This window comes from Denticeps clupeoides, chromosome 20 (assembly GCF_900700375.1).
Source record: "Denticeps clupeoides chromosome 20, fDenClu1.1, whole genome shotgun sequence".
In the NCBI taxonomy this organism is placed as follows: Eukaryota; Metazoa; Chordata; class Actinopteri; order Clupeiformes; family Denticipitidae; genus Denticeps; species Denticeps clupeoides.
This window is the reverse complement of record NC_041726.1, coordinates 9,736,776-9,806,485: the sequence shown is the minus strand read 5'-3', so window position 1 is coordinate 9,806,485 and position 69,710 is coordinate 9,736,776. Positions and strand designations below refer to the sequence as shown.

Sequence of the window (69,710 nt, the reverse complement as noted above, 5' to 3'; positions counted from 1 at the left end):
ATAGGATTTGTTTGAATGTCAGAACGTGTTCTCTACACTGCAGATGCACACACTGACATGCACACACTTATTCTCTCTCACTTCCTTTGTTCGGATTGGGATTCAAACCGGCAACCTTCTGATTACGGGACCGCCTCCTTAACTGCTAGGCCACCACTGTTATTGACTGGATTGGTAAATTGGCCTCACCGCAAGATTATTAATAGACAGTTTTAATGAGACCAAGTTCACATACACCAGATCAAATTTTAAAAAGGGGCATTTCAAAGTAATGATATTATTTTAAGATTAAGGACAAACATTAAAATAAGTAAATAAATAAAAGAAAGTGCAACAATCAAAACACACAGCACAGAGAAACTCACAGATACATAACACACAGATGCCAAACATCCTACAGTTGTCTCACCCCAAATACGCATTTGTTACTGACTGCTTAATAGTTTTGTGATGATAATTTTGTGATTACACCAATAATGTAAAATCACAAATGTCCAAAATAATCCATCACACAAATAACAGCAACACCTCACATTTATTAATATTATTATAAAACATGTTGTTTTATATTTTAACTAAATTCCTGAAGGTGCTAAAAGCACAACAAAAGTGGTGAAGTAATTATTAGCAGACTAAAAAACATAAATCATCTCGATTTATGTTTTTTAGTCTGCTAATAATTACTTCACCACTTTTGCTGTGTGTTTTGTGTTGTTGTTGTGTGGTTTGTCTGGTTCATGGTTCATGGTTCAAATCATAAAATTAGAAAAGTTATTATTAAAATAATATCGCTTCATATTAAGTAGCAGCAGGTTCACTTACATTCATCATTAGACTGCTTTACTGACACAAATCAGATTATTTAACATTTATATATATATTAAAAAGTATATTATTAATAATTAAGGTTGGTCGAGTGGACTAGAGCTCTACTCTCAACAAAAAAGGCACAGATCTGTGGGTTCAAATCCTCACCTGAATAGATTCCTTCTTTATGCTATTTAAATATATCGCTTCATATTAAGTATGTTGCTCTAATAGTCATTCAATATTCAGTATGAATTTCATATTTCAGTAAATATCCTGCAGACACTTCTTATATATTTTATGATAGCATACAAAAGTCGTAGCTATTCAAATTAGATCAATAACACAGCGTCATTTCTTACTAGGGTTTCATAAGCTTTCGGCCACAGAAAACCCACTTGTTTAGGGTAAAATAAGATGTGTAGAAATAGTATCAAGTGTTGCTTGTGACGATGCCATTATGTTATTAATGAAATGGCTTGACTCAGTGCTTCCTGCCATTTTCCCAGGATGGTAAAACCCGCTGTCGCTATTCTGTCTGAATGTCCAGAGCCGTGGTCCCGTAGGCTGGACCAGCTGGGCAAGCCGGCCAGTGACAATGCTCTCTGCACAGTCCTTATTATTATATTAGCTCGTACATACACCATGTATTCCTCACACATCTACATACAAACCTCGCACATTCACCACCTTGTCCTTGCACACATACTACTTCTGCCGTGCACCCATTCACATAGTTTTTTTGGTGCACATCACACATGGCATTTTTGAAGAATATAGAGTGTATGTGTGAGATTTGTAAATAGATGCGTGAGGAATATATGGTCTATGTGTGAAGTTTGTATGTAGATGCGAAGTATATAAGATTTAATGAAAAAAATAATTGACAATAACAGGCACACAAATATATGCAGTCACTCAGAGTTAAAAAAAACTGTTTTTAGCAGTGACTTAAAAATATTTAAAGATGGTGAGGAGCTGATGTGCAGAGGTAGTTTATTCCATAGTCTGAGCGCTGCAACTGCAAATGAGCGATCAGTCTGAGCCTGGCTCCAGGAACACTGAGGGGAAGTTTGGTCATACATTTTGTGTAATTATATACCTGGCCGGGCAGTAGGTGGAAGCTTCGAGAAATGAACCTTTTCTCGAACAAACTGGCTCAAGTGGACACAAAGATCACAAACAAATGAAAAAGGCTCTTAAAGGAGGTCAACTGAACATATCTAAATCAAAATCACAAACACCAGGACATCGCCTAAACTTAACTGACCTGACCTCCTGCACAAAGAGGCCAAGGGAACCTTTAAAGTTACTGGGCCAAAACAAAGTGCACTACAAGAGGAACACAGTAAACATCAATTACAAAATGCATTATAGACAGAGGACAAAACCATTTTAAAAATGTCCCTTGGAATCCCCACGTGGTGGTCGAGCCAACATGCCCACACAGGAAGGGCCGCCCCAAAAATGCCCCAGGTAACTCAAACGAAGAGAAGATGATTAACAAACAAAGCCACCATTTCACCTTCCTAAACCTACAGTGTTCTAATGTATGCACACCATATAAAACAATGTAAAGTTAAAGCTAAATAAAATTGCATTAAAGTAAATTGTGGGTTGTATGGAGTTATTTTAATAAACTGTAAATAATAAATTACGCCAATATAGTGCAGAGGGTGTTGGTGCACTATTTTAACCCTGTGTGGCCATCAATGTAAAACCTTTCTGCCACAGTCACAATGACCAAAATTAAGTTCTAATGTGAGGTGCTTTGTGCCAGTCTACCATTTTGAAAATTCTGTACAAATTAAAAATGAATGATATTTCTTTGGGAGTTTTAAAACGATTCTCCATTAATGTGTCTAGGCCATAAAAGGATCCTGAGGCCTGGTGCTTCGGTATATACAAAGGAGACGTTGTGGCGTGTTAAACAGCCATTCAATGACACGCGTTGCAAGGCTTCTTTGGCTGTCAATCTGGTGGATGGATGGTGGGTGAACGGAAAGTCAGACTAGCAGTGAATGAAATGAAGCAGCGGTCGTGCAGTGAGCAGGGCAGATGCACAAGGGAGCAGGCTGGCAGATGGATGGCTGAGCAGGTAAGCAACTGATAATCCAATAGTTCAGATTATTGATGATTTATGGGAAAATATTCAAAAACATTGAAAGAAAAAGCTGTCTGGAACTGTGTCTCCTTTGTTTTATGTTTTTTTTTTAATTTCCAGGGTCAGAGGTCAGTGGCAAATTTTTCAAAGGGAGCCATATACTTTTTACAAGACAAACTGTATGCAAAGAATCAGGGAACTGTATTTGTGTAAGTGTATGCACGTGCGCAGATACATCCAGGCTATAGGTGGGCTTCCACCAGCAAGCATAGTGGGCAGGATCCATTAGTAAATGTGGACAAATGATCCAAGTTCCTGCTTGAACAAATGCAGACTAATCGTCACCATTGACTTTACATACTAGCACACTCGAGCCAATGCCACCCCACGCCCATCACGTTCTCACAAACACAAACTACTTAACAAATTCTGACAAATTTGGCTTCCTTGAACCTGCAGATACCTTGCCAACTTCTACTAGTAATAATCATCAAATACTTGTAGAAATGTATTTTATGGCCATTTTTGTAGTATTTTAATGTAAAAAACGATGATGTTATTAAAGGGTTAAAATGGGCAAAAAATAATATATATGTAGTAGTTCTAAATGATTGACTTGTTTAAAGTGAGAAGTAAAATATTATATAATACATTAATAACTGTTGTTTGGAGGGGACAAATGAGTTAAGATATTACCGCAGTTTTTAAGGGTATAATTTTGAAATTGCAAAAAACACATACAAACCAATCCAATCCTAATTCTTAAAAAAGGTTTTGACTGAAATAGGGATTCAGGAAAAGCGTTTTAGATTCTTTACAGGTTCGCCCGACCTAACTTCTTGAATCTTTGGTTTTGGGGGGGTGTTACCCCTGTATGTATGTTTCTCTGTTTATTTATTGTTTGTATGTTTACTATTTAATACTTAAAGTTATCTGGTCCCGTGTTCAAATCCAATATAACAAAAAAAAATCATTTGTTGTACTCTAAAGACACGACAGCGTTTGACTCAGAGATACATCAATGTAAAGAATTCAGCATTACACTCAATTACTGACACAAACCAGATTATTTTACATTTATAAATTAAAAGTATGTTACTCACTTATTAAGGACGGTCGAGTGGACTAAACTCTACTCACATCTAAAGCAGATGTGTGGGTTCAAATCCTCACCTGAATAGAATCCTTCTCTATGCTATTTAAATATATCTCTTCATATTAAGTATGTTGCTCTCATAGTCATTCAATATTCAGTATGAATTTCACATTTCAGGAACTGTCATGTGGCATTTTACTAGATTATAATAGATTATTAATATATTCATTAAGGTGGGGCTGGATCTGCCCCCCTCACCCCAAATACGCTTTTGTTACTGACTGCTTAATAGTTTTGTGATGACAATTTTGTGATTACATCAATAATGTAAATTCACAAATGTCCAAAATAATCCATCACACAAATAACAGCAACACCTCACATTTATTAATATTATTATAAAACATGTTGTTTTATATTTTAACTAAATTCCTGAAGGTGCTAAATGCATGAGATTATTTATGTTTTTTAGTCTGCTAATAATTACTTCACCACTTTTGCTGTGTGTTTTGTGTTGTCGTTGTGTGGTTTTTCTGGTTTATGGTTCATGGTTCAAATCATGAAATTAGAAAAGTTATTATTAAAATAATATCGCTTCATATTAAGTAGCAGCAGGTTCACTTACATTCATTGTTAGACTGCTTTACTGACACAAATCAGATTATTTAACATTTATATATATGTTAAAAAGTTATTATTATTATTAATAATTAAGGTTGGTCGAGTGGACTAAAGCTCTACTCTCAACTAAAAAGGCACAGATGTGTGGGTTCAAATCCTCACCTGAATAGAATCCTTCTTTATGCTATTTAAATATATCGCTTCATATTAAGTATGTTGCTCTAATAGTCATTCAATATTCAGTATGATCAATAACAGTCATTTACTTTATTAATTGAATTGAAGTTCCAGTATGTGCTACAATAAATGGTCAATCCTGATTTATTTTCTGATCACTTAAGTTTTGTGATAACTTCTCAGACAAATCAGCATTTTCCTGATTTACATGATCACAACATTACACACGGTTCTTCTAACACCTTTTTTAAACTTGTCTCTTGTTCACACCACAAATAAGTTCTTTATGGAAGTTGTGACTAAAGGGATATATATTAGTTTGGTCCATTGTTCAAAAACATTATAACAAGAAAAAAAACAATAAAAAAATTGTTGTATATTAAAGACAAGACAGCGTTTACCTCAAGGAGATAGAGTCACCCCTTATGTCCTGAAGAGGCTCAAATTGTAAAAGTTTGTTCCGTTCAACTCTCCGAGATACATCTACTTACAGAATCTCTGAGCTGCAGGTTCACTTACAAAGCCGCTTACATAACATTTATCTAATATATAAATGTTATTTTTTGACAACTTTCCTCACTGTCCTCCTGGGCGGCATAGGTGTCATTTTTGGCTTCAGGCAATGTCCTCGGAACAGTTTGAAACACATGACTTTTGATGCCTCTTGTACATAGAATTACAATCTTTTGGGAGAAGCTTGTCATTTACCAGTAGAAACTAGTCAGTCTTATGAATAATTCTGGGCTTGACCGTACATAATATATTGTAGTAATGTAGGCTGAAGTTTACTTCTTGTACACCAGAGGGCAAGCAAGCCAACAAAATGAATAAATAATTAAAAAAAAAAAAAAAAAAAAAAACTTATTCACAGAATGCAGGATCATGCAAATCACATTCAGGATACATGAATGACAGATTGTACTTCAGCATTTTGAGTTTATTATTAATTCACAGAACACGAATATGAACAAGGAGACACCAAACCGTATCTGTCTTCCATTTCATGTAAAGGCCCCGCCCACAACTACATCACACTGGCACAGTGGGTGGAGAACAGTCATGTGCTTTGAGGAAAGTGGTCGTAATTTCACAATCTTTCAGGCTCAGGGCAGCGAACAACAAGTAGGGCAAAACTATTCTTCTAACTATAATAAAAAAAGCGTAACAGTCGCATCAACCGTGTGAGTGTGGTTAAGTGCTAAAATCTGATTAAACGGGACACGCAGCATGTGGACAAGGTCTACGTAGAGAAACATGCTTCCTTCAGAAGAATATCCTAAGTGCAAAATTTGAAATTTCACCAAAAAATACTGGCCATAATTCTTTGGACATGTACAGAACAGCAGGGTTCAGTTTTCGGCGGCTGCTTCGGGTCCCTCTTTGGTCTCTTTATTCTTTCGAACCTCTTCCAGCTTCTTATCCTGGGGGCAAAGGAGTAATTAAATTCTATTACATTTTCACATTCCCAGGAGATCTCATGTCCACTGTGGCCAGGCCACAGACGTCAGTTCACCTTTTCTTTGAACTTCTCGTTCATCGCCGCCTTGATGGCGGTGCGGTTCTCCTTGATTGCCTCCATTTTCTGGTTTAGCTTCTCCTCTGCCATCTTGCTGAAGTTGTTGTTCTCCTCCAAAGCTTTCTGAAGCACCTCCTTCTCATGCTCCCGTTTCTCGGCGAGGTGCTTTAGAACTTCTGCCTCCTGTAACTGTAGAAGACGAGAATACATGAAACTGCCACATCGCAAAAAGAAAAAAAAAAAAAAACACACTACTCACTTTACGACGTTCTTCAGCAGCTTCCAGCTTCCTCTGGATCTCCTCCAGCGACAGGTCCTTCTTCTTGGGCGGAGACAGAGGAAACTCCCCCTTGGCGTCCGGCGTCTCGTTCCCCAGGATGACCTCAAAGGCCTGGCCCGAGGCCCGCTTATCCAGCTCCTTCACTTTAATATCTGCACAGGAACAGACAATCAGCTACGGACCTCTGAACCAGGCTTGGTTTTCATTAGGGATGCACTGATTCGGATCCCTCAGTAGCTGGTGTCTGGATATCAGGCGATTCAACATATTAATGAGATTAGGTCAAAGGAAACAACCTTGAAAAACTTGTAAGATGATAATAATTACAATAATATAGGTATAGGCTGACTGGAAATGCCCACTGAATATATAAAGCATACAAGATTGGTTTACTAGACTGATCAGTCGTATTTCGACTGATGCATCGGATCGGTGCAGCCCCGGTAATTTAATATGAAACACAAACCTCCTGAAGCCATTTCAGCAAAGGATGGAAGCCTCACGAGTACCTACACAGAAGAGGAGAGAGGGGAGGATGATCACCACAAAAAAACAGAACCACGGAGGCAACATGGGGTACCGCGGGTTCGAACGATGCTGGACCAAGTGAAACCCAGAACCACGGTGCATATGAGGAAAATAATATGATGCAAGACTCGAGACGAGATGCAGCCCCGCCCCGCGTCCTCAACCAGATCCCGCGCTTTCTGCAAACGCGCGGCCCACCTGGAGGGTGGGGTCGGATTCGGCAAACAAAGACCCGTGCGCGGTACGAGGAGGGGGGGGGGGGTGCACGTTACTTCGCACACTTAAAAAAAACGTGGACCGACGCACAGAGACGCGGGTTATAACCTGAGGAAGACGGGGGACGAGCCCCGGATTCCTGCTACTGGAAGGTTCTGGAAACAACAACTTCAACAAGAGCCTACCAACAACAACACACGGGCTGATAGGGGGGAGAGGAGGGGGGACGAACTGGAGCAAAGCGCACCAATCATCGGCAAAACAACGGCGCAGAAACACCCGTTCTTTCCACCGCCCGCACCCACCTGAACAGCCAGACCAGCTCCTGCGCGCTAGACACGGACCGCGTGGCGCCCAGACGTCTCGCCCGCGCGGTCCGCCAGTTCGCGCATAAAAGCACCAAACCGCGTGTCGTCACCCGGCTCCCGCTCGCCCATTGGCCGAGCCTGGCCGAGCCGACGGCATTGTGGGTAATGTAGTCCGAACCACAGCGTGTGGCGTTCGGTGCTCGCGTTTAGCTTTTGTTTCCAGTTCTGCTGGTCTGTGTTTTTTTTTAGATGGTTTTAACCGTAACGGCGACATCTGGGATTAATTTCTAATAAATGATTAAAATATTGCCGCAAAATTGGACTGCCAAAACAGATATTACATAACCAAACGAGAACGCTGCTTTTAATAAAAGGCCTATACATTCGTTAGAATCTATCTGAATATTTTAGTTGCCATCTTTACAAACAGTGTTGGGGTGTAACGAAATACAATCTGTTCGTGTGTTCATTTTGATATTTTATTCACTTATCAGATGGATCGCATAATAAAAACAGACAAACGAAGGGAACGCACAGCTGTTGTGCGCACGCCTTTACGTCTCTTACGTACTGTACAGAATGTATTACTGTTCAGCCCAGCCCTGTACATAAATTCCTTTTTGAGGAATTAACCCCAACATGCTAAAGGTCCCCTTTTCACTTTGGCGATATGTATAAAGATATGTTTGGGTCGCCTTTCTATAGGCTACTCTCCTCCTTGTCCCGCCTCTCTCCTCCTCATTAGCATTTAAAACTACAGACATCGAAATGGCGTGTCCTGGGGAAATCTCATTGTGGCACTGGCTCAAAGTGGCTGTAATTCTGCACCAAGGCTGAATTTCGGAAAGAAACTTCAGATACACTATTAGGGGACCAACAAGACCGATATAAAAGCAGTCTTCATAATAGGTGACTTTTATTTATTGTCTATGCTATTGGTTTTTGCTCCTCTTATCTTGTACTGTCCACTTTCTGCCAAGAAAATTAAATTTTCCCACTTGTGGGAGTAATAAAGGATAATCTTATCTTAATATGTGTATGTTAACAATTTCCTTTTTTTGTTAAGGAATTTACCCTGTGAGTAATGACCTGTGCTGACTGGGCTGTAAAATTCTTTAAAGCATCCATCATGTAGAGATTTAGAGGCACACATCATATATTTTTGGTCAGTTTGTTTTCTCTCTTTTACAAAACAGTCCTGGCAGCCTGAAGGCGAGTGCGTAATAAAATGTATTTTTTAGCTCGGCTTCTCATCAGTCAGGTGAACATCTGAGTCGAAGAGACGGCAGTGAGCTGACGACTGCGCTTGGATGAATTTTGGATGATTTTTCATGGGTTATGACCTTGCGGCACATCCTCATCAGACTCATGATGATGTCTCACCGGGTAAAACAAGGAGCTACCAGTGTCTCCCATCCGTCCTGTGAATGGCAAGGGGGCCAGGTACATCTGCAGATGTGCAGGGTAACAGCCTCTCTGCCCATTGGCACCATTTCTGATGGCATGTGGGGTGGAAATGAGCTGAAAATAGGCCTTTAATCTGTGCTGGGTTCAAGAAGACAGGAGGCAGACACAGATAATTTTAGCTTGCATCTAAGATGCATGTACCGCTCTGAACATTTGGTTTATATTTAGACTGTTTGTTAGAATGCATGTGTGGGGCGGTTTGTTGCCTTACAGTTTTGTTAACCCCCCCCCCCAGTACCACCAGGAGCAGATGGTGTTATAGATCTGCAACTATGTTTTGATTTCTATTGCACAGCTAAAACACAAACAGTGTAAGTTATTTATCAGTGTAATAACTGATAAATAACTTGTCTTTTTTCTGTTCTGTGTTTGTGTTGTGTTTGCAGGATGCCTGGTGATTGCAAATTGAGCCCATGTGTTCCTGCTGTGGACAGCCAGAATAAAAATGGCCTCAGTTTCCTTTTTCGGGGCTGTTGTGTCTGCCTGCATTTCAGTGTTTGTTTGTTTTTCTTTTTTTCACATTTTGTTTTTGTTATTTGTTGTAATTCATTTCCTATGTATTTCTCCTTTGTTTATTTATTTGTTTTCTGTCAATAAAATACTGGTTAAATTTCTTCGTTTCATATTTGTAGGTTTTTGTCTTTTCTTATGGGCTGTACCCCTAGACTGACTCGTAACAAAATTGGGGGCTCGTCCGGGATTCGTTCTGTTTTTCTATCATGGACATTTTGTTTCTCTCCAGGACATCTGTTTTTTTTCTTGGGAAGACACGCATTTGGTGTTCTTTGGGAACTCTGGTAAGTCTCCAGCTTGATTTTCGTGATCCCTCCATCATAGTGCATTTTAGTGCAAGACGGGACGTCGTGGTGCCATGACATTTCTGTGCCTTTGTTGTGCATGGAGATTCAACACCTCTGTTTTTTGCATGTCCTTTGTTGAACAGCATTGCAATAGTTGCCGGCCCTCACCCGAGCCAAACGTGTGAGGTGCTGGCCGTCGGGACCGTCTACTCTCTTTGTCTTCCCCAGACGGGAGGCACCGGGGGCGTGACGTCAGAAACAACAGGTTCTGATTGGTCTGTGACAGCTTCCTGTAGGCCAGGTGTATAAAGATCTGTTCACATGTGGGGAGGAGACTTGATCTTTCTTTCTCAGCTGTTTTTCATCGGAAGCCTTGCGGCTTTTTGAGTCTTTTCTCTCTCTCTCTCTCTCTCTCTCTCTCTCTCTCTCACCCTTTACTCTTTCTTTTCATCTTGGTTTTCTCTGTAACATTGGTACCCCTTTTACTTACAATATTCACATGTAACTGCAATAATAATTTACTGGTGTTAATAAATTAGAAACTGTTCATCCTTTTTACCTCTTTCTGCCAGGTAACATCAAGTTGGAGTGGTTTGAATACAGTGCTTTTGTGTGTAGAGAGAGTTTTTTACTCCACTCTCTCACACTTTTTTTATGGCAGAAAATTATGTGGTTGAGTTAACGAGCAAGGATAAAAAGTTGAAGGAATCTCTGTTTAGAGCAGTAGAACATGGTTTATTGGGCATTAATGCCATTGTCAGGCGCGTCTGGAATCTGCAGCCAGTAGCGTCTCTGAAATTGAATTAAAGATGCGTGAGTATTCCTTTCAGGAACGGCATTGCAATATGAAGAAGCCAAGTGGAGACCTGTGCTGTGTGAGAGAAGGAAATCGAAAAGGAGTTTCAAATTCTCAAGTTGGAGATTGAATTAGAGGTAAAAATGACTAGAGTGTGAGGAACGCGAGAGGGAGCGGAACCAGAAGCGGGAATATGGAAGTCAGCGCCAAATGGGAAGAGCGAATTAGAATTGTCAGCTAGAAAAGATGCTGTGGTTCCGGCTGTCATAGGTGTTGCCCCCGTCTCTGTTCCATCTGTTTCATCGTTACCTCCTGGATTGCTTTCTTCTGATCCAGGGGATCATGGGTTTGATGTGTCCCGTAATATTTGTCTCGTACCTCCGTTCAATGAAAGCGAGGTCAAGAAGTATTTTAGTCATTTTGATAGGGTTGCCATTACGTTAAAATGGGTGTCTGGAGTCTCTTCTTACAGTGTGTGCTGTCAGGTAAAGCTCAAGAAGTTTATTCTTCCCTTACAGTTGAGCAGAGTTTGGACTACAGTAGTGTTAAAACTGCGATTTCAAATGCATTTGAACTGGTAGGAGTTTAAAAACTGCGGTCCTGATGCTGTCGCTACCTATCTGAATGATCAACAGGTGACCACTTTGGCTCAAGCTGCTGTTTGTGCTGATCAGTATGCTCTGACACACAAAAGTGTTTTCGTTCCATTCTCTTCCACTCCCTCACGCTGCGTTCGCTCGCCACCTTCCAGCCCGAAACAGAGCTGGAGAAATTCCTGGTTATGAGCCATTTGTTTTTAATGGAGTGGTGTCGCTTACTGGCCATGTGGAAGGTGGCGTGTGTGACATTTACATTTACATTTACAGCATTTATCAGACGCCCTTATCCAGAGCGACTTACAACCAGTAGTTACAGGGACAGTCCCCATGGAGCAACTTAGGGTTAAGTGTCTTGCTCAGGGACACAATGGTAGTAAGGGGGATTCGAACCCGGGTCTTCTGTTTCATAGGCGAGTGTGTTACCCACTAGGCTACTACCACCCTGCGACATTGGTGCCGCACAATCTTTCATCCTAGATTCTGTCCTCCACTTCACTATGGAGAGTTGTTGTGATTCCGACGTGCTAGTGCAGGGAATTTACATTTACAGCATTTATCAGACGCCATTATCCAAAGCGACGACTTACAATCAGTAGTTACAGGGACAGTCCCCCCCTGGAGCAACTTAGGGTTAAGTGTCTTGCTCAGGGACACAATGGTAGTAAGTGGGGTTTGAACCTGGGTCTTCTGGTTCATAGGCAAGCGTGTTACCCAGTAGGCTACTACCACCCTACGGGTTTGATGGTTTGGGGAATTGAAATGGGGTTCGCTAGAGTCCCGTTGCGCACGCTGCACTTAAAAAGCGAGTTTGTCCTCCGGTGTTTTCAGGGTTGCGGTTTGTTCTCAGTTTCCAGTGAAAGGGGTTTCCTTTCTTCTGGGAAATGATGTGGAGGAAAGGTCCTTCCAGTTCCAGAAGTCGTAGAGATCCCTATGCCAGTTACGGACGTGGACTCAAGTCTTGCTTCAGTCTTTCCTGCGTGTGTCGTTACTCGAGCTCAAACCCGTAAGTATCAAGATGCAGTGGGGTTATCTGACACTTTTATGTTGTTTGATCTGCGCCTGCCTCTTCTGCGCATGCACCTGAGGCGATGTCCACATCTGGTGGTGCTGGAGCTGCTGATGGCGGGCTGCTGAGCGTAGATAAGGTGTCGATTGCTGATGAACAAAAGACAGATTTTTCTCTGGCCCTGCTGCTGCAAGAGAAGGAGATGTAGTTTACACATCGGCATCATTTTACTGGGTAGATGGTTTGTTAATGGTTTGTTGGGGCGGTAGTAACCTAGTGGGCAACACACTCACCTATGAACCAGAAGACCCAGGTTCAAATCCCACTTACTACCATTGTGTCCCTGAGCAAGACACTTAATCCTGAGTGTCTCTAGGGGGGGACTGTCCCTGTAACTACTGATTGTAAGTCGCTCTGGATAAGGGCGTCTGGTAAATGCCGTAAATGTAAATGTTAATGCGGAAGTGGACTCCACCACACAGTGAAGATTTAGGGTGGAATGCGGTTATTCAGCTTGTGGTTCTTACTAAATTTAGAGGTCAGGTACTGGTGGTAGGGCACGGCCATGAGTTTGCAGGTCATTTGGGTGTAAATAAGACATACCACCGTATTTTACGGCACTTCTTTTGGCTAGGTTTAAAGCCTGACATCGTTAAATACTGTCGGTCATGCCATCGCTGTCAAGAAGCAGGAAAACCAAAAACCCCTGCTCTGCTCCGTCCCATCCCAGTGATTTGTGAGCCATTTGAGAGAATTCTTTTGGATTGTGTAGGACCTTTGCCTACGACGAAGTCTCGGCATCGTTATTTGCTGACTATTATGTGTGCTGCAACACGCTATCCTGAAGCCGTCCCACTACGTTCACTCGAAGATAAACGTGTGTTACGCGCACTCATCCGTTTCTTTTCTACATTTGGACTGCCAAAGGAAGTACCACGCCTGTTTAAGACTAGAGCGTGTCACATTAATATGCTCTAGTCTTATGTTACCAAGGATTTGGAGAAAGTGGCTGCTGCGGCAGGACCAGTTGCATCTGTATCCTCTGCAATGACTCCCATGACAAAATGAATGCAGTCACATGACCTGACTTGTTTCCACTGCCGCGTATAGAGGATTGTGTCAAATTGTGAGGTGTACCTCAATGATGTAGTCATTCATTCGTCTACCTGGTCTGAACGTGTGCGAACTTGGCGAAGTGTGAGTTTGCTAAAGCAACTGTGAGTTACTTCAGCAAACAAGTTGGTCAGGGACAAGTTCGCCCCCTTGCAGCTAAAGTAGTAGCCATGTCTGACTTTCCCGTACCAACCACTCAGCGAGAGCCGCGTAGGTTCCTTGGAATGATTGGGTACCACCGTAGTTTCTGTAAAAACCTCTCTGCTCTGTAATAACTCTGCCTTTGTTTGGTCCGCAGATTGCCAGAAGGCATTTGAACATGCCAAAGCCTTGCGTTGTAATTCTCCAGTTCTTGCTGCTCCAAACTTTCACCTTCCATTCATTCTGGAGGTAGATGCAAGTGCTACTGGAGCGGGTGCTGTCCTCTTACAGGAAGATACAAATGGATTTGATCACTCCGTTGGTTCTTTTTCTAAGAAGTTCTTGAAGCATCAACTCACTTACAGTACCATTGAGAAGGAAGCCTTGGCTTTGTTGCTGTCATTGCAACATTTTGAAGTTCATGCCAACTTTCATTCCTTTTGTAGTATTTAATCTCTTGTCTTCATCACCAGAATGAAAAACGTCAATCAGCGTCTAATTTTTTTGTGATCAACAGTAAATGTTGAATTTTTAGCGGTGGGGGTGTTACGTCCTGGTTTTTATGTGGTGTGTTTCTGTTCTGTGTTCGTGTTGTGTTTGCAGGATGCCCACCTGTTCCTGCTGTGGACAGCCAGAATAAAGGGAGCCTCAGTTTCCTTTTTCGGGGCTGCCCTTGCCGTGCCATCTTACACCGCCCACCTCCCTAGCATTTCCCGATTGCATCATTTCCGGTTCCCCCTGCGCTTCCCCTAGGAGGCGATGCAACTTGTTGTGTCTGCCTGCTTTTGTTTGTCGTTATTCATTGTAATTTGTTTCCTATGTATTTCTTCTTTATTCATTTATCTGTTTTTTTTTGGTAATAAAATACTGGTTAAATTTCTCAGTTTCTGGTTAAATTTCTCAGATATGGGCCGTACCCCTAGATCAATTTATCATGGGAGACCCTACCAGGGGCCCCAAGGGCCCCAGACAACATCCTAGGATGTTCCTAGGATCTTTAGGGCTCTCAAACTCTTCCACCATGATAAGGTGACGGTTCAAGGAGGAAGGGTTACAGATGTGATCTGAGAAACAGGGAGTCTAATTATGTCACTTCACTATGTACCGTCTAACATATATGTAGTAGAAATGTGTACAAATGTAGATAAATCTCCCTTGGACTTGAGCTTAAAGGTGACCGAGCTGCTCCCCACTAGCTTTTCCTCACTCCTCTTCTGTCCTCTCCTCTCTAGTCTCATTTCCTCTCCTTTGTCCTCTCTTCTCTCCTCTTCTCTCCTGTCTTCTTTTTTTCTCCATTGTCCTCACTCCTTCCTCTCCCCTATCGTCTCATCTCCTCTCCTCTCCCTTATCCTCACTCCTTCCTCTCTCTTCTCGTCTCCTCTCCTCGGTTGAATGCGTGCTCTGAAGTGACCCATTTTCCTGTGATCCAGTGGTGTCCATCTCCCCGCCGCGTTCTGTGATTGGTTCTGCACGATGCAGCCTCCACGTCTAAAGTTCAGTTATTACCAGCGCCACTGGGCTAAAATCAGGGCAGCTGCTTGCTGTAGTGCAGCACAGTACAACGTACTGCAACGTACATGGGAGGAAGAAACTGTAGATTCAGATCTCCTATTAATAGACACTGTTAAAACTGTATACCTGCTACTAATGAAACCAATTTGTAGTAGAATTCTAGGTAACGGCCCCTTACGTAATTCCCAGCAGTGGCTGCAGGCGGTTCCTCCTCCACTGACCCTTTTGCCTTTTGATGTGTGTGTGTGTGTGTGTTTGTGTGTCCAACTAATTCATATGGTAATGTTTGCAGACAAAAAGCACACACACACACAACACTCAAATGAGAGTTGCTCTGGTGAAGCCCCGCCCTCTAATCACGTTACACGCCCCCATCCAGCTGAGATGCACACCGTCCTTTTTATTTTCTTCCCTGGACCCGCAGCTGTTAATTGGGTTGACGATTTTTGTGAATACCCGGAGTAAATCGGTAACTCGTCATCCTCGGGGGCTTAACAATAATGGACCATTAGATAACACACACGTGCACAGAAACTTGCAGATATATTTTTTCGGGCCTTTTCATTTTTGGGTGAAGCTGAGCTGTGACACCAGGGAGGCGACATGGCCTCAGGGTTACCAAGACAAGCACCAAAGACATCTTCAGCACGTTCCTCTCCTTTGTTCTCCACACACACACATTTCGCTTGTCCCAGCCCCCCAGGTCTGGGGATAATGGCCGTGTCCAGGACCAACAGATGGGTCCTACCCCGACTGCACTTCTCTCCCTTTATAAACCGGGTTTTTCTGCTGCCCAGTGTCACCCTCAAAACTGTCCATAAATCATCAGAAGATTAAAAAAAAGGGACAGATTCTCATCAGACGAATGGATGCTGTAGAAGACACAGAAAAGGAGCGTGTGACCTCGACAAAAAATTTTGTCTCAATGCATGCTGGCCTGAGGTCAGTAGGAGGTTTCTGCTGCTGGCTTCGGTGATGAAGTTACTAGGAGAGGAGGCCCCACCCGGGGAAAAAAATCACAGTGTCTCACAATCTGTACCACATCAGCATACAAGGATCTTTGTACAAGGATGAACAGATGTATTACATAAATGAAAGTGAAGTGACTGAGTTTAGTGAAAATTTGTCACCCACTACGTCGCCAGCATGAAGACACAGCTGACATCATGACGTCTCCATTTTAACCAGGCCAAACTACAAGACGCTCAGATGCATGATGTGAATCGGTGCATGGTCCATTGTCATTGGGCTGAAATGATGTTCTCTTGAGCCAATGGTGTTGCAGATGGTGCATGTATATTCCATCATCACGCACGATTCATGAGTGACGTTTACCGCATGCCATGTATACCATCTGGTGACATGACCTTATAGTTTCATATATTTTATTATTGTTATACTATATCAGTATGTATTTATTGACAGGTCCATTTCTGAGGGTATTTGGGGGAGTGGTGATGTCACAGTGATGGGGACAGGAAGAATGGAAATGAGTGTTAAGCTACTCTGTGTGTTCATGTTTATAATGACTTGTTATATAATGTTTGGTTTAAATACAGGGATTCTGAGTAGGAAGCGCCTGATGCAGTGCATTGTGGGTAGAAGGCGCTCTGTCCCAGGTGTGCAAGCATGAGAACAACAGTACCCGCTGAGAACTCGGATTTGAAGGCACTAGGCTTCGCCCCCCACCCCCCAGTCACCCCACCATCTTCTGTCTGTCTTACCAGATGGGCAGCTGTCTGAACAGATGTTTTAAGTGTTTAACTGACGAGTCGGCAGCGGGAGGGGTGTGGCTTTAAAAAACAGCTCTGATCTGAGCATCAGACTGGCCGCGTCTCAGCCACCACCGCAGCATCTCCTGAGGTCAGAGGTCACGCCATACGAAACCCTACCATCCCCCACGCATGGAGTGCTTGTCAAATGTAAACAAGCTGTGCTGTGCTGGTGCACCACCTGCTGTCCGTTTTTCGCAAGTGCAGCATTACGTCACCCCCACCTGGTGTCTCTTCATCTGCAGGCGTCAACCTTGGACTAAATGACATTTTCAGATGCCTTCAAATCTTTGAACAACTAGGGAGTTGTTCCTATTTGTCCAGAGAGGGTCCCACTGAGTGGGAAGTGCCCACTGAGACATAATGCTTGTACATTTGGGCTATTCAAAAAATAAATGGTGGTGGTTGTTGTTGGTTCACCAATGGCTGCTGCTAAAAAAGTGCTGGTCAAAGTTTCGAAAATTTCGAATGACTATGAAACAGCCAGTAGGAATTCATAACAGGACAACCTTCACACCATATCCAAGCAAGTTCGATTTTCCTCTTATCATCTTATTTTTGGCTAATGTCTTTCTGTACACTTCCAAAGTTAAAATAGTTTTCCAGGTGAGGTTATTACAACACTTTATTTATTTATTTCATATTAATAATAATAAAGACACATGAGTGGTTATTATATTCCAGTGTGTGTGCAAATAGACAAATGCATCAGAATCTGTACATCAACAGTGTGGTTCTGAGTTAACGGTCTGTGTCACCATGGCGATTATTCCTCCACATCCAGCCAGGTATTATGTACAGCATCAACCGCGGCTCGTACCTGCCCTGATGAATTATGACTCAAGTCCGATATTCTCACCAATGTTCCGAATTTCAGACCCGTGGTAGATCGGTGAAATGCTGGGTTCCAAGAGCTGATATTTTCAACGTCTAGTCAGGACCAAATCACGTTTTAAGGTTTTATGACAATGGAGCTAAATATGGACTCATTTCTACAAAATAGTTTATTTCACCAGGCGAGGCTAGTTCCACAGTTCGCTTCATGGATTATGCAGTTACAGCAATTATAATGTGTCATTATGATTTGTGATAATTTGGTATGAATGGTGATGTTCTTACAATATTATCATAATTCCCGTTTTGGTGGGGATCAGGAATGCAGCCACATTCTAATCCAGCCACATTCCTCAGACGTTCCTCAGAAACACACATGGTACCGTATTCACCCCCGTAGAGGGCCAGGACCAGCATAGTGGCTCTGATCAGAGACGTATGGTACAGTAGAGTACAGTAGTGTCACATGTCTAGTGTCATCAAACTCACACACACGTTAGTGTGTATCATTCCACAGCTCAGCATCAGGTAGTCCCCACATCCCGAGCTCCTGTCACCCGGAAGCACGGCTGGTGTGACCCCAGTCCCTCGATCACCCCGAAACGTCCCCTCCGGCCCGCCGGTGAAGTGCTGCAGGCCCCGCCAGGCCTTACGGTCCGCCCTTCCCCTCTGAGCCTTCGGGAGGGGGCGGGGCCTCCTCTGACGTTGGGGACTGTGCGTCCCTGGGCCCGTCTGTGGGACAACATGAACTCAGTCACCCTGTACATGTATTCCAAAGTGAAATGTAAAGTGGAGAGCAGCAGGGGGCGCTGTCACCTGTCAGGGCCAGCTCGCCCAGTTTGAGGGGCAGGTCGGAGGGGCTGACCCCCGCCGGGGAGCCCAGGATGTCCGGCAGTGCGTTCCGCCGCCCGGCGCGACCAGAGGCTGCGAAGTCCAGCACTGGCTCCACCTCAGTCATCTCGGCGACCTCAGGTGACCTGGGAGAGACGCGCCGGGAGGACAATTATTCAAACTTCATGGTTTACTTTATCATGCCCACAAACATGAACTCTATTCATGGCCATAAATTATTAATTATTATTGCATTTTAAATATGAAATAATGCAGGGGAAACTATGCTCAGCTGCAGTAACGGGTTAAAGAAATATATCATACACATTTATATTAAAGATGAAACTTTTTTTTCGGTGTGATTATTGTTTGGACAGAGGAGCTGCAGACACGCCCCAGGCTACTCGTCTCCTGAGGGACACCTGATGACGCTCTGCTTGCTCACAGTCCTACAGAACTTCAGACGTTCTGGTCGTGGTCAGCGCCATGCTGCTGTCATGGTAACCAGACGTTCTGGGTTCAACAGTGAACTCTTTCAGCTAGAGTCTGTGTATATAAACGCACACACTGCATATTATATTATATTTATTATACAAAATATACTATACACTGATTGGCCGTAACATTATGAGATGGACATTTGAATTTCTGGATAATTTGTGTTGTGATTGAAGCCATAAAAAGGACAAGTGTACGGATCTAGCATCTCCAGAACCGCAGCTCTTGGTGTGCAGTGGTCAGGAAGGAGAACTGGTGACGTGGGTACAGGATCATAGCCCAGGAAGGGTGTTCACGCTGGAAATGGGCAGTCGAGCATCAGAACCGGAACAGGTCCTGGTCTGATCATGTGGAGAAGACAGCAGGATGCACTATGGGATGTGATGGATCAATGGAGGCTCCACCTCACCACTCACAACTATTGACAGTTGAAAGTTAATTAATTGTCACATGTGACACACCACAGCACAGCACAGCACACGGTGACAGTGAAATGTGTCCCCTGCATTTAAGTTGATCACTTACACAATTTGCATATTTTTTAAAAAGAATGTTTTTGGGGGCGGGGTGATATGGCCTAGAAAAAATGATCATGATACACATCTCCATACCTTGAAATTTTCTCCAAATCACTGCATTAATGCACAATTTGGCCCTTTATTGCATAAAATGACACCAATATAATGCAATAAAGTCGTCCGCCTCCACCTTCTAATTAATGTCTCTGAAATTGTGTGGGCTTTAACTTCTCTCCGCTGTCAAGCTGGCAGCAGACTCGACGCAGCGCTGCACTTTCAAACCCTGTTCGCCTGAAGACTGATCTTTCGCTGCACAGTTTTACCTCGTCACCAATGGAAATAAGGCGTGGAAGCGGCTCTGACACAAAGATGGAGGAGAGGTTGATTCGAAGATGATTGTAAACAATATAATTCAACCGCTCCTACCACGAGACTCCACAAAAACGAAAATCGTGCATGTGCTGGGAGAGTTTTATGATTTGATGGGGCAGAGAATCGAACCGCGAAAGCAAAGTACATGCTGTCTGTCTTACAATGACGTTGCAAGGCGTTACAGTAACGTTACAATAACGTTACAAGGATTTATACATCGCAGGTCGAACGAGCCACGATACACCGATTGTATTCAATATATCGCTTACCCCTAGTACATTTCTATGAACCCAAGTGATTAAAGGAGGGAAGTGCAAACCAAACACACACACACACAAAGTTGCTGTTTCTATGGTAACATAAAAAGACACCTCTGGCAGACAAATGTGTGAGTCAAGGCTCTAGCGTTCATCTTCCTCTCTCAGCTCTTTAAATAAACCACATCTCTTTTGTAACTCCTTATTTTCTTGTCTTCATCCTGCTAAACACACACACACACATACACACTCAGGTTTTCCATCTGTTCGTTTTCTTCTCGGCTCGCGTTTGTGTGTGCTGACGACCTCGCTCCCCCCCACACGTGAGGATGTCACACCCACAGGTGGTGAGGTGACCCTGAGGATTCCGGGTAGTAGATTCTAAAGTTTGTGAAGGGGGGGGGAGTCATTAGCCGTTTAAAAAGGGGAGGAGCCTGTAGGCATGTCTGACAGCTCTCACACACACACACACACTACCTCCACCTCCTGTCAATATGTCACATGGCCAGGTGCATGGCATTATTATGGACTGATATTTACATTTACAGCATTTATCAGACGCCCTTATCCAGAGCGACTTACATTCAGTAGTTACAGGGACAGTCCCCCCCTGGAGACACTCAGGGTTAAGTGTCTTGCTCAGGGACACAATGGTAGTGAGTGGGATTTGAACCTGGGTCTTCTGATTTATAGGCGAGTGTGTTACCCACTAGGCTACTACCATCCATTATAACATATCAGACCATGCCCAACATGCTAATTATCAGCGCTTTAATTATGACTGAATAAAATCTTGTGATTGGTGCTGTAATGGTGGAAGATTTAGTTGGAATAAGAGTCCGGATGCGGCTGCCACGTTAATAACATGTATTTCCTGAATAACGAAGCGAAGCTGCTGCTTCTGGACATGCCGTGATGCTAATCGCTCCGGTCACAGCCCCTTTTTTTCTCGCCCGTCTTATAGCGGGCGACACGCTGCAATTAGCATCCAGCAGGTCCGCAGCTACTGAATAATCAGGAGCCTCAGACACGACCCCTAAACCCCCGGAATGAACGCCTCTATGAGGGACCCATTCGCATGGCGGTCCGTAGAACGTACCTCAGAGCTCAAGAAGCAGGTGGTGGAGCCTCCTTGGACTGGAGTTATGAGCAACTGGCTGCCGAATCACCAGTCATCTGTTCATTATTCTAACCTGACGGACATGAGGAGAACGCTTCTATCTTCTCAGCACGGTCATTAAACTTGTTAAACCGCCCAACCCACCCGTACCGGTTCCCTTTCACCACGCAGTCACCCCAGAGCACAGCCAGTCACACTCGGCTCCGATCAATCGCAACCAAGATAACACTTCCGAAACACAGACAAGCCGCACTTCATTCTCTGCGTACAGCGTGATCTGTTGAGAGGGCCAGGCCCCGCCTAGATGAGGACCTGCGGTCCACACGGGGCTTCGGTCAGGGTCTTTTCAGCACCACGGACAGAACCTGACCAGACAGAACATCCTACACATCATCCTTCACATCAGCACCCATACACGTCACAACCAGACTTATGCTTTGGCTAGCCCAGACAGGGTTAGGGGCGTGGCCACTGATGTCAAAAGCTTCAATTAAAGTGCTATTTGTAGTGGGCGTGGTCCCAAGGTGGCTGCAGCAGAGATCATGTTCGTGGTTTTGCCGTGTTATTCCATCAGTCCAAGACCGCCGGTGTTGCACGCACACACGCACACACTTGAGGTGACATCATTTCAAGCCAATCAGAGCACCTGTTCAATTTGGCCCCTGGGGGCCTCGGGCATGTAGTAAACTGTTGATGGGAGGGTAGAGGAGGAGGAGGATGATGATGATGAAAGACACTGTGTTAATAGAACTCCTGTTCTATTAATAGCGGCTCCGATCTTGTGCGCTACACCTCTCCCCGCTTCCATGGCAACGGCGCTATTGAAATCGCCCGCCCTTATGGGTTGAGACAGCAGTTCTGGGCGGTCGTTTGAGAACCGTGATGCTCTGATCATGAAAAGGAGAGCTCACTGAACATGTACACATACACACACACATCATCGTAGTCGTCATCATCATCAGCTCGACTTGTCTCGACTCGGCCGCACCACCTCGGTGCCCAGGTGTGATGGAGACTGGCTCCACCCTCAGAGTGCGAACACCAAAAATCAGTTGGTCTCTGCAGCCTCGGGCAAAACTGGCACCATTGCGTCACTTTACATTCCGATTGGTGCTGTTCTGCTCTGGCCTCTGTGCTCACAGCATATCTCTCAAACACACACACACACACTGACGCTGGCCAGTGCAGGGCACCCAAAGTAGGTCAGGCCTGTAGCGTGGACTTTATTCGGTCATTGCAGTCACATTTTCACTCTCTGCCGATTTAACGAGTTGCCATGGGGACAGTAAAACAATGAAACTGGGCAACCAGCTCCACCCAGTACCTCCGTTATTTTGTCACTGAGGCGGATAAAATGACAGTGTGTCACTCATTTGAAATGTTTCATGTGATAGAATAAACGCTCGCATGGACTCATCACCTGAAGGTGGGCGTGTCGGCGGCGCCTGGAGTACTGGAGTGGCAACCATTCGTTTTTTCTTGCTCGGGAGAGCACATGCACTTAACCTGCAATAAAACCGATGTGTTGAACTTAATTTACTGTAAATGCATCTGATTGGCTGCCGTTTGCATTGCGTTTGAAAAATTTTAACTTTTTTTTTTTTTTTTTTGACGGACCCTCAATTCACCCACAAACCTCTTTCACACACTTAACTCAGTAAGCTTAAGAATTTAATTGCAATTAACTGTAAAATTATTTGCTAAAGTTAATCATATTTGCACATAGTTAAATCAAAATTTTCTTTTGCAAGTGTGTAATCCTGTCCCGTTTTATTCCCACAAGAACATGCTGCTTATAAAAATACAAAATAAGCAACAGTTAATTCCGGAGGCAAATTCTTCAAAAAAGTCTGAACATTTACATCATTTACCAGACGCCCTTATCCAGAGCGACTCACAATCAGTAGTTACAGGGACAGTCCCCCCCTGGAGCAACTTGGGGTTAAGTGTCATGCTCAGGGACACAATGGTAGTAAGTGGGATTCGAACCCGGGTCTTCTGGTTCATAGGCGAGTGTGTTACCCACTAGGCTACTACCAACCCTGGCACTAACTCCTGTTCTTCCACGGCAGGTGGTGAGCCAAATAAATACTGAGTATTAATTAGTGCAGGGGGTTTATTACTTTTCACAGGGATTTCTCTGAACACCACGGTTCATAGTCCATTTACATTCGCCGTTCAAAGCCACACCCACCCTGTACTTTTTACAAGCCCTATGTGTGATGTCACCTACTACAGAACACACGTGGTAATGGATATGGAGTGGTGCGACGGTATACTTAGTTAATTAGTTAAAAGTTAGTTAGTTAGGTGTGTAAAGCCTTTAAAAAAAAAATTACATGTTTTTTAAAAAAATCTTATTGATGTATTTATTTTTTATTAAGCTGCAATACAGGGAAAATAACATTTGCAGTGATGTGTACATTTAGTAATTATACATTTATTTAACATATCGCAATACTAATCTCAGTAATCACAATATGACTTTTCTCAAATCATGCAGCCCCAAAACAAGAAACTAAAAATATTGCAGTCGCCCCCTAGTGGTTGCTGCACTATCGGTAATGTGCCTGGTAACATTGACAAAGGTTGAAAAATAGCATAAATATGAAAGGAAAATGCATATGAATTAAAAATGAATGAAAGTGAATTAAATAATAATATATTACTTAATATAAAATACAGTTATCTGGCCCTCACAGTGTCCCTCACGAAGGGACAAATGTTGTTGACAACCTCGATGAAGGGACTTAAACTGGATGAAAGTGGCCTTAAAAGAAGACTTAAACCTGCAGAAACACTGAAATTCACGATAGAAAATATGGTAACATGCATTCCAAATGTTTGCAGTCAAGGTCTCAGTAATTCCCAACATGCCTGTTGAATCATGGAGGACAAATTATGCAAATGTACACAATGAACAAAACACACACTCTTTTGCTTCAATATTACTGGTTCGCACCAATATTTCAGGCCATAAAATCACCAAAGGGTCACTCCTCACTATAACACACACACACACACACACACACACACACCAGCCGCCGTCCCAGTTCAGGCTTAACTGGCTCCATCTGACTGTAGTGACTGTAAAGGTCACCCTCATTACACTCAGCACAGAGCAGCGCTTCACCTCCTTAATGACCATCGCACCCCGCCGGACAGAGGGCCGGCTGTGTAATAAACGGCAAACTCTCCCCTCTCAACTCCCATCCACCAGATAATACGGGAAAAAAAAAAAAAAAAAGGCCGCCACTGATCTGCTGAAAATGAAAAGGCCCTGCGGGATGCAGGAGACCCCGGGAGCTGGATTCTGTTCATGGGCGGGCCAATTCAATTCTCTTTTTACAAAGTGTTTCAGCGCTGTTTCTTAAACCCACTTAAAGGCATTTAATGCCACGATAAAAAAAAAAACGTCATTGTCTTGGGTAAATTCATACAAATAAAGGCTGTTTAAATACAGTAGAATACTGAGTGGGACGTTCTGATTGGCTGAGAGTGCACCTTATTACAGGGTTTATAGTTGCAGTCACATGATCAGCTGCTAATAAAAGACATAGCCTGGGAACAACAGTCAGAGATGAGATCTCATCATGGAAAATCTATCTAAAATTTATCTGTAACTAACAAAACATTCGTAGATTCCTAAAAAGCTGTTTTGAATAGAATGCATTATTTTTGGGTAATGTGCAACATGTGCTCAGAACCATACAAGAAGAGGCTGCTTTCATCTGTCAGTCACAGAACCACGCCCACTGCCAACACCAACGCGCAGATCATCAGCGCTTCCAAGCTTATGGGTGAATGGTCGACCACGACACGTGTGCAGTAATTTAAATCCGTTTTCCAAGTTCATCTGGTTTCATCTGCCTCGCTGCAGGGACTACAGGGAAACGCCGGCCTTGTAGAGCAATACGTCACTAAAGGTCGACGACCCTTGGAGGACTGATGGCTGCGGTGACATCTTAATAGGACACTAAGATTTTCCTGATTCACCCCAATCATCCTTTAGAAAACTATCAAAAGATGTGCACTTCATGCAAAATAATGATCAGCATCCGGACACTAAACAGATGGAGCGCTGGACAAAAAGCTTGTGTTCAACAGGAAGTGCCCTCAGGGCCGTGCGGGCAGGTCCACCGCTACCTCGTATATACGTTGTCTTCCTCGCCGCTGGCCTCGACCGGCTTAAGAACAGAGAGAAGCGAATCCGCCGAGGAAAGTGAAGGCCCACGTGATCTCAGAGACATTAACTCCAGATGGAGGTGGACAACTTCCAAAGAAAAACTTATTGAAATTGAAGTGATTGTCATTGTGAAACACTGCAGCACAGCACACGGTGACACGAAATGTGTCCTTCTGTACATGTCTGTGCCATTCTGAATGCTTTAATAGGTCTCCAGATCGAAATGAAGTACATTACAGGACACGGCTAGTCTGTTAGCATGAAAGTGAAAGTAAAGTGATTGTCATTGTAAAACACTGCAGCACAGCACACGGTGACACACGAAATGTGTCCTCTGCTTTTAACCAACACCCTTGGTGAGCAGTGGGCAGCCATGACAGGCGCCCGGGGAGCAGTGTGTGGGGACGGTGCTTTTGCTCAGTGGCACCTCAGTGGAACCTTGGCGGGTCGGGATTCGAACCGCCAACCTTCTGATTACGGGGCCGCTTCCTTAACCGCCCGCACATCTTAATTTTCGTTAAAGTCTCTGCGACAAAATCAACCCACGAACTGGATCTCATTGTTTGCTGCTTCAGACTAGCGACCTAACGAAGAACATCAGCGCGCTCCACCTGTATCTCAGGAAGGACTCACCCATAAATGATAGTACGTGTAGGTAAGCGTCACAAAATGCATGCTCTGCACCCAGCTTGAGCAAACATTAACAGCATTTATCAGACGCCCTTATCCAGAGCGACTTACAATCAGTAGTGTAGCAGCTTAGGGTTAACACAGGGTTAAGTGTCCTGCTCAGGGACACAATGGTAGTTGGTGGGATTTGAACCTGGGTCTTCTGGTTCACAAGCGAGTGTGTTACCCACTAGGCCACTACCACCCTCTCAGCACCTTCCTGCGATGTCAGAAATGGCTCGATGAGGTTGTTAAAAGTGTCCCCTTGCTTCCAACTGGGACTGCAGCGTATCAGGAAGACCATCGTGTATCATGAGGCCAACATCATATCAACGTATCAGGAACATTTCTAGGGCCGACTCCCTGCCTGGCGACACCCACAATTCTGCAATCTGCACAAAATTACAACCTGTGGTCCTGCAGGGACTGAGGTCCCTCTGAGACATATTAGGACGAGAACCAGGTCCATTCGGCCCGAGGTGGTGGGCAGGAAGATAACTCCACCCACCTGACCACGCGGCCAGCCAATCAGCGCCGGCCTCTAATTGTAAATTAGAAAGCGGAGCTCGGTTCGGTTAGATTGACAGGGGCCCTGCGTCCAAACTTCGCGTCTGGGTTCCCCGAATCTGGACCAAATGAACTCGCACCACCCGCCGGAGCCCGAAAAGCGGGTGACTTTCAAAGGAAGAAACGGGGATTCAAATTAAAACGCGCATGCTGTCGACATTTGAACCTGGAAACAGGTCCGTCCTTCTGTCCGTCCGCCCGCCCACCCGCGGATTTGTTTATTGCTCTCACCGGAGCGACAGGTTGGATAAAATCGCCGTCACTTACCAAACGTCTCCAACGCAGGACTACGCGGATTTCTGCGCTTTAAAACGAATATTTCGTCCTGTTTTCGTCCATCTGGGAGGGTTGTCCGCGCTCCACGTTCGGTCCTACGTCTGGAGACGCGCTCAGGACGAGATCATGTGGACCGAACCACCGCTGCGAACCGCGGGGGGGATGAGCGCCCATATAACTTATAACTTCCCGCCCATCGCCTGTCAGAATGCGAGTATCCACTCGTTGCCGCTCTAAAACACCGCGACGCAGACCGAATCACGCATCCTTTCCGTCTCCTGCGTCTCTGCGACGTTAGCGCTCACCGCGCTCCTCGGGCACGGAGATGGTACCGTCCAAGCAGGGAAAAGGCGGGACCGCCCCGCGTTCTTCAGGTCTTATCAACAGGTACGGAATTTTAACATATTATCCGTTTCTCGTTCACGCCGAGAATACCAATGAAAATAACGAATCCCTCCGTGACAGATCCCTCTGTTCAATTATTCACACCCTACATTTCATTTTCTTTACACTGTAACCTGAATCTGTTTGACCAAAATGTGGAATTTAATCCTTCTTAATTATTAGGATGCGCTGTATTAGCCTGACAGCGGTCATAAAACAGGACTCTCAGAATTTTAGACAAAATCGTGGGTAAAAAAAAAAAACAAAATGAATAAATATCAAAATCAGAGTGTATGTTTTATGAAAAATAATTTCAGAAGACGAGACCAAAGTCAGTCTTGGATCTTTTTTTACCCTGCATTCTGCATGTGAAATAACAGGAAATCAGTTTTTAAAAAGTACATACCTGCGTAACTTGATCATAGAGTAATTTAGGCTCCTGTAAGGATGTTCAGAGCTTGATGAGTTTTCCCCTGGTTGCCTGTTCTCTTAAGGTGCAGTCACAGAGGAACCAGGAACTTGTGGATTAGTCAGGTTTCTATTAAAACATCCCCTACGCAATGGCACCAGAGCACGGGAACATCCTGAAAAGTCCAGTTGACGTCACTTTCCCCAGGCTCTGGGTTATTCTAGTCCTTCTAAATCCCCCAAGCATGCAGAAACATACATTTATCAAATAACGACAAGGCTGGAAATTTTGTTTAAGATGAGCAACAGTCATCCGCCAGATGGAGAACAGCAGCCAGTCTGGGCGTGACCTTTGGGTCAGGGACACCTTGCCAAGCGCCGCCTTCATTAGGGAACCCGGTCACACCTCGGGTTCCAGCCGCACACCCGGCATGACATTTATTCATTCCCAGCATGTCTAAAGGTTGCCGGTGGAAATCTGCGCTCTTTTCTTTTGTTTCTTCTCGGCAGTCGTGAGGTTGACGCCAGACAGGCCTGCACTGAGATGGCATTGTGAAAACGTCACATGTGATTCACGCAGCATAAATATTTATTATGTCTTTGCAGGCTTATTCATAAAACATTGGGTGAATCATTGTGCTAAACAGACCACATTTGTATTCCCTGTTTAATTGCTTTTACAAGGCATTGAAACATGATGCAGAGCATTTAATGCTGTTATGTATGGTGTGATTGCTCTTATTACTTCATGTGAATATTATCAAATAATTAAAATTACAGTCCGAAGCCACTGATACTGAGAGCAGCCCTTTTTAAATGAACACGTTGCTAAAAAAACACTGGAAACACCGGAAACTGGACAATATCGCAGATATTTCGAGCGCTTGACGTGATTTTCATGTGACCAGGAAAAATAAAGTGCGCGCTGAACGCTGATTGGCTCCTGCAGATACCGATGACGCGAGGAGCCAATCAGTGTTCGGAGCGTTGAGTGCGTTTTTCATAAAAAAAAAAATGGGGCGTTCATTTACTCTGGGACGAAAAACACTTCCGCAGGTTTCTCTCGACTTTTCCAGCTAAAAGATGGGCGCGTGTCTGGCCCTGTGCTCTCTCGCTAACTGCGTAAGTAAGTTTTATGTTGAATATTAACAATATTCAGTGGAAAGTTGCGGACATCGGAGTTTTTAAGTAATTTTGAGGGAACTCTTCCTGGTAGCAGCGTGGCCGCTCGAGTTTGTTCGAGTCGATAAAGTCTGAAAAGTGTTTCTGAAACGAAACCTACTCGTGTGTGTCGCGATAAAAAAAGCGAAAATGTGAAGTTCGTGCTGAAAATCGGACTGCAAGCTGCGTGCTCAGTAAACTACACACCACGCATGCGCGACGCGCCACGGCGTTTGGGGTTCGCGCCTGACCCCTCCGTGACCCCGCAGCCCGATTCCAACTTAAGTAAATAAACAAACACGATTCTGGCAAATGATGTTTGATGATTAAAGTAGGGATCCAGGTATTTGAGCTGGAGGTAATTATTTCATATCAAGATCCACTTTTTAAAATTATTATTCTTTATTTCGTTGTTGTGCACAGTATCATCTTTGTCAGTATTTATTTGATGAAATATTTTATAGTTCTCCATAACTGTAGTCAGTCCGTGTAATAAGAGCTGACGCTGATGTTGGAATAATAATGTCCGGTTCGAATCCCGATTCACCAAGGTGCCACTGAGCAAAGCGGTGTCCCCACACCCTGCTCCCTGGGTGCCTGTCATGGCTGCCCACTGCTCACCAAGGGTGATGATGAAAAGCAGAGGATACATTTCGTTGTCACTGTGTGCTGTGCTGCAGTGTTTCACAATGACAATCACCTCACTTTTACTCTGCAGGCTGCCTGCTTGTGCGGCTCGGCACCGTGTCTCCTGTCCGGCTGCTGCCCGTCGTCGAACAACTCCACGGTGACTAGGCTGGTGTTCTCCTTTTTCCTGTTCCTGGGGACCCTGGTGTCGGTCATCATGATCCTGCCAGGGATGGAGACGCAGCTGAAGAAGGTCAGAGGTCAACATGATCAGTTATTCTGACGAAGATGGGCGTGCTCTGAATCACCGACCTTGTTCCCTCCCAGATTCCGGGCTTCTGCCTAGGAGGAACGTCTGTGCCGGGCCTGGAGAACAAGGTGAACTGCGAGGTCGTCGTGGGATACAAGTCGGTGTACCGCATGTGCTTCTCCCTGGCCTGCTTCTTCTTCCTGTTCTCCCTGATCATGGTCCGCGTCCGCAGCAGCAAGGACCCGCGGGCCGCCCTACAGAACGGGTATGGCGCCCGAGCCGGAACGCACACCCCATCTGCTGGTTAGAGTGCGCCATGGCGGTTCAGAGTTCTTCTTGGTTTGCTTTATCAGTTTGTTCCATAGACATCGACATTATGTTATATTTACATTTTCAAACACACAGTTCGGTACCACATCCCTGCTCCTGCCTGCATGCAGTCATTTATCATTATGTGTTAATATCTTCCTGTCCTTGTCAGAACAAGTTCAGTTTAGCTTAGTGGACTGCTGCTGCTGATATGACAATAGAACCTGATTATTGGCAGATTATGAGATTAAAATGATAAAATTCGAGGCAGAATCATTCAAGAAAAAGACAATAAACACACACACAGTATTTATTAATTGATTTGAATACTCATCCACAGTTATTTTGAGGTTCTTTTTTTGTACAGTGAACTTTTTGTTGTATTCTGTCGGCATAGTATTTATATTTTAAATTTTTTGTACTGTCCGCTTCCCAATTTCCCACTTGTGACCTAATAAAGGATCATCATCTCTTCTCACCATGATTCCTTTTTCAGGTTCTGGTTCTTCAAGTTTCTCGGGCTGGTGGGGATCACGGTCGGCGCGTTCTTCATACCGGACGGGACGTTCACCACCGGTGCAGTACAACCGCAGTGTTGAAACTCGTTTGGATCTGCACTGACGTTCTCGAGCCATGTTTTTTTTTCTTTTTTTTTGCCGCAGTGTGGTACTACTTCGGAGTGGTGGGTTCCTTCATCTTCATCCTCATTCAGCTCCTCCTTCTCGTGGACTTCGCCCACAACTGGAACCAGCGCTGGTTGGAGAACGCTGAGAACGGAAATGGCAAGTGCTGGTATGCAGGTACGCTGAATCCGTACTCTCGCATTTTCTAAATGTAGTTTTCACACTTGTGGGACTAATAAAGGATTATCTTATCTCAGTCCCGCTTCACTTTGATTTTTCTATTTTTCTTTCCCTTATTTCATATTAATATTTGACAAACTTTTGATTTAAAAGATGTTTTTTCTGAAAATTCATTTAAGTTAAAGGAAAAATCCGACAGTGTAGAAACGCTGAACTGAAGCATTGGAACATCTGAGTGTGTGTGTGTGTGTGTGTGTGTGTAGCCCTCCTGTCCTTCACCTTCGTGCACTACGCCCTGGCTCTGACCGCCGTGGTGCTGTTCTATGTCTTCTACACCGCGGCCGGCAACTGTGCCGCGCACAAGGCCTTCATCAGCCTCAACCTCATCTTCTGCGTCATCGTCTCCGTCGTGGCCATTCTGCCGAAAGTGCAGGTGACTCCATGTCCTCCACTTTACTGGTGGATAAATCACATTCATTAATTAACGAGTTAAACATTTTATAGCCAGGAATATTGTCAGGAATATTGACTGGTTATAAATATAAAGCTGTGCCTATATGTGTGTATCAGGAAGCCCAGCCTTCCTCCGGTCTGCTCCAGGCCTCCATCATCAGCCTGTACACCATGTTCCTCACCTGGTCGGCCATGACCAGCAACCCCGGTGAGTTGCCGCCATCCCCATGGCAATGCAAGTCCAAATCCTGTCCATCCGCCGAGCTCACGAAGGTCTGGTGATGTCCCCACAGACAAGACTTGTAACCCGAGCCTCCTCAGCATCGTCACCAACACACCCAGCCCGACCAGCGCCCCGGGGGAGGTCCAGTGGTGGGATGCACAAGGCATTGTGGGATTGATCATTTTCCTATTCTGCACACTTTACGCGAGGTATGGTGAGCACAGTAGAACATCGACAAATCAGGATTTATTGATGAAGCACGCTACCTCTCTCTCTTCCTGCTGCCAGTATTCGCTCGTCCAACAACAGCCAGGTGAACAAGCTGATGCAAACCGAGGAGACGAAGAGCCTGGCGGGCGACGCCGAGTCTGGGTCGGGCGGTGGCGGCGTGCGACGCGCCATGGACAACGAGGAGGACGGCGTCACCTATAGCTACTCCTTCTTCCACTTCAGCCTCTTCCTGGCCTCCCTCTACATCATGATGACCCTCACCAACTGGTACCAGTAAGTACAAGCAACTAGTCTTCTGGTGGTTTGGGTTCCAGCATCTGGACAGTGGAAGAACCAGAAAGTTGAGTGGCGCCAAGTACGAAAATTCTGAGAATTTTTTTCATTGTAATCAGTATTTGGGAGGAATGCAACTAAATCTACAGAAACAAACGCTGCTTTTGTTTAATGTGTGAGGTTATTAGACATATATAGTGAATTTCGAGTCCCTGTTGGCAGAATATTGATATTTTCATCCCAGGTCGTGCAGAATACACGATAATCTGACAACTACCACAAATAATTAAATTGGTTCCTTGTTATTTTGGCTACTGTCCCCCAGATTTTGGGACAGCAGCACAGCCTTGCAGTAGTGTCAATGTTGTGTACGGTAATAACTGAATATAACATATTTAACAACATTAGTATAATTTCTTATTGAAGATGTGAAAGTGAAGTGATTGTCATTGTGATACACTGCAGCACAGCACACGGTGGCACAAAGAAATGTGTCCTCTGCTTTGAACCATCACCCTTGGTGATCAATGGGCAGCCATGACAGGCGTCCGGGGAGCAGGGTGTGGGGACGGTACCTTGATCAAGGGGACCTCAGTGGTATCTTGGCCTTTTGAGACTTGAACCCACGACCTTCCAATTACCGGTCCGTTTCATTAACCGCTAGGCCACCACTGACCATATGTGTATAGTGCTTAAAAACACAGACAATGCAGTTGTCAGAGTGTTTGTCCCATTTCATCAGAATGCAAGTTGCCGGATCTCCCCAGCACCGATTTCATTGATAGACCTGCTGCTTTGATCTGTGTTCTTTCTCCAGGCCGGACTCGGACTACGCCGCCATGCAGACCTCCATGCCGGCGGTGTGGGTGAAGATCAGCTCCAGCTGGCTGGGCCTGGCCCTCTACCTCTGGACCCTGGTGGCTCCCCTCGTCCTGACCGGCCGTGACTTCAGCTGATTCGCGCCATCACCTCTACTGAACGATCGAATTCTGGGGTGTCCCCGACACACTGCACTAATGGACTATGGGCTTTTCTTAGACATATATTATACCTCTGTGTTTGCACATCAGCTGAAATATAAGAGCTGATTTCTGGTAATATTACAATATAGTTCATGTAAATGTAGTATGGTACCAGATGCTATACTGCAGCTTCCAATGGGGTTTTAGCTGGTCATTGTCACATTTGAACTCTTCTTTGGGACGATGCGTCCTTTTATTCTGTTGATTTATGTTACTCAAGCTTTTTTGTTATTTCTGTTCTGCATTAAATTTGCTGAATTTTAATAAAAGGCTGGATGTCGTCCCGTAGGGTCCCCATTCTTCTGAAAGTCACATGATCACTAATACGGACCGAATTTATTCCGGGTTCTTGCCGTCCCCGGGAGCCACAGATGCAGACTCTGACTTGGCAAGAGATGTTTTGGCAATGTGATTTTTCCTTGTCACAAGACTGGTACAGGACTGGGACACAAGAAAAACATTTATAATGTGTGTGTGTGTGTGGGGCATGACCTCCTCTTGGACAGTGACTTCTGTTTTTCCTTTCTGCCCCAGTTCCTGCTGAACCTGTCTGCCGAGTGCGGTGTTCCCTCCACACACACACAGGTGACCTAATGCTGTTATGTAACGGGCCTGCTGTGGTCGGGAGGGGTTGAGGGCTGGGCCTGGTTGTGGCCCCGCCCCACCCCACCCACCACTGCTGCTGGGGATGCCCAGGTAAGCTGCCCTGGGGGACAGGCAACATGGGGAAAATGAATAACGTCACCATGGCGACCCTGTGAGGATAAACAGGTTTAATGCCTCAGTCCCTGCAGGGTTCATTAGGTGGCCCTTTATAGCGTCCCCGTCCCCAGATCCTCTCTCTGTCACCGGCTGAACTCCCTGCGACCCCTGAGTTACACCTCAGCTTGTTCTAAAAATGTTAATATATTTCAGAATTTTGCCACCGCTGTCACCATGATTATTCATTCATTTATTAAAGTATCTTGTGTTCTAGAGGTTCTGACTAAGGATGTTCCAGATACGGAACAAGATCTGAATCAATCCAAGCCTCAGCTCTTTTTTTAAGAAGATTAAGATGTACTCTGATTATTATTATTAATGAAGTGAGACACGTGGTTCATATAGTACATGACAAAAACAGAGGAAGGTGCTTCTGGTCAAAATAAAGTTGGAAATATAAAATATATAAAAACTAAACCAGTTGTTTCATTGTTGTTATTGATTCCGTCTTCTTTGTATCGTTATTTTTTTCGTGCTATTTTACGCATTTGTCGAAGATGGCTGTTGTATGAATAAATCCATGATTGTAGTTATTGATAATGATGCCGACGTGGTGAATTCAGCCGCCGCAGAATCTGGAACGTCAATATATTTATAACCCCTGCGTATCACGTGATTAATCTTCATAAACTGTTTAATATGCAGAGTGCAGAGCGTGAGGGGCGTGTCCAGGAAGTCGCGGGTAGCTCCGCCCCACCCCGGCCCGCCCGGAGCGCGCGGCGCGGCGCATGCGAGGGGGCGTGGGTCCTCCGCGGGTCTCGTGCGCTGTGGCGTGGCTGCGGACCGGTTCCGGTGTCCCGTTTGGACCCGCGGCCGTCCCGCGCGCTCAGGTAAGACGAATGAAATCTGTAAGACGAATATTGAATATTAGTGTGTGCGCGTGCGTGTGTGTGTGTTCCGTACTGGTCCACTGCGGAGAAGCGAAGTTCTGCGCTGCAGATGCTCAGCGGCGGTCTCATGGTCCCGGGATCGATCTCGCGCGCTCATCACATGGACTCTGTTGTCGCCACCATTGTCGCCACCATGTCGTCATCGCCGAGCTCGCGCCGGAGGGTCTCCGCGTCACCTGGAAGCGGAGTCGCGCCCCGCTGCTCTATTTCTTCCTCGGTTCTGTGTGTTGCGGCCAGGAGCGTTACATAATCCCGCCACCGCGTGTGACCGGGGGGGGGGGGGGGACACTGCGGCGCGCGCCACGCCGCCAGCTATTCCGGGTTCTTTGTTGCACGCGGACGCGCCGCGGTTTCGCTTGTTGTCCCCGTCTGGTCTTCATCTGGTCACATCAACAGACAGCGTCACTCTGCGTCCCCGCGTCCTTTGTCTCTCCGCTCCGTCTGGCTGAAGATGTCTGGCTGAAGTCAGGACAGGTGGATGGAGTCCTCATTCATCCAACCAGTAGTTACAGGGACAGTCCCCCTGGAGACACCCAGTGTCTTGCTCAGGGACACTATGGTAGTATGTGTGGCCCGAACCTGGTTAGTGTGATACCCGCTAATCTGCAACCACCAGTTAAAGTCTTCTTCACCTGAAGGAACCCAGGATCATGAGGCTGGAGCAGCAGGTGCATGATGTTCCTCCAGGGTTTTTTAGTAAATTATCTTTACTAACAAGTTCCTTTAGAAAAAAGGCAATGCAGCTGTTTAGTACCGGTCCTTCAGGTTCTTCTTGTAGAACCAGCCTTCCGCAAACCTGAAGTTAATCGGTGCGGTAATTAACCAGATGCTGGTGTCCGCATCGTGGTGGCATCGTGCAGAAGGCCTCTTCACCAGGAACCTCCCCCGTGTCCCTCAGGATAGCCGCTGGCCTTATTCACTCTGTGCTTGCTTTCTACTACAGTTTCTGGGACGGTCGTTTCCACCCAGGGACGATGGAGGAGCTTCCCCAGCCTAAATAAAAAAGGCGTGGCCCAAGCATCGTTAGCTAAATCCTGCTGGGCGATGACAGGTCTTGATTATTTCGAATATCTCATTAGTAAAACGTGTTCTGGTGATGGTTCTCTCTCATGTGCCTGCGAGTTCTGAGCCGGCAGCAAATCAGCGATCAAATCGCATGAAGCAGAAATGGAAAAGACCTGGCAACCCACCGTGAGACGCAGGATGAAACCTCAACATTTCCTAAGTGTGACGGTCCAGGTCCTGGAGCTGAGGGTTCTGTTTCACAGCGAGCCTGCGGCGGTCGTTCCGCAAAATCCAGGAGGAGGATGCTGGACCACCCTTGGTTGAAATGCAGCACATGGTCACGAGCCAGATGTGGGTGACGTCACCAAACTGGAACCTCATTTCTGAGGTCAGTTGGGATATACGTAGGTCTGGCTTTGTAAATATAACATTTTGCGCCGTTCATGCAGGTTCGCGCCGTGCAGTCAGATGAAATGAGGGGAACCTCAGGGATGGACGTCTGGTCCTCTTCATATTTTCCTTCCATGGCGGACCAAACACGACACAACAATGTCTTACAACGACATTTTTTTATTATTATTATTAGAAGTATTAGTATTATTGTTGTGTGTTGTGTTTTTTACAGTAGAAGGGGCCTTGTTGTTTTTATGCCGTCAGTTAGGGGTGGGGACTGTCCTCTGTCGTCGTGGCGACAGCGTAAATGTCAGAACTCCCCCGTCAGTGAACAGATTTCCTCCCTGCTGGCAAGAGGCTCAGGCCGGCATGAGCGGAAATTGTGTCTCCGCCTCTCCCTTTCTTTCATTACTGAGAAATGACTGCACTGTGTGTGTGTGTGTGTGTGTGTGTGTGTGTGTGTGTGTGTGTGTGTGTGTGTGTGTGTAAGGTCGTCTGTACTGACGTGGTGAAGTGTAGCGGCCCCTGCGGCCCGCAGGTCGCCCAGCGTGGGGAATGCTTCTCACCCCATTCCTGCACGTCCTGCAGAGAGAGCCGGCTGTTCAGCAGAAGGCTGGTCAGCAGAGGAAACACACACACACACACACACACACACACAGATACACACACAGCATGCATTTGTTTACACATACCAACAAGAACATGTTTTCATACACACATGCACAAGCGCATGTTCTCATTTTCTCATGTAGATAAACATGCACGTTTAAATGTACTCGTCTGGACAAGAACCCACTTAGTTCTTATTTGCAACACACACACACACACACACACCCACACGCACACCCTACATAGACTGATATGCTGGAGTCACAGCCATGACATCGATTATCTGCTTACCTGCCAGTGGGACGAGTCGGAGGTGAAAATGGCAAACAGAATATTTTGAGTGAAAGCTGCCTATGTCAAAAACTCCATTCCACACGGAACCCAATGTTCCACGTTCTCTTGGCAGGAACTAAGAACCTTCTAAAGAGAAGCCACGAAACAGACATTTTGCACGTCAAGTGTCATCTTCGGGGGCCAAATTACTCACTCGCTCGGTCACTTTCGGGTACCTTTTAACCCACTGAAGGGTTGTTGGTTCCGGATCCCGGGTTATTGGACATGGACTGTCCCCTCACGCGGTTTATTTTGAGGGTGAATAATCGGCACACTGCCGGTGTCTCAAGTGCGAGAGGAGCGTTCTGGAAAGCCACTGCAGCTGGAGACCTGTCTTCACGGGCAGCCGACAGCTTGATCCCTGTCACAATATTTGTGGCGGCGGGTGCAGACCCCCCGGCCCCCTGGCCCGTCCCCGGCCCGTCCCCGGCCTCCCTGCCACTCTCCGGCTGAGTGGTATGGATTTTGGCGGAACGCCGGGCTGTTGGCTGAGGGCGGGTGAAATTACAGAGCACACGTCTGGACCCCCGCCGTATGACATCACCGCGGCAGTGTGGCCAACGGTTCGGGCCGACTGCATTTCCATCGATCCCCGCGCTCGGCCCCTCCCTCCCTCCCTCCCTCCGGCCCGGAGTTCGGCCCGGCGCTGGGCTGACTACGCAGCAGTGGCGAGTGTTAAACCTGCTGCTGTCCCCCGTGGCGCTGGAACCGGAGAGCACCGTTCCAGCGCTGTTATGCCACAGTGCTTGTTATCGGCGCTCCGGATCGATGCCGGCCCGCAGCCTCGCGGCCGCTCTCGTATCGAATGGCCCGTTGAGCTCATGGGGTAAACTGGGGATGCTGGGAGCCTCAGCTGGAAATGGAACAGGGGTTGAGGGAGCTGTACGGTTATATAGAATACACCGTCTTCACCATGAGGCCTGATATCGTATAATAATACTGGCTATATATAAAGCGAAAGTGCAGTGATGGTGACACCACAAACCAAACCCCCTTGGTGAGCAGTGGGGACTCGAACCGGCAACCTTCTGATTAGGGGTCTGTTTCCTTACCCGCTAGGCCACCATCATAGGGGTGTTTAAATGAGTCTCATAATCGATGCCTCATGATGCAGACGTTGAACGATTCTGTGTCGATGAAGTACGGAAAATAATCGATTATATCGGTTTTCTAGTTAAAAAGTAGCTGCCAGTAGCGACTGTGGCGGACTGATCCGACTAGCGCGCCGCTCCGGGTTGAAGTTCGGCCTCGTCCACATGGAGGGTCAAAATGAACGCCCTCTGAACGCCAAACTCGTTTGTTGCCGCGCTTTGTGGATCAGTTGATGCTGTTTAACGCTTGTCGCTGTTCACTTATTATTTTGAGCAGTGCGTGTGTGCGTGTGTAAGTGTTAGATTTGTCTGAAATACTTTTTGAATAAGCGAGTTTTCAGCTGCTTCTTTAAAGTTCTTAAAGTTGTTTAACACTCATCTGGATTTCGGCAGAAATTGGCGGCAAGAACACTGGTGCTCAACGCCCATGTGGACACTTCTTGTGCTATTCAGTCCGCGCCCACCTGGCGCCACGAACGGCAGAAAAATCACCTTGATCAGATGTCCATGTGGACGAGGCCTTAACTCTCATCTTAAAACGCCACGTGAAGTCATGTAGAAAAATTGATGGGCACTGACAGTCGTAATCGAATCGGGTTCACACCACTACTGTACATGTGAGGGTAAAGTTAATGGCGAGACAGTATGTAGTTACAGGGACTGTCCCCCTGGAGACAATCAGGGTTAAGCGTCTTGCTCAGGGTCACGATGGTAGAAAGTGGGGTTTGAACCTTGGACCCACAGTGCTACTGCAAGTTTTAAGAATTAATCATGATTAATCGATTATTTTTAATGGACTAACCCCCCTTTATTTATATCTCTGTGTACGTTTTTAGAATTGTCATTATCGTATTGTTTTTTTTTTTTTTTCCACCCTCCCATCTGCCTCTTCAATCACTTCTTTCCCTTCGTCACGCCGTCGCTCCGTGGCGGCAGGTGCTGGCAGAGCGACGCGGCGAAACACCCTCACCTCACCACTTCCTGTCATCTCCGGAGAAAGTGTGAGCCTGACAGTTGTGTATGTGTTAATTTCATCTCACACACACACACACACACACACACACACACACACACTCCCCCACGTTAAAAACGACTGTGGTGTCATGCTGTCTAAATTTAGTCGTCCCTCTCTCTCTTTAAGTCTGGCTTTTCTATAATCTCCCCTCTTCGCTCATCTGTTTGTGGGTTTGTGGTTATTTAATCATTAAATTAAAAAAAAAAAAATCTTTGTTACAAAGGCTGCACTGTGAGCATGTTTCCATTTCTAAATGTTTTCCCAGTTATTTCTAATCAGGTGCGTTTTTTTTTTTGTTTTTCCTTTTCACTTATTCCCGTCTTTCATTGTGTGGTGAGACGCATTTTTTTTAAAAGCTGCTCTTCCAGGAAGGGTTGATGGTGGGCCAGTGGGAGGATGAGGGGATTCTCTGATTCACTTGGAGCTGATGCTGCATCACGACAAGCTTCACGAGCTCTCACATTCACTTCTTCGAGACAAAGATTAGAGACTTCTTTGACACGATTTATGCAAATAAGGTTTGTTTCTCTATGAAAATATGAGCAAATCAGTTTTCTGTTGAAGTTTATTGTAAAAATGTAAAAATATAAGAAAACATAAGTGAAGATAAGAAGGAATAATACAAATATGGAGGTTCTGTGTGGATGTGGGTAGGGTTTGATGGCGTCATGACCTGAACCCGGTTCAGAACCCGTGGGCTGAGAAGGTTCCGGAGAGATTATGTGAAGAGGAATGGTGTTTTGCTGCTATGTCTTGTACCACCAAATCTGATGTGACATCAGAACACTCAACAGAAGATAGTCATTTCTTTTTTTCTTTCATTGTACCGGCCCTTTAAGAGCAGATTTGGACTGTGTGAAAATGCGTTATTAATATTCTGCATCTCGGCGCTGCGGGTTATGACAGGGTGCCGATCTGCTGGAATCTGGTGGCGTGAACTGGCCAGATGTGGTGTTGATCTTATCAAGGTTTGAGGAGATTTGCAGCAGGTCACAGGGTTCAGAGTTCAGCATCATCCCAAGATGAAGAAAGTCGACTTTGTGACTGTGCCTGTGTTGCTTTTTATAGGTGGAGGACGTCGGGGTTAATAACAGGTGTAGCCGGCAGCGGCCGACCGGACTTCTGCAGGAACGCTGCCTGTTTGTTTGGGGGGCTTTGTGTAGCGCGATTTGGGGGCCGGTGCGGTTTAGGGTGGAGGCCGTTATTTTTACCCCGCAGGTGGCCCCATGGAGGGCCATGAAAGACCCTCTTTTCTGAGCTCATGCAAGCCCGCAGGTCACGTGGTCCTCTGAGCAGGTTGGTGGCACGTTCTGGCTGGAGAAGGGGTTCCGTGTCTGGACAGGTGGGGCACTGACCCCAGGCGTTTCCCTGAGGGCTTCATGCTGGGTCGGATCTGATCGATTCAGCTTCTCCATCTGACAGCGGGACAAACATTCCGGACTCAGTTGAAATTGATAAAATTATGAAAATCATTGAAAATGTTCTGATCGAGTTTATTTTCTATGAGGAGAACACTCTGCATAAAAAATATTTAAAGAAAGGTGAAAGTGAAATGATTGTGAAACGCTGCAGCACAGCTCGCGGTGATATAATGAAATGCGTCCTCTGCATTTAACAGTCACCCAACCCTCCGGACCCGCTGCGCCACCACTGCACCAATGCAATTTAATGTTGGTGAAGGGTCGCTAGAAGCTAAATCGATGAAACCGCGTCACCACTGTTCGTTATGCAACGTTTTGATTGATGTGCTTAAGCACGTTCACATTTCCAGCTGCTGTTTTTTTTTTTTTTATGGATAAAAGCAGGAGAACGCAGTTCCCTGTTTGGAACCAGAACCATCAGGATCCTGTTGGTGGTGTTGGACAGTCCGGCTGCGTGGCCGACGCGGAATGGCGGCGTTCCGGGGCGGATCTGTGACTGTTCCCTCGTTACCCTGCTTTTTCCACCCTGCCACGTCCAGCTGGCTTCGGGTGGTGTTGGGGTGGAAGAGTAAAGAACGCCGAGTACGGAACATGATGTCAGAGCTGCTGGGCTGGTTCCTGAACTGGACCCTTAGGTTCTGACCGGGTCATCTTTCATTTGATGTGTCCCATAATCACTAATAATTAAAGCGGGACAACACAGACCAGCAAAACATTGAAAATGTCGCACTGTTATCTGCATACGAAGATAAAGTTCGTAATAAGCGAAGAATCTGGGTGCCCGGACGCCGCCGATGATTCATGAATGGGTGGCGTTTTTAAAATTCTGACGGCGATCCCAGCGAGCGTCCATTCATTGGCGCCGCTCACGGCAGCGCGGCGTCGGTCAGAGCGGAGGCTGCGAGGCTGTGAATGGGGGGGACGGTTACGCCAGCGTCGTCCCCATTGAGAGAGAGAGAGAGGAAAAAAAAAAGGAAAAACAAACCTACACCCTCCCTCCCTCCCTCCCTCCATCCGTCCCCCCGCCCGCCCGCCCGCCTCACTCTGCTGCCCACCGACCCGCACAGCATCTCAGCAGAGAGGTGTGTACCTACCCACTCGAGAGAGAGAGAGAGAGAGAGAGAGAAGAAGGACGCCTCCTCCGTCTTCCCCCCCACGCTGCTGTAATATCCTCCGTTACCTGTCAGCTCGGCACACTGCAAACTCCGCACGCTCCCCATCATCATCATCATCATCCTCACCACCACCACCTTCATCAACATCGCCCTTCCCTGCCGGGGACCCGCGGCGAGGAGCTCCTGCATAGTCCAGGTAAAGGGACAGCGACCGCCCGGATGTCCGACTACAGGGCTGCTCCGCTTTCATTACCGCCGTTCCGCCTCTCTTGCTTTGAGGTGTAACCGTAACAGTCTCTAGGTGTGTGTGTGTGTGTGTGTGTGTGTGAAGGCTACAGATGAATGAGCTGTCCTCTCTCTCACTCTTTGTCTCCCTCTCCCTCTCTCTTTCCTGGCTTCTGTGAATGGGTCCTTCGGCGTGGCTGCGGATGAGATGCGTTGACTTGTAATTCCTAGTAGAAGGGACGCCGGTGTGAAGGGAAATGAAAAAGAACAAGACGACCTGACGGAGGAAGCCTGTTCTGTGCTCTTCGCTCCCGTCCCCCCTTTTGTGTGGCGCTCGTTTGTCATTGGCTGCCGCGCCGTTCCGCACTACCCAGCACCCAGGCAGTCCATTCATCTTCAGATTATTATCCATTTTCCACACATATGATGTATTCTGTGTGAGTGTGTGTGTGTGGGGTTATTTCCAGACCGGAACGTAGAAGGAGAAACGCAAACAGGGAGTTATATAAAAAGCGAACGGCGTCCCAGATTAATGACCAGTTCCATCGTAATCCTCTGTCCTCCATCGTGTCCCGACTCGGCGCGCTCCGCTGTTGCTTTTCCCTGTGGGATGTGCAGGTATTGATCTTCGGGCGTCCATGGTTTAGTGTCCGGGAGGATTGTGGGGTTTGTGGGAGGGAAGGTGTTGGGGGGCGGGGCACCCTGGCTTATCAGATTCTCTCTGTAGTCAGAGAGGACGCTGGGAGATAAATTTAGCCCTCCAGCTCCGCTTCCATCTGCTACTGCATGGTTTAGGGCCGTTACCATAGGAACCACCACTGGGTGCCCATTAGTGTGAGAAAAGGAAATTGGCGAGATTTTTAAAAAGGCTTTAAAAAAATTTTCTTGCGGGGGGGTCTTCTCTGCCAGCCCTGTGGCCGCGTGTATGTGTCCGGGTTATGATTGCTTTTATATTTTTGTTCTTTTGGAAGACCTGACGCTGAACGGCGTTCATGGTCTCAGTTTTGGATAAAGTTTGCTCCGGCTGCCGTCCTCTGCACTGCCAGCTGTACAAACAGGCGACCTGTGTGAAGACACGCAATAAATGCAAAGCAAATACGGGACCGTAAGCACACTGCCAGCTTTGTCCAGTAGTGGGCCGTGTCTGGGGTCATCAGAACTGGCACAGCAAAGAACAGGTGCCTCATAGAGGAACACGGCGAGTTCATGCATACCTCCGCATTCATAGCGGGATATGTGCTAACCTGCTCAGATGAGAAGACGAGAGATGTGGAGATTCACAGCAGAACTGTAGTGGCCCCGCACCCAACCACAACACAGCGTGGGTGCTGGAGCCAGCTGGTCGGTCAGTGAGTGGGTTGTCTCATAGATTCGAAAGAGATGGGGAAAAAAAGTCTGTTTTGATAAGCAACATTCATGCAGATTTTGCTTCAGTCTGTGTTACCAGACGTTAAACATGGGTGTTTTCAGGTTGTGTGGTGCCATTTTGTCAAAGTTTTTGTTTGGGGCTGTGTAACACAATATAAGTATAATGCATTGAAATCTTCAGTTGGAGCTTCATTTGGAGCGGTGCTTAATTTCAATAGCCAACTATGTCAGAATATTACATTATAGTTAAGAAGCCTTGACAAGCACACTGTGAGGTAAAGGGACTGATGTTATATTTACCCTTTTGCAGAGCTGTTGAAGATGTGTCCTTAGTGATCAAAAGCAAACTGGTGGACACTGGAGATAAAGGACAACTGGATATCTCCACGGATTCCTTCATGGTGGATTCCTCAACAGACAGCATGGAAGCTAAATCTCTCGGGAATCAGTTAACCGCAGATCCGCAAATGGATATAAATGCAAAATTTATGAGAAAAGAATGCATGATTTCCTCTTCTTCTGAATGATTGTACGTGATCTGTGCAGACTGGCACAGCCAGACTAACCCCAGGTGCAGACCTGAGGCTGCTCCCTCATTTTATGGAGGCCTTGGAAAGCGAGCTGACCACTGAGGAGCAGTCCAGAGGTCAGGCACAGCCTCAGCACACATCTCCTCTGGGTGGTTCAGTGCCTCAGCCCCCTTCCCTGCAACAGCGTAAGCAGCCACAGAAAGCTCACGAACATGAAGCCAAGCAGCCTAAACGGCAGAGTCTGGAGAGGAAGCGCTTTAGGCTCCAGCGGAAACATGCCTGGGACACAGAGACCTTTGAGAAAGACAAGTCCACCAGGTCATCAACGCATACAGGGTCAGCTCCAGAGAGTCAGGTGCCTTCAGTGGAAAGGTCTTCTGAAATCCCCACCTCAACATCCCACTCCACAGAAGAGGCAGCGGCGAAAGGTACCCCAAAGCAAAAACGGGACCGCAGGCCGCAGAAGCCGGGAAAGTACGTATGTACCTATTGTGGACGGGCATGCGCCAAACCTAGTGTGCTCCAGAAACACATTCGGTCACATACTGGAGAGAGGCCTTACCCATGCGCTCCATGCGGCTTCTCCTTCAAGACCAAGAGTAACCTGTATAAGCACCGTAAATCCCACACTCATAGGGTGAAAGCTGGCCTGACATCTGGCAACAAAGAGGAACCAAGTGGTCAAGAAGAGACTGTGAGTGATTCGGACAATGAAACTATTGAGAGATCTTCTTCTAGTTCATGCACAAAGAAACAAGGAACGGCCTCTCAGGCAACCTTTAAACCAGAGTCGTCACCTGCTGAACAATTACAGGGCATGGGTGACTCCCATGCAGTCAAGAAGAGGCTTGCCATGAGGTTAAGTAAGATAAGGCAGGCCCCATTAGACTCATCTGATGAAGCTTCTTCGTCGTTCACTCTGGGTAGCAAAGGTAGTACAGAATCTGGCTACTTTTCTCGCTCTGAGAGCACCGAGCAATCTCAAGACAGCCCTCCAGATACAAGTGCCAAAAGCTATGCTGAGATCATCCTTGGCAAATACGGGCGTCTGGGACATCTGCAGCGTGCATCCCGTCACCAGCATCAGCTTTCAGCTGGGCAAGAAGGGAAGGGCATTCCTTTCAATGTCCCCAAAAAGCAAGTCATCGACCACATCACTAAACTCATCACCATCAATGAGGCAGTGGTTGATACCAGCAAGATCGACAGTGTCAAACCAAGGAGGTTCTCACTTTCTCGAAGGATCAGCAGTGAAACGGCCAAAGTAACGGCTCTTAAAGAGTCCCTTGTGCACTGTACGAAAGAAAGTGAGCCTCTCTCCAAGGGGACAGGCTCCATCACACTGGGTGTCCCATGTGAAAGGTTCCAAAACCAGACGACCACAGCGCCCCTTCTGAGAAGTCATTCAGTTCCTTCAGCTGCTACCACAGGTGATGCCTCTAATGCTTCAAACCGCAACCTCCGACTTAGCCAGTCATTTGATGAACAGCCGCAACCTCAGGGGAATCGACGTCATGGATTGCTTCGACGCCAGCCTGCCATCGAACTGCCCTTTGGTACCGACATCACTCCTGATAAACTTACCACACCCAACACACCATTCCATTACAACATACTCCCTGTGCTTGAAGAAAAGCAGAGACCACTGGAGCCGAATAAGTGTGAAGAGTGTGGCACTGACCTCAAAGACTGGGAGACTTATAAGACACACAAGCTCAATGCCTGCAGGTTAAATGTGTCTCAGCAGCCTGAAGTGTTTTCTGGTCAGGCTGAGCATCCTCAAAAAATGCATCCTTTGAACAGGCCTGGTGCACTGCTGATGCGAAAGAGAAGAAAAGAAGATAGCCTGGAACTTGATGACTCAAGTGCTTTGTCCTCCTTGCCCATGTCAGCACCAGCAATGGTAAAAGACATGACAAGTGGATCATATGAAAGACCTACTAAAGAGAACATTGGCTCAAGACTAGAAAGCGAGCCTACGACTTCCTTGAAGGGGATTTCTGTGATCCAGCATACAAGTTTATTTGAAAAGACCGAGGCAAATGTGCCTTTCAAAAGCCAAGGGAATGAAGAACCATATCTGAGTAAGGTCATGACTCATGATGTCTACCATTCACTCCCTCAGAAAAAGTGTCAGCCATATCCAGCAAAGCCAACGTCTCGTAAGCTAGTACGACAACACAACGTTCAAGTGCCAGAGATCCTTGTAACTGAAGAACCAAATGTTGTGCCAAGGTCCCTCTCTGTGACCATTTCCACGACTAAAGAGACGGAGAAAGCAGATGAGTTTCAGTGGCCACAAAGGAGTTCAACATTGGCTCAGCTTCCTATTGAGAAGCTGCCTCCTAAAAAGAAGCGCCTTCGTCTTGCGGAAGCAGCCCAGTCTTCAGGGGAGTCGAGCTTTGAGTCTCTCTCACTGCCACGTAGCCCCAGTGAGGACAGCAATATATCTCATGCATCTAGTCGATCGGCCTCATTGGAGGAGTCCAGTAAACCTGACGCAGATGTAGCATCGGTGAGAAGGTCCAGGGCCACTCACACTTTGACTGTTCCCACTGGTTCTCACAACCCCCATCGAGAAATGAGACGTTCTGCCTCAGAGCAAGCACCTCATGTTCCTCAGCCAATGGCTCCCATTTCTGAGATTCGGAGCAAGTCCTTTGACTACAGTTGCCTTTCTCCAGAGCGTTCTCCTGCTGGCTGGAAGGAGAGGCGCAAATGCCTGTTGATAAGACATACCACAGTAAGAGATACAGATGAGGAAGAGCTGCCAAGCAATTCAAAGCCAATTGGTAACCCATCCCAAGAAATGCCCAAGATTATCAGTCCAGGATTATCACAGTCACCTGGTATCCATATATCTCACCCTTTGAACCAGGATCAAGTGAACCTGGGTCATTTGGACCAGCCTCAAAGTCTGACTGAAGACCTGGCATGTCAAGTCTTTGCACAAGAAATTCCAAAAATGTCACCGCTCGTTTACCTAGGGCATCAGGGTTCCCATCACGGCCCAACAGGTTTTCCCCGAGGATCATCTCAAGGTGCAGCTAGGGCACATTACTCCCCACTGTCTACAGGTCTTAAGCTTGAGATCCCAGCCGAGAATCGTCTTGATGTTCCCGGGCTGAGGGCATTCCTCTCACAGATTACAAATCATCAGGCCTATCCGCAGCAGTCCCAGTTTGACATATCACCCAGCAACGAGCTGCTGAGGCCTACAGGTAAGCAGTCTGTGGTTGTTCGTTTCCAAGCCAACACCCCCACCCACGCTGATGCAATTTATACCACTCTGTCACAGATTCCTTTCAGTAGTTCTCAGGAGCTTGTCAGCTGTGGTCTGAACCTTGGACCGATAGATGCAACAGTCTCTAACTTAGGCCTGAAAGTCCACCTCCCAACAACATATGACAGCCAAGAACCTTGCAGATCTTCAGGTGTGGGGGGAAGCAAACGTGTACTGTCCCCAGCTAGCAGCCTGGAACTCAGCCCAGACTCTGGGCAGCAGCAGAAACGAGTGAAGGAAGAAGAGGATGCAAATGAGGAAGATTTCGAGGCGATCCAAACTAGAACACTGTCCCAACAATTGCAGGAGAAAGGAAGTCAGACCGTTGGACAAAAGACAGACAGCAAAGAACCCATGGTGCCGTCACTCCACACCAGCCCTTCCTTCAGCTGGTGTTACCTGAATTACATCAAGCCAAACCCATCTGCACAGTCTGACCACCACACCTCGGTCTATTCCTCCTGGTGCACAAGCACGTGCAATCCCAACCCTCCTGGACTCACCAGCAAGCAAGTCCTCTCCTTGCTCCACTGCAAGCAGACACACTCGCCCATAACTTATACCATGGCTGCGATGTCTCCAGCCGAAGGAGAGAAGAAGGAACTGGATGGTGTCCAGGAGCCGAGTCTGTCTGAGGTAAGTTTATCAGTGCAATGCCATTGTTAATTATTGTAATCCGGGTAGTTTAACGTCTATCAGAATGAATTACAGATTTTTATTCAAAAAGTTGACTGAGACTGTATTCAAAAAGTTGAATGAGAATTCCCTGTCTCTGTTTCCTTGTGCACACGGGAGCAGGATTGGTGAATTTGCCCGTGTCTCTCTCGAGTATAGGTACGCGGCACCCTGCACCCCGATCACACGGAGGCACAGCATGTTCCGCCGACAGAGAAAAAATCTGAGACACTAGGGAAAAAAGACAAAGAGGAGGAGGAGGGGGAGGAAACGGAGGATTCGCTGTCAAACACCTCCAGGTGCAGCGAGCCTCCACGAGTGCAGATCTGTGAAGGAGGGTAAGGGAGCGTTTTTACCTTCTGTTCCAGTTGCCGGTGTAAATCATGTATGATTGAATAGAATGGCACACAAAACATACAAGTACTGGGTGGTAGTAGCCTAGTGGGTAACACACTCGCCTATGAACCAGAAGACCCGGGTTCGAATCCCCCTTACTACCATTGTGTCCCTGAGCAAGACACTTAACCCTAAGTTGCTCCAGGGGGGGACTGTCCCTGTAACTACTGGTTGTAAGTCGCTCTGGATAAGGGCGTCTGATAAATGCTGTAAATGTAAGTACTGCCTCTAATATGTAGCATGTACATAAAATGATTTATGTTTGTTTATTATTAAAGATTTTTTTTTATTTATGATTTTATGAGAAATATATTTAAGGTACATGTTGTGTAGAACTAAATAAAACACGATTGAAGCAGAAATCAAGGTACTGTTGAAAGGGTTGCCATGGTGTAGTCATATAGTTAGTCAATAGTAATTTAGTAATAACTTAATAGTAACTTGTGAGCGGATGTCTGTAATTTATATATTTTTTAGAATGTGTTGGTTTTCAGCCCAATGATGGATTTTTTTTTTTTAACGCGTTGCATGTGACTAGTTTCTGTCATTGCTCGACGGGGCCGCCACGAAGTGTTGTTCTTACCCCCGCTGCAGCAGGAGAGTGGATCTGGCTGCCAGGGCCAACATAGGCCGTCTGTTGGGCACTCCGAGCCAGGAAACTACCTTGCCTGGCGTCCACTTCCTCTCCTTCACATCCCGCAAAGCCCCACTCATGCCAAACACCCTCGACCATTCTAATCATTCAGTTTCCTAACCTGAATGAAAAATGCAGCTTCTTCTATCCAGGCCTCTGGCTTATTTGGTTGGACATGTTTGAGGGGGTATCTGCCGGCTGTGCGGCACAGACACATATTTAGCTTGTCCCTTCTCACAACTGATTCATCAGTCCAGACCAAACCCACACGTATATAAAAAGCGAGGCAGGCAGATTAAAAGGCACGAAGCGGCGAGCAGGAGCCGGTCGGTTGCCGTGGAGGAGGCGGCCATCTGCGCGTTTTCTTGCGCCGGGCACTCCTGCTGCCTCCCCGGTGACTCACCACGCCAGTCATTATGGCCGCCACCTCACGGTGACTCACCCGTCGGCTGTGTGTGTGTGATAAGGCACATGAAGAGAGATGAAGAGTTTGCCGTCCTCCCCTTCGCGTCCAGATAAAGGCCGCATTGTAATTACCTGCCGCCGTCACAAGCGCCCCGCGCTTGTGTCTCATAAACCTTCTCACCGGTTTTAAAAATGTATTTTTAATCCCGAATTTCATTCTTATTTGCTTTAAGTTTGTGCGCCGTGGCGCCATATTTTCTTTCACTTATCCGGAGCAGCTGGGCAGGGCAGGGTTTTCCTCTCGCTCCCGTGTTTGGCTTGGCAGGGCCCCGGGGCCCCGGACCCTGGCAGGAGGCACCCCATGTTTGGAATGGGCGGTGGGAGTGCTGACGGCTCTCGGGTTTTGTCGTTATAAATGGGACCTCTGTGTGAGGCGAAGTGGCGGCCCCGTTTTGGGACCGCCTGGCCGCGCAGACGCAGGCCGGCCGGGGAAGTGCGGCCTGCAGGTGCTGCAGAAATGGAAGTGAAGATTTCTGCCCGTGCTGGCTGGCTTTCAAACACCGAAGCGTGGGCAGCACGGGCCTGCCTCCCGATTCCAGAGCATGACTGCATGTTACAGGAATAGTTCCGCCATTTTTCTGCAGCTGCTGGATTCAAATGTGCGTTCGTTGGCTGCAGAGGAATCATAGCTCACCAAATATCAATGCAAAATAATCGCTACTTGCCGTAGCATTTAGACAATTAGCTTCAAGCTCACGTAAAAAACATCACTGTAAAGCTTTGCTACAGTTGTTCGGTGCAATTCTAATACTAGTTGCTCCATTAAAGCCATCAAGCAACATTCACACGTTCAGAGGAATTATAGGGGACAGCTAGCTATTATGAGCTGAGCGTTAATCTCTGAAAACCGTGCCATCCCGCAGCTACCGGTCCAACGAGGAGTACGTGTACGTGCGGGGCCGTGGCCGCGGGAGGTACGTGTGTGAGGAGTGCGGCATCCGCTGCAAGAAGCCCAGCATGTTGCGCAAACACATCCGCCTGCACACCGACATGAGGCCGTATGTCTGCCAGCACTGCAACTTTGCCTTCAAAACCAAAGGTAGGGGACAACTGTTCAAAAACTACGTTTTAATATGAAATGACAGTAACAAGGAGAAGCACATGTGACCCTAATGTAAAATGTATGTAATTTATTCACAATTCTGGTTTCATTTGAGGTAATAAATGTGAGCTTGTTTAATAAATGCATACATTTAATTGTGTACTGTTGAAAATGGAGCAGGCGTGGGGCATGGCCTGTAACCATGACTCGTCTGTGTGCCGTAGGGAACCTCACCAAACACATGAAGTCAAAGGCTCATGGGAAAAAGTGCAATGAAGGAAGCATCTCCTGTCAAGACGAACCGGAGGACGAAGAGGAGGAGGAGGATGAGGAAGGAGGAGGTAGGAAATAGACACTGGCACCAATCAGAGCACAGTGCATGTGTCCCAGTGAAGTAATACCTGGGACAGGGTCTATAGGGACTCGAGGGAGACTGTCCACAAAACTGGACATTGAACGATAATTCTGTGCACTGATCGTGATTCGGTGACGAGTGGAGGAAATGAATCAGGACAAACTGTGAAATGTTGTTTGCGCTGTTCGTGGCGACGTAAGTAGGTCTCTCCAGCCCTGTGCTGAAGGTGCTGTTAAATTAATGTTTTTGATGTTTCCTCTTCAAACAAGAGCGCTGCATGGCAAACATTTGATTTTCTCAGGCTGAATCTGCGAGATTGGAGGTGATGAAATGTCCTTCGCACCCTTTCATTTTAGGACTGCTATTTTTTTTCAATAAATATTTACTGGAACACGAGTGTCAAAAGTTGCATAAAAGCCCCTTTAAATGGAGGTAACAGCTGCTGTACTTCTTCTGGCCTCCAGGTGGCAGCGAGGATTATTGCTCAGTTGGCCCAGAAACTCTGGAGGAGCATCAGTTCTCAGATGCAGAAGACAGCGAGGAGGAAGGTGATGAGGACGACGTGCCACCACTCTCTACCTTCTCGCCAGAAGAAGCTCCAAAGTCACCTGACTCCGCCCTGTCTGGCCACACCCACCACCAGCACCGGGAACCCGCAGCCCGTAGAGAATCTCTTGTCCACTGTCCTACCTCCATGCCCCGCCCGACCCCATCCACATGTCCAGAGAGACCTTTGTCTCCCAATCGGCCCCTGGTGGCCGTCGGGCCCCAGCCTGTAGGTGGCTCCACGGCTCTTCAAGCCACTCTGTCAGGGTCCAATGTTCAGCATCAGGCTACCAGGCTGAGGGACCGACCCAGAACTTTTCCCAGTAGGCCGAGCGGTGGCGCCAGACTGGTGAGTTCTTCACGAGAACGAGAGAAATTGGGGTGAAAAGTTAAGTTTTTATTAGTTTTAATATGCAACTTTCTCAATTCTAAAATTCTAAACTTGTTCCCCTGTTTTTCTTTAATTCGTTTTTGTGATAAAATTTCATTTCAAGGTTGAGGATGCAGATCACCTCCTCGTGGAATATGAAAATAATTTTTAGAATTCCGAATTTCTGACATTTTCCCCTGATTTGATTGGTAAATCTAATGCTCCATGTTCTCCCAGCACTCCAGAGAGTCGTAATCTGATTCTACTGAACTTGTTTTACCTGCAGGAGGTCACAGGATTGCGTAAATACGTTTTCTGACCTAGAAATAGTGCGCATTGAGCAAACAGAATCCGAAATATTTAATTACACACGTGTTTTCAGCGCCCCACTTCATGCATGGTTTTTATTAGGTGATTTTTTCTTGTTATTCACACGTTATATTTGGTGGGCGCGGTTGGCGCCGCATCGCCTCCCGCTTTGTTGCGTTGAGGCCGCACCTGAAAATAATAATCCGCCCTTTTCCCACGAAGACAAAGCAGTTCCTGTGAGGGGCGAGAGTCAACAGGCCGCACATGGCGGAGTACACAACACTGCGTTATATACGGGCGAGGAGGAAGCCCATCTCCGCCCGAGTGTTTACACTGAGGGCCGCGTGTTAAAAATGGCGGCGGCAGCGGCGGCGTGTAAACAGAGCCGCGGAGCTGGAATAAGAAGCGTCCCGGCGATTTCAGCCTCTGTCTGTGTCTGTGTCCCGACAGGAAGTGGCCAGTTCGCCGCCGTCCCCTGTCCCTGCCCTCCTGACCCTGGGCCCGAGGTGCGGCCCACCGAGAGACGGCAGTCGCCTGTTCAGCCACCTCCCCCTCCACTGCCAGCAGCTGGGCCGCGCACCCAGCCTGCTGATCCCCATCGGCGGGATCCACATGGTGCCGCCACGGTGCAGCCCGCACGTCGACCTGTCGCCGGGGCCTCCGCCCGGGGGGGCGAGGGACCGACCAGATCCTCTCAGAGACAAGAGCACGGAACCCGAACCCAGCAAAGGGTCGGAAATCTAAACTGAAACTTACCCAGAGGCCCCAGGGCAAGTGCAACTCCTCCTGACCCCCAACGCAGCACTTCTGTCTATATGTATCTATAATAAATGTGTATGTACAATATTATTATACAGGAATCTATATATGCAGTCCATGTATGTTTTTTATAAATGATTTTTAAACGATGTCATTGCTGTTCACGTATGTTTTTTTGTATTTTAATATTTCTCACAGCTCCTTTCTGGAATGATGATCTTTGCTCGATGTACACAAGGCCTGGCTACGTCCTCTCTCTTTATATTCTAATGTCCACCCCATATCTCTGATACATACACCTATAACGGCACCGGACCAGGTCTGTTCACTGTCTGTCAGTCGTACCTGTACTTGACGTGGAGAAGCTACAGTCAGGATGTGGTTTGGTCCCGAACGGCACTGAGTAATAATTTTATATTCATGTTTGCACATGGAGTCGACTCTTGGGTGTTTATGGGCTCATGCTGACGTTTTTAAATAAAACCAATAAAATGGATATTTACGTCGCCTACCACTGCATTTGCTGTGTTTTTTTACATTTTTTTGGTCTACATGCATGTTGTTGATGCCTAATTACAGCAGTGAAGGTCATGACCCCCCCCACCCCCAGAGGTCGTACAGGTATAATGTCCTCTGGTTGCTGTATAAAATTTGGTCTGAAGTTGCAACCGAACTCTTCGCATTTCTCTGCGTTCGCATTCATGTGAGGGCTGGGTGAGAGTGTCCCTGGGCGCCTCCTGGCGGTGAGATGTGAGAAGTGCACATCTCTGTTCCTAGAACAGCGTGTTCTGTTTTCCTCAGCAGCCCTGGCATGTGCAACACAATGATGTCAGATGATCAGGAAATGCCTGGACGTCGATCTGTAATCACACACCCTGTGTGTTCTGCACCGTGATGCTCCCATTACTGTGGGCTGGATGTCTGGAGGTGGTTCATTCTGGCTTGTGGGTGTTTTTTCTGTTGTTGTTGTTGTTGTCCTTCTTTGTCCTGATTAAAATGTTCTATCTTTAATCACCACATACAGCAAAAAATGCAACACGTGAGGTTGGCCTCGATTTAGGGGGTTTAAGAGTTTGAACAGGCCTGTCCCCATTCAGAAGCTCCTGCTTATCCCAGCTGATGGAGCGACTGCAGAACTGTCATTAAGAGACACAAGGAGGACATCAGTAGAAATGTCCAGCTACGAGAAGGTCCTGGACAGGCTGGTGGAATCTACTGGGTTGGCCTGATCTGACCATTGCATGGATATAATTAATAATAAGTAAAATGGTCCACACTATCCTGTATGTTCACATTCTGTACGGTCACGCTTGAATTAATATCTACAGTTAGGGAGTTCTAGAAAAAATAGGGAACAGGATGACGTCACTTTAAACTAATCGCAGTTCCTCCCTTGACCTCCAGGTATCAGCAGTGAGCTACTCTTTCTAATCGCATCTGAACCAGTTACATTTACATTTGCAGCATTTATCAGATGCCCTTATCCAGAGCGACTTACAATCAGTAGTTACAGGGACAGTCCCCCTCTGGAGACACTCAGGGTTAAGTCTCTTTCTCAGGGACACAATGGTAATAAGTGGGATTTGAACCTGGGTCTTCTGGATCATAGGTGAGTGTGTTGCCCACTAGGTTACTACCAACCAGGTAATTTAGCATTAGGATACACTACCATTGTAAATGTTCAGGGACATTCAGAAATATCTGAATTTATATATTTATATTCTGTGAATATAAACCATGGAATGGGTTTGGTTTTGAAAAAAAAAATGACAAAAAAATAAAATAAATAAATAGTCATTAACACAGTTTGAAAGAAGCCCACATCTGTTGATGTACTAGATATTGTACTAGTGTGAATCTGGCCAGTTTTATTGCTTTTACTATCAGATACACCAAGATCATTAAAAGGGGTTTCCTAGTAATGAAACCTGAGTACCTTTCTACATGTATGCAGTCTCTTTGGATAAAATTGTCTGCCAAGTAAAGTAAAGTAAAGTATTTATTTAGTACAGGTCATTTCTTCTGAACAGTAGTGAAAGTTCTGACAGTTTTGGACGGATAAATCCCATTCACAATCAGGATTAAAGTTTGTGAGGGTGAAACTCCTTTGATCCTGCTGGTCTCAGACAGGATTTGTGTGTCTCTGACGGCCATGATATCACCTATACGAGGGAATTGAGGAATGAGCAATTTAAAAGTCCAGGCTGTGGTGGGAAGACTGGATCGCGTCCTGCTACTGGAGACCAGGTGACTGGTTCTGTCTGGGTTCTGTCTGGTTGGAAGAGCTGAGATGTTTGTCTGTGTTGCTCAGTCTGAGTTTTTATGGGAGTCAGGAGGACTGATAAAGACGTGTTGCCTCGGCAACATAACAGCTATAAAAGCGCCCGTCAGGCCCCCAGAACCACACCAACCTTTATCCCGATCATTCGGTCGTGATAAGACGTTGGCTCCTGTCTGCACACAACCCTGGATGCGGGTCGGGGACCAGCTCATGACTACGGAATGAGCCGGAAGTGCAGAGTCATATTGACCCCCTGTGAGGTGCGAATCGGGGCGTGACGTCATCAGACAGGACGTTTCATTCCCCACCGGATTACTTCAGCACCCAGTCCCCTACGGAATGTCGCCCAGAACACCTGACCCACCCACTTTACTACCCTTCCTGGGAACGCGGAGGTTTAATATTTAATCAGTGTTGCCTTCCCCCTCCAAGTTCTCACTATCTCACTATTATTCACGATTCAAGAAAGGTTAATTGTCAGTACAACAGTATACACAGTATACCATGTATTAAAATAATGTATATACATACTAACTAAATTATACTAACTAAAACTAATACTTAAATGAACTATTTAGTCCTGCTACTCAATATCACACAGCCCACCACAGGGCACACACACACTCACCAGTTCATCTAGTGTACATGTCCACCTAGTGTACAAGAGGGAGGAAACCGGAGAACCTGGAAATTGAATGCACCTACAAGGGGAGAGCATGTAAATTCCACCCACACAAGGTCTGGGATTCATATTAATCTGCATGTAATGTGTGATTTAATTGGTTAATTTTTGGAACCTTAGGTGTGAACTTGACTGCTTTGACCATGTCCTGGTGCTCCAGTCTGTAGGACACCAGTCATGCTAGTCATCCAAGCTCAGCCCTGATCAGGGTGGAGGCGGGATGCTGGTGTCCCCCACGCTGGTGCAGATGCTGATCGCGTATTTGTGGAGGAGGAACTGTGGGTGACAGGACGTCTGTCTTTGATTTGGTGGAGATAAAAGCTGGCGAGGAACCTGCCGTTATCGCACTTCTCCATCGGCTCAGACACGTTCGGTGCGAAACTCGCCACCAGCAGGTTGGGGACACGTCTGTAATACAGAAAGTAATACAGTCACAGCTCCGCCGCCCTCAGGTTTCACCGTGGCTGCCTGGGAATGTTGAACAAATATTTGCTCAGGCAGCACTGTATGGGACAAGTCATTTGAAAATGCCATTGTTTGCATAATTATCATATCTCTGTGGCATTTCCTCACCCCCTGCAAAGACTTCCCCTCTCTGTCCATTAGACAGCATTGGTCTGAATATTCTGTAGAAGTCCAGGAGAGATGATTGTAGGTATTGAGTTGTTGCTCATTATTCTACATGACAAAAGTAAAAAAAACAACATTAATCAAATTAAAAGGAATTAATTTGATTTTTTAAATTGTTGTTTGGTTAGGTCTTATTATTCATGTAGTAATATTGTAAATAAAGTTGTTTGATAAAATGGCTTTGTTGATTGGTGTATATATGCAAAAAGTTATTAATTAATTATATATATACACACACACATTATATATATATATGTATACACACACAAACATTTATATATATATATATATATATATATATATATATATATATATATGTATTCTTTTTTAATACAAATTCATCACTTGTTAAGTTCAACTGTATTTGTTCTAAATAAATAAAGTGTATTTTGACTGTAGCGTTTGCAGGTGATCCATATTTAGCTGCACATATGCCCATATAAGGCAGACGTGCAGGTTTTTCTACGGAACCAGTATGGATATGTTCGGCCACATTTCCTCCCACGACAGTAACATCCCCTTCGGCCGCATTTATTTCCATTCCTTTGCATCTGACAGTTCCTTCTTGTAATCATTCAACGCGCCATTTTCTCTAATTGGTACCACAGCCCCCAAAGCTTCTGATGATGTCAGTGACCTGCATGTGATGGTTCCAAACCTGTAGGCGGGACTGCGGACCCACCAATCTGAACGGAATATTCTGGAACATGCCCGGCGATGTTCTCGTGTGGATTTACGTGCGATTTTTCTCCTGAGCTCCACTGCTGGTTTGAATATCTGTCGCCGAGGCGTCAGCCACTATCTTTATTCCTTTTCCTGTTGGCACAGGGCTTCCCCGTCGTACATCTTGGAAAATAAACCAATCAAAGCATTCCTAACCTTGACCTGTGTTCCTCTGTTTTTGTGTGAATGACCTCAAAGTTCTCTAGAACGCGTGTCCCCCCCCCGCGCCACTCCATTATCAGCCCTCCCCTGAGAAATGTGTTGGAATGCGACAGGCGGGCCACTAGTCGCTTGTGAATGCGGGGGGGGCGTGGCCAGCAGAGGGCTAAATAAATAGGAGCCGGGGCCGGCGACTTCACCACAAACACCTGCACTTTACTCCACCATGGCTGGATCTCTGGGTGCTCTGCTGGCCTTCTCCATCGTGCTCGCTGTGCTCCTCGAGGACGGTGAGTGCAGAAGCTGACGGAGACGTGCCGATGTGAAGCGTGGACGAGAGAGGTCTTCACGTTGCTCCTTCGTCCGCAGGTGCCGGCCTCCCGGTGTCGGGACACGTCCGGACCAAGCGCTGCTCCTGCAGCAACGGCTTGGATGAGGAGTGCTACTACTTCTGCCACCTGGACATCATCTGGGTCAACACGCCCGGGTAAGTCCGGACCGAAACACCCCGCAGGTGGCAGTGGAGAGGTGACGTTGACCTTTAACCCTCTCTGGCCCTCAGTAAGACCACCCCGTACGGACTGGGGAGCCCCCTCTCCCGCCGCCGCCGCTCCGCCGGACGCTGTGCGTGCAGCAGCCCGGAGGACCGGACCTGCCTGGGCTTCTGCCACCACAGGTGAGTCTCCTCGCTTCGGAGACAAGCGTCCGGTGTCAGCCTGATCTGACTCGTCCCGCGTCCCGTTCACAGCTCGGAGAACCCTGCCCTCGTGGTGGTCAGCCCCCGCGAGCAGCACCAGGAGAGCTCGGTCAGGTCCGGACCAGAGATGCTGCAGACGCTCAGGTGAGAACCGCCGCTGGCGCGAGGGACGCAGCACGAGCACGGCCGAGGCGTTCGGAGATTGTTCTGACGCACGCGGGTTTATCCTTCACAGACGGGTGTCCCGGTCTAACCAGAGAGCAGCCGAGAAGCTGGGAGCCCGGTCCAGGTAAACGAGGGCGTCCTCCTGGGAGCCTGTTGCTCAGGATGGGCTCCGTGGCTGAGGAAGCAGCGACCGCTCTGAAGCAGGAGTCTGTCTTCCGGCTGCCAGGTGACGATGTTGGATTGAGACCAAACGCCGAGCTCTGGACGCTGGGATTTAATGAAGGTCGTTGCCTGCAAGACGGATCATGGGTGTCACAAACATGCTGGACTTATAATCATATCGGGGACAATGATGCACTCAAATGTTCTCATGAATTGGCTGAATATCCTGCAAACATAGAATGTAGAACACTGTTAGATGTTCTGTATGGAGTATTTGGTTGACTCTCCTGTTGGTGGATTAAGCCTAGTCTTAAACTCACGAAAAACTCACTGAAGTCCTGCGCTGGTCTTAATCCACGAATGTCTGCTTTCTCTGAATCAGAGTTAATGCGCTTATCATTTCATGCCGAAGTGAAGACACAGGTTCCGCTCTTCAAGGGCCACCTGCCACCAGTTTAATCCGTGTCCTTTAATGTATGAGAAATGTGTGTGTGTGTGTGAGTGTGTGTGTGTGTTTTAAACACGTCAGCGCAACCATTTGAAGGAGATGACAAGAGAACAACCTCTTCGTTCGGCCCACAACGGGCCCATTGTGCGGCTGATGAAGTTCTGAAAAATGACATTTTTCTGCACACAGGAATTCCCGTGTCACTGTGCTGCGTGTTTGTGACATATTATGCATATTTATTAGATTATTCCTCCGTTTTTCTGTTCATTGGTTTATTCAGGATTATCGAAGGAGGACCAATCAGGGAAACAAAAACTCTGTCCATGCTACTGTCTTATTTATTTTAATTTATTGCTGTTTTCTAGGTTTGTTTGGCTTATTATTTTTGTTTTGGAATATTTATTGTTTTATATTTGTTTTGCAATAAAATTTATAAATGCATGAATGTGTTTGGAGCATTACTCAGAACATTCCGTGACCTGTGCACCAGGCATGAGGAACCTCTTTATTGCCCAGATCTTCGGCCCGCCGTAGTTTCACACCCATTCTTTTTACCCTGATTTATTTCAAGCCTTTTATAATCTCGTCTGTTCGAGTGGCTGGAGGCAGCGAGGGACTTTAGTCTCCTGTCAGTCACCTGGGACGTCTGGAATGTGATTTGCCCCCCCCATTCCTCCGCCAGATGTTTATTCAAGATTGCCAAGGGGGAGACAAGGGGAGCCTTCATCTCGCCTATCAACATCTGCATCAGCAGAAGTTATGACAATAAAGACCGTACAGTAGTCAACCTGCAGGAGCCACGTCCCAGAATTCAACACCACTATCCACGTATACATCTCACATGGTGCAGCCCAGCAGGCATGTAATGCATATGGAATGTTTTTTTTTTTTTTTTTTTTTTTATGTAATACTTTGGATGCTATCTTCTGCTGGAAGGAGGTCACTGGCAGTAATTGTCGCACACAGGATGCATGGCAGCTGCAGAAATAAGCAGGTCTGAGACATAATCGGCCGAGGCTACCCTCCGTTTCACCTCCTCAGCGTCCATTTTTCGCGTCTCTCTCGCCCTGGTTAACATTTAATAATGCACGCGAAACAAGTTCGAACCACAGACTAATTTACAAGCACCCCAGATTTACAGCTCTACGCTGCAGACGTGAGGGGACGGCGGGACGGTCCTCCACCTGACCTGTGGATGAAAACACATGCGCTCACCTCCTTCCTCCTCTGAAGCTCCGAGCCGGACCTCACTGTCTTACGAAACAGCTGACTAGGTGCGAGGAGTTAAAAAAACAGGATGCTTTTTCACATTCCTGGCACATTCCTGCCGTGTTACGGGGCGGGAAAAAACATGGGAAAAATCCCGTCGGGTCTCCTTTAAAGAAGGAGGAAGTGATAGGGAAGGGATGGAAAGTGATTACGGGTGTTTGTGTTCTCCACCAGCTCTCCTTCTCTTGGCCTGTTTGATGGACGCCGGCCCTCTCAAAGGTCTGGAGGGACGAAGAGGTCCTTTCAGCATCTAAAATCCAGTCCGACTTTATTTAGAAAGCACTTTAAAAACCCCAAGTGATGATTTTCTGACGTGCTTCTACTTGCAAAGATGCAGAGCAATTTGTAACTGCAGATTTAGGCCAACAGTTTGCTCCCACACGCTGCTCCCCGGGCGCCTGTCATGGCTGCCCACTGCTCACCAAGGGTGATGGTTAAAAGCAGAGGACACATTTCGTTGTGTGTGCTGTGCTGTGCTGTCACTTACTTTTTACTTAGAGCAATAAGCTGAAAGGGATCTACATTTTACCCAAAGCTTCTCCGGCTGACAGGTATATTATAATATTCCTCTGGAATATTAACTCTGGAAAGCTGTTGTTTTGTTCCAGCGGCGGTGATTCCGGTACCAGCCACTATCTGCACATTCCTCCCCTTCCTGGTTTTGTTCGCGGTGGATGGAGCAGGAGCGGGGTCAGGAGCGCCACTCATGGCCCTGAGGCTGATGCCCCTCGGCGGCGGGCACACGTGTCTCGGCTGCTGCTGCTCCAGAGAGGCATGTCTGCACAGGGAACATTCCCATCAAGTCCCATCTCCGATGCGAATCAGTTTCAGTTTCCCATGTGTGGTGGCACACGTACGCCTGATGACAAGATTAGCGCCGCTGTCAGACAACGAGACACTGTGGCCTACTGTAATCGGCCCAGGGACAGGAGCTCTGTAAACAGCCGCCATCCTTCGTTTAGAGCATCAGATCCCAATCTCGATTTCCATTCACGTACCAAGGCGCACAGAGCAAGCAGTCAGGAGGTCAGTGGTATCGGATTAGTGAGGGTGTCCTCCAGCACGTCCTCTCCGGGAGGACATTGGGTGAACTGTCCGCTGTGGACCACACAAGGACAGGCTTCAACACCCATCGGACATAGAATTGCTCTGCTGACGTGCTAGATGTTTCCTCCAGAACCGTACATGCTGGTATAACCATCAAACCACCACTTGAACATCGGATTTCCCTGTAATCTTTTTCCTCAAAATGAAAAAATTGCTAGTTGGCAACTGTGACTGAGAAGTGTTGCCAGATTTAAAAAAAAGCGAGGAAATCATGTTTTGTGTTGACTGTGTGCAAACGTGCACCTTGCTAAATCGAAACAAACCACACCCGTTCCATCAGAATAGATGTAAGAAATGTCCGATGAAAGTGTGCAAGTGTGCATTTCCTCGAAAGGAACAGTTCAGCGAGTCCAACATGGCCCCTCTGCTGCATGCGCTTCCACGCTGATCTGAGCTGATATCTGCCATGCTTGGTGACCAAAAGTCCTATCCAGTCAAGAGGTGGAAACCAAACAACAGAGCTGGAGTATTCTGGAGGAACAGGAGTAAGATGCACAGCCGAGCTAAGATGCAGGTGCATCCCACACCCTGGCAGATGGTGCATGGTCACGACAGGGTCTGAAGATGATTGGGTTATGTGACTTGAAGCCTTGCAGCTCCATTGTCCCAAGTGGCTGTTAAACCACACACACACACACACACACTCACACATTGCAGGAAGAGGACGCTTCCTTTAAAAACCCATAATCACAGACAAACAAGCTCCAATCTTTCCATCTCTCACACGTGCATGACCATGCATATCCACATTTACATGCATGTATATATTGCACCGATACACACTTGCATGGTAAACACACACTTTCACACACACACACACACACACACACACACACACACACACACACACACACACACACACACACATACACACACACACACACACACACACTCATTGTCCTTTTCCACCAGTTCAACTCTGCAGCCGCGAGGGCGTGGCCCTGTGTGTTTTTGTTGTGTCTGTTCGCGCCACCGCTCGGCTGGCACGGGGCAGGAAGGGGAAGACTGAGGAACATTCCAGACTCTCGGATCTTGGGAACAAACAGCAGATAGAAGGCATCAATAACAGGAGGGTGGGGCCTTTCCACTCTTGCTGCTTTTTATGATTTAATTAGCACTTTCCATTAAAACCTTATTTGGCGAAACTGGGCTTCTCGTGACCACGCTCAGCCAATCACAGATCGGGGGGCGGGGGGGTCTGTGATTAAACGTTATCATGTTCTTTACTGAACCGTGCAACAGCTTTGAGCAGGATGTAAAACACAAATAGATATTAAAACAGAAAATAATATCAATGATATCAATTTGCAGAGCAATTGGAGGTTTAGGGCATCTGGATTATATTCACAATATTACTTATTTTTATCTTTCTTCAGTATGATTTTTGTATAAATGTTCAGTAAAAGTCGTTCATCAAAGTGAAATGAAAACGACAGACTCTTCTGAGAATTCACACTAAATCTGATAAAGGGATGGAATCGTCCGTAACAGGACTGGGTATTTCCAATACTCGGCATTCCTTACCGGTGCATCACAGGCGACTAAAAAAGATGCTCCGGTTCAGAGCTGAACATCAACTGAACATGCGATTCTTTTACAGTTTTATAAAAGTCCAAATAGAAAAAAGTATATTTTTTATTTATATTGATCCTCATGCTAAGTTTATTCTGGAAAGATCTTGTGATGATTGTCAGAGCTGTTCCATCCTCCTGTTCCATCTTGTCACCCCCTCAGCTGGATCTTCTCCCAATCCAGACCCCCAATTGTGGTGACAGGGTGACCTTAAACCCAATTTAGGCCTGATTTCCAGAAAGAACAGGTGAAGCATTGCTAATCTTCAAAAAAGACATGTCCTCATGTCATTTTAATTCTACGTTAATGTTTCAACTGTATGTTTCTTGGCAACCATATCCTTTAATTGAACTAGTAAACTTGGTGGATAATATTTTTCTATGTCTTTTGCTTCATTCTTAATAATACCATGGTCACAGTGAACATGGTTTTGCTCAGATGACATATGTGACATCATGTGTGATGTCTACATATCTCCCGTAAAGGTCAGTTTCTGACGTTGAACATGGACATGGGCTTGTTTAATTTTCCCCCATGGCATTTTGCAGATTTAGGAAGGTCTAATTTTGGCTTTCCTCCTCCTCCTTCTCATATTGTGACATGCGTTTGTAACTTTGTGATACACCGCAGGTCCCCAGGATGGCCAGGGATGGAAACCCAAGGACACAATGCTGATTTATCAGCACTGACGGTGCTGAGGGGGCGTACGCGCAGCTGCCCTGGGTGGGGCAGTAGAAGAGGACACTATCAGGGAGGTGTTGAGGGATGCTGGAGTGTCATCAGGCTGGAGATGCTGGTGAGTCAGTGACTGGGTGTCTAATGCTTTCAAATGGAGCAGAACATGGCCATGCCATGGGTAATGACAACAGGAGCTGATGGGGTTATCACTGGGACCATTCGCCCCCATTGTCACGCCCGAATTTTCTCCAATATTCACCAAAAATGAGTCACTTGTCTCCTGCTGTGATTTTCCCTCATCTCATACCATAGGCTCTACAATCCAACATTTACATTCTCAGTATTTACCAGACACCCTTATCCAGAATGCCTTACAATCAATAGTTCCAGGGATAGTCCCCTCTTAACTTTGCTATCAATGCGAAAGTGAAAGTGAACTGATTGTCATTGTGATCCACAGCACAGCACACGTAATGCACAACATAATGTGTCCTCTGCTTTTAACCCATCACCCTTGATGAGCAGTGAGCAGCCATGACAGGCGACAGCCATCGAACCGGCAACCGCTTCCTTAACCGCTAGGCCACCACTGCCCCAGTGGTAATAAACCTTGATACGCTGACATTCACAATCAAGCCAATGCTGCTTCCTTATAAAGTGTCATTATAAAGTTGCTGGAAAGTGTCATTACTTGGTAAATCTAATTCACGTTATCTTTTCAATTATATTGTCCTTATGTCTCTCATTTAAAATCTCCCCGACTTGTCATAGTTACGAGGCCTGATGGAAAACAATATTCTATGCAATCCTATTAAGTTCATTTTAAATTTCTTATACCAGGAACAAATACACTGCTCACTACCACAATGATCCTCAACACTTGTTCTGAGCCCAATGCTGTACTCCCTGTTTACACATGACTGTGTGTCCAGACACAGCTCCAACACCATCATCAAGTTTGCTGATGATACCACCGTTGTAGGCCTGATCAGCAACAACGACGAGACGGCCTACAGAGAGGAGGTGAGACTCTTGGCAGAGTGGTGTCAGGAGAACAACCTCTCTCTCAACCTCAGCAAAAGCAAGGAGATGGTTTTGGATTTTAGGAGGCAGGATACAGCTCATCTTCCTATCTACATCAGAGGAGGTGCTGTGGAGAGGGTCAGCAGCTTCAGGCTCCTTGGGGTCACCCTCAGTGACGACCTCAAGTCCTCAGAACACACAGCAGCGGCCACCAAAAAAGCCCAGCAACTCCACTTCCTCAGACGCCTAAAGAAGGCTGGGGCATCCACCTCTGTCCTCACCAGCTTCTACAGGTGCGCTGTGGAGTCCATCTTCACGGGGAGTATTGCGTCCTGGTACGGCAGTTGAAGTGCTCAGGACAAGAAAGTTCTGCAGAGGGTGGTGAAAACAGGATCACAGGCACACAACTCTCAGCAATAATGGACATTTCCAGCACGCGCTGTCTCAGGAAAACAAAGAACATCCTGAAGGACCCCAGCCACCCTGCACTGTCCCTTTTTACTTTCCTGCCATCAGGCAAGAGACTCAGGACAATTCACACACGCACATCAGGATTCAGGAACAGATTCTACCCCAGTTCCATCAGGCTATACATCACATAGTATGCACTGCACTGTCACTTAAATTATGCACAATCACTTTCTTAGATATATTCACCCTTCTGAGACTTATTTATTTATTGCTGCTGCACTTTGTCTTCTATGTCTTCTATGTATCATGTTCTTTGTCCACAGGTAAATTATGAACATGTCTATGTAATGATACATTGCTCTAAATTGAAGACAATGGACGAGACTGAGACAAATAGCGTCGAGGCCGAGACAGAACAAAGACGAATTAGTGTCTAGACTGAGACAAGACCAAGACACATTAGTGTCGAGAACGAGACAGCATGGAGACCTTTTCTTGGCCAACATTTCTGGTACATTTCACAGCAGGAAGAATGTTGGTACAGGCTGTTTAAAATATATTGCTTCACACACAGTCATGTTTTTTACACGGTTATACAAGCATAAATGTGCCGGTAAAGATTTAACTCCCAAAGGCTTCTCCTGAAGTGATGGACACCAATATGTAAATTAATCACTGACAGGCACAACGCTTCTTATGATACAATGCTAAAGTAATAATGAATATGTTAGTCCATATGTTAGTATATGGAAACTGATTAGCTGAAACAACAAAAAAATTCATTCGCAAGATAAAAACTTGCATGTCTTCCACTGAGGGCAGTGGTGGCCTATCGGTTAAGGAAGCGGCCCTGTAATCAGAAGTTTGCCGGTTCGAATCCCGATCTGCCAAGGTACCACTGAGGTGCCACTGAGCAAAGCACCGTCCCCAAACACTGCTCCCCGGGCGCCTGTCATGGCTGCCCACTGCTCACTCAGGGTGATGGGTTAAATGCAGAGGACAAATTTCACTTTGTGCTGTGCTACTGTGTATCACAAGTGACAATCACTTCACTTTGAGGATGGCTCTGACCAACTTGTAGTTTTCTTCTTCTGCCTCTGCATTAACCTGTCGGACATTCCCTTTTTTTCATCCCAACACACTTCTACTTCATTTGGTTTGTGTGTTTTACTACCTTTGCCACGACTAAGGGTGTCTGTAGCCCAGGCCGTCAGGTAGTGATGGATTCATGCCCAGGATGAGATGAAACGACTTCACCAGCAGGAGGTTGGTGGGATTTCTGGACACGACGCCATGCGGCCCACCTGCCTGCTGGAGTTCAGAGAGCCTGAGTCATGAGTTACTCTAGGTCTATGACCAGGCCGTGACCTGCAGCTCCAGGCATGTGTGCACTGGTAACCCGAGCGATGACATGTGGCCGTGACATGTGGCCACGACTGTTTACAGTAAACCTCGGACAAGTAACGACTGACGTACAACTGCGCTGGCAAAACACACGACACCTCTAGCGAGGTGATATGATATCTACAGTAGCATCTTTATACCCATCATGGGATAGTCTAGGAGATGCCCGCAGTGGCACCATATCACTGGGTGCCATCAGGACCCGGGATCAGTAATGCAAAGCAAAGATGCGAAGACGTCACTGTTTTTGCATGTCAGATGAGGAAATCACCCCTGACATCAAGTCACCCTGCAGTAACCTTCTATTCTTAGCTTTTGACATCATCGTCCAGATACAACTGATGTTTCCAAACACGTGCAACGGGATCTTCAGTATGTTCATTGCTGTTAGAGCCACTGTAACGTGTTTTAAAGGAATGCAGATTAAAGTATATATTAAAGATCCCCGATTACGGTGGTGCAGAATTACAGCCACTTTGATCCAGTCCCACAATGAGATTTCCACAGGATGCGCCGTTTCTGTAGCTTTAAATGATAATGTGGAGCAGAGAGGCGGCGCAAGAAGAGCGGCCTATAGAAGTGTTCTCAAGTGTTCTCCAGAAAAAAATCGTACTTTATCCACGGGTTCGTCAGAGTCTCTTGTGATGGAACTAAAAAAAATGCATTTGTGCTCATTTTTACATCCAATCACCGCTCAACATCAATGCTTCTTACGTTTGGAGCCATGACGGTCGATGGAGATAAATTTTCAGGGGAGGCGTGGGAAATTCTCTGGACGGAAAAAAACATGAGAAACATCATAAGGGGACAAATCCGACCGTCTGATCTGCTGCTCTCTGAACGGTGAAGCAGAACGACCAAAACGCTCTTTACGCCTACCGCCATTTCTAGCCACTGCAGGACCAGAGACAGACTGGGGGAACTCGTATTAACGTTAAACAATCTCACACAGGGACATTTTCATAATAGGCGACCATCAAAGTACTGCAGTGTGCATAGAACAAAGAGCAGTAGCCGACTGATGACTTCATTTACCGATAAGGTGTGTTTCTCTGTACCGACGCAGGTCAATAACTTCATTCTTAGCTGCTGCTCATTATTAAAAACTAGTCTAATGAAAATTAGTGTCTGATTTCCCTTCACTCGGTTCTTTTAAAGTAACACTGTCACACCACCTTTGTGCATTCTTGTATTTCTAATTAGATGAAATAGTGTAGGTGTAAAAAACGATGGCAAACAATGTGAATGTACTAGAAACAACAACAACAATAATTATAATAATAAGTAGAAGACAGTTATTGTTGCAGAGCAAATACAGTGAAGTCTGGCAGTAAATTTGTGAGGTGCACCAAAAAGGAGAGCGAAATTGTCATCAACGTTTTACTAATTTGCTGCCAGTTGGCACCGGGCTGCCTCGCCGACATCACTGTACGCAATCGGTGTCGTTTCTTGCAGAGTGAATTCCTTTCCCCCCAACTTGATGTGATGTTGGAGGTGCTGCCACGCTGTGTTGTACCTTCAAGAATAACATGTCATACTGACTGTAGACGACAACATGGCCAGCGTCTCATCGTTCAGCGTCCAATGACTAATCCCGCTATTTACCCACAATTCTATTTTCATTTCAGACGCGGGAGACTGTGTGACAGTGAACAGCAGGCCGAGTCAGACAGACTCCGTTGTGGCTCGCGCTGCGCTTGTTTGCTTAATGATGCATTGTCATAAATGGCTTTAACCCCCACGCGTCCCTGGTTATCTGCCATTTTCCGTGGAGATTGCAGCTCATTGTTAGGGTTTGTTTGCTTCGCGTCACATCTCCGGCCCGCACGGTGTCAGGGCCATCGCAGAAAACAAAGATTCCTCGGGCTAAAATTACCCCTGCCGAGCGCGGGGTCAGACTTTCCCGCCGTCTTGGCGAGTGGGCGTCGGTTGCCACGCCGTTTTAACACTGCGGGGGATTTCTGGGGCAGGGACCGAGTCACGGGTGCATTTTCTCTCCATGCCTCACACATTCCAGTGCATTAAACATGTAACAGGTGTATGATGACTGTCTGAGACTTCCAGTGTAGGTGCATCAGCCCTCTTCTTTTTTTTTTTTTCGTCTTTGCTTGGTAGAGTGTTCATTTTAAAGTATGGCTAATATTCAGCACTACAGTTCGTTGTTGGGAGGTGTCAGAAAGAAAAAAAAAAGAAAATTGCTGTGGTCTCTACCTTAGTTTGGCACCGCTGGCCTGTGTGTAGTTGGTGTGGTTCCCTTATTGAGATCGAATCATGTCAAAGCCAGGGTGCAAGACTCTGATGTTAACTAACTGGATATTTATGATTTATGCTTATTGGGAGGATTTAAAGCACAAATGAATCAGATTTCTTCCCTGTCCTGAAATTTATACTACATTTATAAAAGTGCCGAATGACTTGGAGGAACGCTGCTGCTTGCAGATTCTGCAAATTTCTTTCCCCGCGAGTCACCCTGGCCGGCTTCAGAATAACAGGAGCTACGGGGCAAGGCCAGGCGATTAAATCTTAATTGTTCGGCTGCAAATACAGTAGAGGAATTTGTGCATTCAGAGGCTTGGCACGCTGCACCGGCATTCACAGATCTTCAGACAGAAGGAAGCTGTCGTGGTGACGGCTACTGAGAAGGAAATGCTTTATGCTCCTACTGGACAAGACGGGGTCAACAGGGCAGGAGAGTAAACAGCTCCATTTACTTTACTAGTAACAATGAGCAAAATCCAAGACGTTACAATGTGAAATATCTTTATTTATCACAGGACACAGGGATTTTATCATTGCCGTAATTGAAAAATGATGAGAGGAAGGGTGAACGTAAAGCTTTTTTCTTGTTATGATGACCCAAGTGAACCTGGATTTCCTGTTTTAAAGCACACAAGAGCGATAAAGTCAATCAAAATGATAATGAGCGCCGTCCTCTTAATGCCATGGAGGTTAGCGAGTGGGAAAAAAGCACATTCATATATCAATGCAAGAATGCGCAGTCATGCCGATAACAGCCACTGCACAAGACTCAGCAGCTTAGGTGTGATGCTACGAACCCGCTGAACTTTGGTGATGATTGCAACATGCTAATATTGCTTTCAAGCTAATAACACACTAGGGAGTTGCTGGGTGCATCTAGCAAAGTATAAAGAATTTTGGAACATGCTAATGTTCTTATATATTGTGCATTATTTCCCACATTATAAACCACATAATGGTGGAGAGGAGAATGTGAAAGCGTTTTATGTGTATTGTGCAAAGTGTGTGTGTGTGTGTGTGTGTGTGTGTGTGTGTGTGTGTGTGTGTATATATATATATATATATATATATATATATATATATATATATATATGCGTGTAAAAACTGATTGTTGCATAGTGGACCAAAAATATATATTAATTTAGCAAATGCTAAATGAAAAAAATGTATAAGGCTTTTCTGAACATTCCGCATAACATATCTGATTGGCCACAGTCACAAAATGACACATGATGCATCTCATGGCAAACGCTGCGAGGAGATAAGAATGACAATAAGACTATGAGAAACGTTGCCAGTTGCAGCTCAGTTTCATTGC

The 69,710-nt window shown here is 46.3% G+C and overlaps 5 protein-coding genes across 9 annotated transcripts; 3 read left to right on the top strand and 2 right to left on the bottom strand.

The window, feature by feature from the left end:
• Positions 1-5,714: 5,714 nt before the first annotated feature.
• LOC114770711 (stathmin-like) lies at positions 5,715-7,765 on the bottom strand. Its single transcript, XM_028964842.1, has 5 exons — positions 7,651-7,765; positions 7,068-7,110; positions 6,581-6,753; positions 6,319-6,510; positions 5,715-6,226 (listed from the first exon to the last, which is right to left on the bottom strand). Exons 2-5 carry the CDS (start codon positions 7,078-7,080, stop codon positions 6,155-6,157), a joined length of 450 nt encoding a protein of 149 aa, XP_028820675.1. The 5' UTR covers positions 7,081-7,110; positions 7,651-7,765; the 3' UTR covers positions 5,715-6,154.
• A 10,080-nt stretch (positions 7,766-17,845) lies between these two features.
• LOC114770715 (cAMP-dependent protein kinase inhibitor beta-like) lies at positions 17,846-27,299 on the bottom strand. Its single transcript, XM_028964847.1, has 3 exons — positions 26,979-27,299; positions 18,510-18,670; positions 17,846-18,425 (listed from the first exon to the last, which is right to left on the bottom strand). The coding sequence occupies exons 2-3, from the start codon at positions 18,649-18,651 to the stop codon at positions 18,343-18,345; spliced, it is 225 nt and encodes a 74-aa protein (XP_028820680.1). The 5' UTR covers positions 18,652-18,670; positions 26,979-27,299; the 3' UTR covers positions 17,846-18,342.
• A 1,496-nt stretch (positions 27,300-28,795) lies between these two features.
• On the top strand, positions 28,796-33,415 carry serinc2 (serine incorporator 2). 2 transcript variants are annotated; one of them, XM_028964837.1, is made up of 10 exons: positions 28,796-28,901; positions 29,659-29,820; positions 29,895-30,082; positions 30,623-30,702; positions 30,789-30,926; positions 31,193-31,362; positions 31,500-31,590; positions 31,676-31,814; positions 31,894-32,109; positions 32,927-33,415. In XM_028964837.1, exons 1-10 carry the CDS (start codon positions 28,863-28,865, stop codon positions 33,063-33,065), a joined length of 1,362 nt encoding a protein of 453 aa, XP_028820670.1. In that variant the 5' UTR covers positions 28,796-28,862; the 3' UTR covers positions 33,066-33,415. The 2 variants fall into 2 exon arrangements, with proteins under 2 accessions (XP_028820670.1, XP_028820671.1); XM_028964838.1 differs by having other exon boundaries at positions 28,819-28,905.
• Positions 33,416-34,589: 1,174 nt separating this feature from the next.
• Positions 34,590-53,233, top strand: hivep3a (HIVEP zinc finger 3a). Of its 4 annotated transcripts, XR_003743378.1 has the most exons (10): positions 39,208-39,232; positions 39,586-40,571; positions 41,032-41,961; positions 43,669-47,807; positions 48,006-48,184; positions 50,205-50,380; positions 50,608-50,724; positions 51,203-51,633; positions 52,414-52,797; positions 52,921-53,233. XR_003743378.1 is itself a non-coding variant. In XM_028964819.1 (9 exons), exons 4-9 carry the CDS (start codon positions 43,959-43,961, stop codon positions 52,705-52,707), a joined length of 5,046 nt encoding a protein of 1,681 aa, XP_028820652.1. In that variant the 5' UTR covers positions 39,208-39,232; positions 39,586-40,571; positions 41,032-41,961; positions 43,669-43,958; the 3' UTR covers positions 52,708-53,233. The 4 variants fall into 4 exon arrangements, 3 of the variants coding, with proteins under 3 accessions (XP_028820654.1, XP_028820653.1, XP_028820652.1); XM_028964819.1 differs by having other exon boundaries at positions 52,414-53,233; XM_028964820.1 differs by lacking the exons at positions 39,208-39,232; positions 39,586-40,571 and adding an exon at positions 34,602-34,723 and having other exon boundaries at positions 52,414-53,233.
• A 4,176-nt stretch (positions 53,234-57,409) lies between these two features.
• edn2 (endothelin 2) lies at positions 57,410-59,020 on the top strand. The gene is made up of 5 exons (XM_028964843.1): positions 57,410-57,487; positions 57,567-57,684; positions 57,760-57,873; positions 57,946-58,038; positions 58,130-59,020. Exons 1-5 carry the CDS (start codon positions 57,424-57,426, stop codon positions 58,185-58,187), a joined length of 447 nt encoding a protein of 148 aa, XP_028820676.1. The 5' UTR covers positions 57,410-57,423; the 3' UTR covers positions 58,188-59,020.
• Positions 59,021-69,710: the final 10,690 nt, after the last annotated feature.

What these genes read in the sequence shown, in the direction of transcription:
- hivep3a (XM_028964821.1), top strand. Translation starts at nt 43,959, where the DNA reads ATGGAGGCCTTGGAAAGCGAGCTGACCACTGAGGAGCAGTCCAGAGGT. An exon ending in GTGCAGATCTGTGAAGGAGG is followed by an intron (nt 48,185 to 50,204) that starts GTAAGGGAGCGT and finishes GCCATCCCGCAG; the next exon opens with CTACCGGTCCAACGAGGAGT. An exon ending in CTTTGCCTTCAAAACCAAAG is followed by an intron (nt 50,381 to 50,607) that starts GTAGGGGACAAC and finishes TGTGTGCCGTAG; the next exon opens with GGAACCTCACCAAACACATG.
- serinc2 (XM_028964837.1), top strand. Translation starts at nt 28,863, where the DNA reads ATGGGCGCGTGTCTGGCCCTGTGCTCTCTCGCTAACTGC. An exon ending in GGACGGGACGTTCACCACCG is followed by an intron (nt 30,703 to 30,788) that starts GTGCAGTACAAC and finishes TTTTTGCCGCAG; the next exon opens with TGTGGTACTACTTCGGAGTG. An exon ending in GGCCATGACCAGCAACCCCG is followed by an intron (nt 31,591 to 31,675) that starts GTGAGTTGCCGC and finishes ATGTCCCCACAG; the next exon opens with ACAAGACTTGTAACCCGAGC.
- LOC114770715 (XM_028964847.1), bottom strand. Translation starts at nt 18,651, where the DNA reads ATGACTGAGGTGGAGCCAGTGCTGGACTTCGCAGCCTCTGGTCGCGCC. An exon ending in GGGCGAGCTGGCCCTGACAG is followed by an intron (nt 18,426 to 18,509) that starts GTGACAGCGCCC and finishes GTTGTCCCACAG; the next exon opens with ACGGGCCCAGGGACGCACAG.
- edn2 (XM_028964843.1), top strand. Translation starts at nt 57,424, where the DNA reads ATGGCTGGATCTCTGGGTGCTCTGCTGGCCTTCTCCATCGTGCTCGCT. An exon ending in CTGGGCTTCTGCCACCACAG is followed by an intron (nt 57,874 to 57,945) that starts GTGAGTCTCCTC and finishes TCCCGTTCACAG; the next exon opens with CTCGGAGAACCCTGCCCTCG. An exon ending in GAGATGCTGCAGACGCTCAG is followed by an intron (nt 58,039 to 58,129) that starts GTGAGAACCGCC and finishes TATCCTTCACAG; the next exon opens with ACGGGTGTCCCGGTCTAACC.
- LOC114770711 (XM_028964842.1), bottom strand. An exon ending in CTGCTGAAGAACGTCGTAAA is followed by an intron (nt 6,511 to 6,580) that starts GTGAGTAGTGTG and finishes CGTCTTCTACAG; the next exon opens with TTACAGGAGGCAGAAGTTCT. An exon ending in ACGAGAAGTTCAAAGAAAAG is followed by an intron (nt 6,227 to 6,318) that starts GTGAACTGACGT and finishes CTTTGCCCCCAG; the next exon opens with GATAAGAAGCTGGAAGAGGT.